Below are 72,089 nucleotides of genomic sequence, written 5' to 3'. Positions count from 1 at the left end.
GAGTGGGTGTCCTGATTCATGGAGGGGGTCCTGTAGCTGGCAATGACTTGAATAGATGTCCTACCAACAGTTAATTGCATCTGGAGTATTTCCAGGGAATAATACTGTTTAACCAATCTGGAGGTGTATAATTCTTTAAACTTGGTTAACTACAGTATTAACGTTTTTTGCCCTACTGAGTTCCTTTCCACGCTTAATTTCTTTGAATTTCTAATCGCTAGTTACAAAATCTGTTATCTATTTGACAAATCCACTAATGCATCTCTTCATGTGCTTGGGGTTCAAGATGTATTATGCAGAAGCACCTTTTATGCTGTAATAGTTTGCATTATTTCTTATGGATGTAATGTAATTATCAAAATGTATGTGTAATTGCTAACATAATTTCTTCTCTTTTTATGTATATTTCATTTGTTTGCATTTGCTTTTGTTTACCTGGGTAGTGCTCTGATCTCAGTGGAGCATTTGAATAGGGTCCCATAAGATATGAATATGTTGTAAAACATGCACATACATACAGCAAGAATATGCTACAACATTTAGACCAAGTAGCAGTTTATGATGTCAAAACATGGATGGAAAACAGAGTTAAGCTAAACAGTGATTTTTGGATAAGATGTAGCCATAATTGCTGAAAGTCTGTTTAAAATGTTTGTAATACATTTGAGATTTTCTCCCTGGGCCATACCTCCCAACCTTTCAGTGCAGGAAATCTGGACAAAGCCCAACTAAATAGGCAAGCAAAGGACCAAAAATAGGGACATCTTTTAATTATTGCCTGTATAAACTTAGAAGTTGCTAGAGTAAATAGGGTTTGTTTTAACATACATTTTCCAAAGGATTTGAAGTCTGAAACTCAGATTTATGTCATTATTTATTGACTTCAATCCTCAGATCATCCCAGTGATTTGCTAGAAAACCACAAATTTTATTAGGAACAGACCAGAAATATGAGCCGAAAATCTGGACAGTTGAGAGGAATGCCCTGGGCCTCTGCTGAAAAGGATTTTTGATTAAATCCAGATGGAGAAATCTGGTAAACAAAAGCAAAATGAATAACTAAAATGAAAAGAGTTATCACATCTTCAGAAGCTTTGAGCACAACTGAAAGAAAAAAAAGATGGTTCAAAAACAGTTTTTCATGCTCTGTCAGCTTTAAGCCCCTTTTTCTTATCCATATAGTTTTTCATGCCTTGGCAATATCTGTGCTCAGCTCTTTTGTGATGTACAGATAGAATGGTAGCATATACAGCCACTACCAAGATGTAGTACAGTTGTGTGTGTAGATAGAAGAAATGTTCTCTTTGTGAAAACATTATCTGATCAGTGCTGTTACTGACTTTGAGCATTGGAGTAGTCATTTTCCCAGCAAAGTTCCTCCTTCGATCTATGAAATACAACCCAACAAAACTTTTTTAGCGTTTCTTTGCAGGACCTTGTGTGTGTCTATCAACAATGAAAACCAAAAATAGTGATGCACGGTAGGGTCCAATTGGCCCTAGCACAATTACATTTCAAAGTGTAAAAGAGAAATGTGGAAGTGTATGTAAAATTTTCTGCTGTAGCCTAGACTGCAGGTTAGCTTTGTGTGCTGGGACATGCTTTATAGATCATCACACCAGGGGGGGAAAAAAAGGTAAATTAAAAAGAATATGTAAAACCCAAGATTCCCGAGTCTTGGTCTTGTGAATAGTTGAGCAAATACATTTAAAAAATATTTCCTGTACACCAGAATTTATATTACAGTATCGTTGACACGATTGAGAAGCAAATCTTTTCTGTGAAAGAAAGGAAAGGGAAAAAGTTGGAGCATAAAAATGGATTACAAACAGGAGGAAGCTTATCCATTGGCAGGAAAGAAAAAAAATTATTTGTACAACAAATAATAACCAAGAATCTAAAGTGCCTCTGAGGAACATGGACAAATGAGGATGGCAGTAACAGTTTCACTGGGCAGGATTTTGTAGAAATCCCAAGAAAGACCGGCTTTGAAAGTGACCAGGTAAGGAGGGTGAAACATTCACAAAGGAATGTTATGCATGTTTGTAAGTCCAGAGGGGGAGAAGGAACCAGAGCGTTTAAAAACAGTGCAGCAAGAAGTGCTTTCTTTCTATGAAAAGAATAATTTCAAAGTGTAATATTTCACTGCTAGGAAGATTACTCCAGGTTTTATGGACCTGATCTACAAGAGGCTAACATTTGTCCCTAATTCAAATTCCGACCTGGTCTACGTGCTTATTGAGCTGAAATGCGTTTTAAGGAGGTGGATACATAGATACATACATACATACAAACAAATAAATATTTCTGGGAAGAGCAGTAATATCCTTCTAGCCTGCCAAATATCCCAGAGCATTTACATAGTAAGTGTCCAAGTTGTTGTTAAAAAGATCTAAACTAGTGCTTGACTTAATATAATTTGGTAGTCTGTTAACTGCATCACCTGCTCTCTGTGAAACAATTAGTACACTCCTCATGCCTATGTAATCTTTTTTTTTAATTTCTCCAAGTCTTTTGGGTTTCTAATACCGTGATGGGAATTGTCCCCATTCCTAAGTTAAAGTAGGATTAAAGTTCATGAAATTAGTATTTCAATCTTTGATGTTAGCCAGAAGGAGCACCTGCAATGTGCCCGATATTGACTTCTGTAATTCATATGGCATTACATGTATTGGTAATGTATCCAAGTACGATTGTAAATTCTTTTTATAAGACCCATTGCTCCTACTACTATTGGAACTGTCTGGGTATCCTCCTTCCACATTTCCCTAGTTTCTGCCTGCAAATCCTGGTATTTTATGACATATCTCTGTGCGTAAGACACTGTAGTCACTGGGTGTAGCAATTTCAATGATCAATGTTACTTTTGTCTTCTTTTCATGGACTACTAAATCTTATTTTCACATCTTCTTTTGAACTGTTGGTAATGGGTGATCCTATGTAATATAAACTTAATCATTTTCTATAATGCTTTGTGGCTCATGCTTTCAATGCTTCCCAGCTACTTCAGTATTATGTTTGCACAGTCCCAAATGCAACAATCTTGTCACATTATTATGCCTTTCAGTGTACAGTCCTTCTGCCATTAGTATATCACAGCCAACAATATGATATGCGACTGTTTCCAATTCTGTTTTACAAAACCCACATTTGTCCGTTTCTCCCACATGTCCAATGGATTTTGAAAACCAGCGTGTATGTAGTCCACTATCATGGGCTGCCAGTATTAACCTTTCATCTTTTGGTTTAAATTCACCTGTCCTTAACCATTCCTGCATTCAGTCCTGATTAACATGAGGTTGTTCCAGGAGTTTTTTTGTACTTTTAACTATATTTATGCATTTTTTCCAAATTTCTTGCCTTTGAATCTTAACCTTCACCATATATTCTTTCTTTTGTTTTTTGTTTTTTTGGCACATTCTGTTGCTGCCTGATTTTTATCTATTTCTGGTTTGATTTACATTCCCACTTGACATCGATATACTTGTGCTAAACTAAGCAGGGAAGTCATCTTAGACTTATTCTCCTCATGTTTTAAAACTTTCACTATGTTAGGTTTTAGTGAGGTCAGCAGATACTGTGTATGTATGCAGTCCTATGAATGCAGATCTAGGAGGCCCATGCCTACTTCAGAACAGGAATATATAGTCTTGGCATACACTGATTTTTATAAATCATTTGATAAACATGCTTCATGCTTCTTCCTTTACTCTCCAATGGATCCAACACCTTTAGGGGCCAGTCAGTCACATCAAAACTATGTTAGGACAGGAAGAGCAAATTGGTTTATAGCCTGGATTTTGTTCCTAGATGTCAGCACTCTTTTCAGTATTATTTTTAGTCTTCTAAAATACTCATTACTAAGTTTTATTCATGTTTTTCATGTTTTCTTATTGATCCTTCATCAATTTCTAAATATTCATACATTCCCTCTTGATTAAATTCTTTTTATATCACATTCCTGCCCCTAAGTTGATATTTTCTTGGTGCTGCAGCTTTCCTGCTTTAAAGGTTGTTTTTGCACACTTACTAAGACCAAATTACATTCTTATAGCATCTGAAAAAGTTTTGACCACTTGCAGTTGTGCTTTCAGTTCCTCAGCTGATGAACTAAACAGTTTTAAATCATCTACAAAAAGGATTTACACTTTGTTGTTTTCTGAGAACCAAATTGTAGCCTTGACCTAATGTGTTAGACAGCTTAATGGGTTAAGGGCAAGGCAAAAGAGCAACGGTGACAGAATCTCACACTGTAATATCCCCTTTGAATTTTTATACCTGGAATAATAATTTGTCCTTTATCATTGCTTAACTGCAAAGTGGTTTGTCACTGTAATGTGATTGACTGGTGTAGGGTGTATCTTGTACATTTTTAAGCATTCTTTTATCAATGAATGTGGGATGCTGTCAAATGCTTTTTTGTACTCTATCCATGCCACATGTATATTCTTCCTTTTTACAGTTTTTCATTATGAGCAAATGATCCTTTGTTTCATATGACTTTCTTTTGTTGCCCTTTTGCTCTATTGCCATGGTTGAGTTTTCTTCTAAATGACTATAAACTCTGTCGGCATCAATTCCAGTGTATAGTTTATACATCGTCAGAAGGCACGTTATTGGTCTATAGTTTTTTGGCTAACTTGCAAGGTTTGCTCTTAAGTAGGAATATTTTTTCCTGTTAACTAGGTTGGTGTCTGTTTGGGGTGTGCATATAAATAGTTCTTACTCATGGCTAAATCTTCATGTAAAGATGTTAATATTTGTAGCCAGAAGTTAGGTACTGCATCTAGGCATGCATTTTCCAATTAGGAGCTTTTCTTAACTTTCAGTTTCTCTGATCATTGCTTCATCCTATTTTATATCCTGTACATTTGAACAACTTATTCTTTCTTTTACTTCTTCTATCCATTCCGCATCTTTATGTTCCACAGGCTCTTCATAGAAAACAGTTTTTATCCAATGATCCTGCATCAGTGTGGAAAGGTCTATGAAACATTACAAACCAAAGGAAACCATCCCCCTCCGCTGTAGCTAACTACCAGCTGGCTAATGACTTTTGAATGCTTTTTACTGCAGGTTTGATAAGCCTGAAGCTACAAATGACTCTGTTACCAGCTCTGTCAGTGTTCAGACTTATATGACTCTCTCTTCCACACATTCTCACATTCAGCCTGCATTAATTATCTCTGAGGAGGATATGTATTGTTTTTTTTTTTTAAAGACAGCAAATTAAGAAAGCTGCTGTTCCAGGTGGGTTCATAGGTAGGTACTAGGCTATCGGCCCTGGGGCCTATACAAGCCCAGCCAAAAATTTTTCCTGTGCCACTGTCGAGCAGAGCCACAGAGGTGATCCCTGGGGTGAATTTCCTATTTCCCATCCAATCATCAAGATTTTTCTTGAAGAGTTTCATCCTCCTGTTTAAAAAACTGTGCTGATCACCTGGTTCCTGTTTTTACTCGTATTTTTAATAAATCGTGGAGTTATGAGAAGTTCTGATACTGCACATTGCTTTTATCTTGTCTGTCTTTCTGAGTATTTTTGTCTGTCTGTTTACTCTTGTGTATTCTAACAAGAACACTCGTCTTAATTGCTGTATACTTTTCTCTGTTCGATACTTCCATTATGGCATTTATTTCTTCCCTTTCTTTCCCTTACTTCCCTGTGTTTTTGTGGTAAGACTAACTGCACAGTAATATATCCTATTTACTTCTGTTATGTTGCATGAATTTTCTATGAACAGTCCATTTTCTATGAACAGTCCTAATCAGACTTCTAACTTTTTGGGATTTATTGTCTTTCCATAGTTTATCTTCTTTCATTGATCTTAATGTCTGTTCATCTCTATTAAATCAAGTAAGTCTTCTCTTGGATCATTTTCTTTTAAACTGAGGGCGCATTCTTTATTCTCCATTTCCTGCAGGTGTTCTGAAGAATGTTCCAGAGCATCTTCCTGTGCCATAGTCTCTTCACTTTCATCCTGTCTCATCTGTTGCTTTTTCATAAGGGAACTCACTGGCCTATCGCTCCACAGCATTGACTACTTCAGAGTTGCCACAGTTTCCTGTTCCTTCACTTGCTGTGCAACTCCAGCTGAACTCTTATACTGGATCCTGTGGAAGGGCTCTGAAATCTTTTCATATGGCAACTGATCAGATGTTTCCTGCTCCACTGGTTTCTACTTAATTTGGGGATCCATTGCTCTGTCCTGCTGTGGTGTTATCACAATCAGATTTTCTACACTAAATCCTTTACTTTGCAGGTACTTCATAACCTCAGTTTCTGTTTCTTTAACTTTTCCTTTACTAATCTTCTTTTCTAATTTTTTGTATTGTAAAATTTTCCATATCCAGATGCCTTTGCATGTATTTCCCTTCAAATATCTTTGGTGCTGCTCTTTTTGTATTTATTAGTTTTGCTTTCTCATTGGCATAAATATTGTACCATATTTAAATCTCTTTTTATTTCCCATGTCCATATTTCTTCTTCTGATGTTTCCTGCTCCCCCTTTTTCTCCTTACCTGGGGGACTCGTCGTTCCATCATACTCTGATATAACCCGTGTTAGACTTTCTACACTAAATCCTTCACTTTACAGGTATTCCATAACTTTAGCTTCTATTTTTTAACTTCTGCTTTGCTAATCTTCTGTTCTACGTTCCCTCTTTGTGATCATATGTTTTCTATTATGAAATGTTCCTTATCTTGGATGCCTTTGCCTGCCTTTTTTTTTATTAATTTGGTTTTCTCATTTGCATAAATATTGCACCATATCAGATCTGTCTTTTTTTCCCATGTCCTTATTTCCTTTTATACCTTTCAAAAATCCCTAGATTTTATTGTTTATATTTTCAGACTTTCTCAATTGCTTCTTTTTCCAAACTGCCCAAGGTTTTTTGGTCTATATAATATTTTTCATAAATCTTTTGTATTAATGAACACACATTTGCATTTGAAGCTTTTTGACAGTTTTTTCTTGTAATTTTTCTCAATCTTTTTACATATCTTCTATCTGGAAATTCTGGGCGTCTTGCATAGTAGTAACAATTCATAATTTCTTTCTTATCCTCAGTAATTCACTCTGTCATCTTTTTGGCTCTTTTTTTTTTTGACCTATCAGTTTGTGATTTTTTTGTGGACTACTGCTCCCATCTACAGCAGGGGGGGCCATCCTACCCTTGAGCCTGACCTAACGTCATTGTGGGAATGTTGCCTTCTCTTGAGGATTCTATACTGTCACTTTTTCCAGTCCTGGCACGAGTGCGCCTACCAGGATTGGTCACTTGTTTATCTAGCTATCTTTTTTTGTTTTTAACCTACTTCTGTGCATTATATTTGCTATATAAAAGTCATTTTATATACATCAGTGTCGTCTTGGTGAAATTTTGTGAAAACATGGTCTATGTCTTGAAGGTACTCACCAATACCTAAGGGTAAATTCAATTCCAGCAATACTGCCCTCCTTTGCTTGCTGATTTATCTCTCCATTTGGAGTTAAAGGCATGTTGTATAGTATATTCTAAATTTTCTAAATTATGTTAGAGGCAGATGAGGGTGGAATTATCTGCATACTGTACAAGGATTGCTTGTTCTGTAGAAGTATAAAGTTATTTATAAAGATTACTAATTGGAAGAAGACCAATAATAAAGCCTTGGGGTACATTTGTAGTGATGGGTAGATAAGGGGAAAGGGTCAAATTATATTTATCTGCCTGCTAGCATTCTTTAAAGTAACTATTAAACCAATAAATATAAATGCAACTTTTTGGAGATGATATTTATGGACAGTTGTAGTAGGAGGTTTTTTTTAATGAAAGAGTTTGGAATGGAACATCAGAACAGCTGGAATCAATGCTATCCATTATGAATGATTTAACTACATTCCTTACTTTTACCATGAACTATTCCACACATAGAATTGATTTTTTTAGACCTGTATATTGAGAGATTAACAGATGATATGATAAATACGGGGGTCTATCGCAAGGCTTGTTACTGCAATTCCTTGTTATTAAGGTCTAGTATGCACACACAATTTGTTTTTAAGAATATAATGAAAGGACAGGCCATTAGAGCCTCGAGATTGAACCCCACTGAACAGAGATTTATCTCAGAATTAGACAATCTGAGAAATAGATTACTGACCTGGGGATACAAGGATAATGAGATTATACCATATATGGAGGAAGCATACATGTCACACACCATTTCAGGTGCACCATACTTTGGACCCAGGGTCCAAGATCAAACCGTTGGAGATCATATGTTAAATAGATCTATTAAATTTTCTACTCTGTATACTTCTGATCAATATCAGTTAAAGGAAATTATTAGCAAACATTGGGATATTCTCCTGGTTGATGATGACTTGAAACGCATTGTGGGGGAGACACCAAGTTTCCTATTTGAATAAGAGCAACCTAAAGCGATTGCTTTGTCACCCCAGACATGATAGGATTATGAAGAACACTGGTCACACTAAACCCTGTGGTCACTGCAACTTCTGTTCATTTATTGATAGCAGTGAGGTGTTTATACACCGATTTGCACACCATTTTCTCCATCAAGGCAGATGCAGATTGTATGACACCTAATGTGGTGTATTTAGCTACTTGTCAGGCATGCCCAAGTTTCTATGTTGGTAAAACTAACTGGCCGTTAAGGGATAGAATGAGAGAGCATATTTACCACATGAGAAAGGGCACTTTACACAATGCCTTAGCAAAACATATAATCACCAATGACAATGATCATACTTTCTTGTTCCGGGTCCTAGAGATAATTGTTGTGAATAAGAGGGGTGGTAATACTATGAATCTTACTGAATCTAAGGAGACTGACTGGATCATTCGTTTGAAAGCTGATAGGGGGCATGGGTTGAATGATAGAGCTTCTATAAAACCTAAGCTGAGACAATGCAGGCACATAAAATGAACTATCATTTATTTGTATATGTTTTTGATTATGTATTTTATCAACATTAACTTATCAGAATGTTTATTTATATGTTTTTAGGTCACTATGCAAGTTTTATATATTTTTGTCTTACTTTACATTAACATGTTTATATATGGGAGAGTTCTTTAAATTCTCCAGTATTGCTTTTAATTGTTTAAATTGTTTTAATTGATTAATTGAGCTGCTTATATAAGGGGAGGTTTACTGTGACTTTTATACAAGGATCTGAAGAAGCTGTAATGGTGAAAGCGCTCATCCGTATGTTATAAGTGCACATTCTTGGAATTAAATTTGCAGTTTTGTTCTTACTTCTGCTGTACTCCGCTTCCTTTGTGACTTAAATTGGTAGTAGTATGTTTAAGAGGGTCTTGAGTGTTTTCCACTAACAGTGGAGACTTCCTTTCCTAAATATAGCACTTTATCAAATATTATTTATCTCATCACCACAGTCACTAATATATGTAATATCAGATGTGAAGTTGTTCGATCTCGCCGTTTGTTCTTACACACGGGTTCGGAGCCGAACCCTCGGCTCCGAGTCGGCCACATTCCAAGCTCTGCATCTAAGAGAAGCTCGAGGCACAGTCCCTCTCCCATGATCCCCTGCTGCTAACCCTCAGATCTAGTTTGCCGCTGCAACAGGTCTCGTCGAGTGAGAGCTCAGGCCAGTATACTCTATTTTTTTTCCACTTATATATACATATATTTAGCTAAAATTCTTTGATTGTTGAAGTTTGTTATTGGATAGCATCGTTAGTATAGTATAGTTGTGTGTGTGTGTTTTAATTAGCGTTCGCTTGATTGGGAGTGGCTGCCCCTAGACCTTAGGCCATTTTCCCTTTTTTCTGTCAGGGCTCTGGCAGAAACTGTTACTGATTATTCCCTAGTTAATCGATAGTTTCCTTACTAGTTGTGTGTTTTCTTAGTGACAGTACATTTTATATTTTTCTCTTACTTATATAAATACATATATATATATATATATATATATATATATATATATATATATATTGCCTAATACACTTAGACTACTGTTATTATTATTAGGATTAGTGAGGTGTGCTTTTTACATATACAGTTGCATTTGCTTTTGTTTGAGAAAAAATGTCAGAAAAAGCCAAATCTGGCTTTAAACGTTGCCAGTGTGGACAGAAAATGTCCATTACTGACAACCATGTTTCCTGCGTATACTGTCTGGGTCCTCTCCATCTTCAAGAGGATTGTTCCATCTGCCACTCGTTTAGTGGCAGAGTGATGATGGAGAGACGCAGGAAACTGTTTGAGAGAGGTCTCCTGAAGCTGAAGTTTCAGGAGACATTGGACAAGGCAGACCAGTTATCGAAGTCTTCGAAGAGGTCGAAGTCTTCAAAGGTATCGGAGCCCAGGTCATCGGCTCAGAGTACCTCGTCTAAGATTCGGTTGCTGGCTCCACAGACCTTGGTGCCGAGCACCGATATACTGCCTCGAGTAGAGGTCCAGGTCTTGGAGCCAGTATCAGAGGTACCCCCTTCATTGATCCTTTGCTCGGTGACATCTTCGGCCCCTTCGACCCGTTCCTCCAGACTGTCTGACACCGATGTGGATCGAGTGGTGCAGAAACTGATGGAGAACACGGTCTTATCCAAACGGATTGCGGTTTCGTCCCAGTTGGTTTCCAAGCTTGAGACCCTTCCTGTCCCATCTCTTGATCTTCCTTCAAGACCCGTCGAGTCATCGGAGCCGGGAGTCGAGGATCTGATGATCATTGATCCACCGAAGCCTTCTTTAGTGCTTTCGGCTCCACTGACCTCGACACCCTCGGTACCCTTCGAGGGGTCTCGGAGCCGACAATCTCTCCTCGGTTCTGGGGGGGGGAGAGTCTAACCGAACTTTCGGTTCTGACTGTTCCCCTCAGTGCCTCGGCACAGATTAGTTCGGCTCCGTCCTCTGGATCGGAGCCCGTGGTTCCGGGCCCAGGGAGGCCACCGTCTTCTTCGGAACAGGTGGAGCCCTCGGCCCGGGGCTTTCGAGGCCATGAGGAAGGTCTTGTCTGGTAAGACTTTCACATCATCAGACTCTTCTTTTCCCTCCCCAAAGGGTCCATGTTCTGTCTCTGCACCACTGATCCTGGCCAAGTGTAGAGACCAAAGTCCTCAGTCAACCCCAGAGGGTGAACCCTGCTCCTCGGAAGCTTCACCAGATGCCCCTTCTGATGATGTCCCGAGGAAGAGGTTGTGCAGGAGGAGGCACATTGATTCCCCACAGGAATCTCTGACATCGGATACCGACTTGGATGAGTCAGAGGGGTCCCCACTGTCCACCTCGGAGGATGTCTCGTTTGCCGACATCCTTGAAATTCTCAAGCAGAGGGGTGACTGGCAGTTCCTTGCTCCCACTGAGGGCGAGTCAGTGTTACTGAAGACTTTTGGGGCTCAACCTTCCACCTCCTGGGTAACTCCGCCCTTTGACGAGTTAATGGAGTTAATAGCTCGAAGGGCGTGGAACCAGTCCCTCGGAGGCCCAATAAGTACATCACTGCCCCTCAGGATAAGGTGTACCTCACCAAAGGAGTCCCAGTTGACGCTATGGTGGTGGCGGCAGCCACCAAGAAGGAAATGTCTGAAGCATCTTCCTCTGTTCATCTTCCTAATAAGGACTCCAGGACGATGGACAGGTACGGGAAGCGCATTTTTAGTTCAGCGACGTTTTCCATGCGATCACTGAACTACCTCACTCATTTTACCCGTCTTCAGAGAGATCTCCTCAAGGAGTTGGGAGATGCTCTTCAGGGTACCACAGATGCAGCGGTCTCAGACAAGGTGACAGCACAGCTCAATACTCTAAACTCTATCAGGGAGCTTTTCAGTCCACACCTAGTGAAACCCTCTCCAGAGGCAGAGGAGGGGGAAGGAATGGAAGACGCCACCCAGGTGGCAGAAAGGATCCGCAGAACCAGGGCGATGGGGATAGCATCCCGGGCAAGCCCTTCCAGCACTCCTGAGTGGAGGCCCGGCTGTCCTGCTCTGGAGGCAGTCGGGGGTCGCTTGGCTTTATACCCAGAGGCTTGGCTAAATCTCACTTCAGATTCCTGGGTAAAAAGCATAATAACCAGAGGATACAACATCCCGTTCTTAAACAGTCCTCCTATCCAAAAAAGATTCCCAGATGTTCCACCCAGTCTGAGGGATCAGGCAGCCACAGAAATACAAAGGCTGTTAGAAAAAAAGAGTCATCCAGCCAGTCCCGGCGGACCAAATAGGATCCAAAACTTACTCAAGGTTCTTTTCAGTTCCAAAGAAAACAGGGGACTGGAGGCCAATACTGGACCTCAGCAAACTCAATACCTTCATGAAGAAGGAAAAATTCCGGATGGTCACGCTACAATCGATCCTTCCGTTTCTTCAAACAAATGATTGGATGTGCTCCATAGATCTCAAGGATGCGTACTACCACATCAAAATGGCCAGGCCATCCAGAGATCACCTGCGCTTCCGGCTGGTAGCCAGTCATTTTCTGTTTCGAGCTCTGCCCTTTGGCCTCACCTCAGCCCCCAGGGTGTTCACCAGGTGCATGGCAGTAGTGGCGTCCCACCTGAGATGACTAGGATTCCGGGTGTTTCCATACTTAGATGACTGGCTCCTAACCGCCACCACCAGGCATCACCTATTGCAAGCCAGGGACTATACAGTCAATCTCTGTTCCCACTTAGGCATAACTCTAAACTTCAAAAAATCTGTCTTATCGCCCTCACAGCATATATCATTCATAGGAGCAGAATTGGACACTACCTTATCCCTGATCAGACTTCCCGATTCAAGGGTTTCAACCCTGAGGGAACAGGTTTCTGTTCTCCTAGAAAACAAAAGGGTCCCAGCCGCACAGGTTTTGAAAGTTTTAGGTATGATGGCAGCAGCCCTTATCGCGGTCCCCCTAGGGCGAATGCACATGAGGATCCTCCAATGGCTACTCTTCGCACAGTGTTCTTACCAACAGCTACCGTTGTCACACAACATCCTACTCACGGAATCGTGCCAATGGGATCTTCGTTGGTGGATGAACAGTCAGGAACTTACGATAGGCCACCCGTTTGTTCTTCCTCCCCCTTTAGCCACAGTGACCACGGATGCTTCCCTGATAGAGTGGGGGGGACTTTTTCAGGGGAGAACGGTTCAAGGCCAGTGGTCGGAAATGGAGTACAAACTGCACATCAATGTCCTAGAGTTAAGATCAGTGTTCCTAGCATTGCAACACTTTCACGACTACTTACCTCAGGGGACAGTTGCAATTCAGACAGACAACATGTCAGTGGTCTGGTACATAAACAAGCAAGGAGGAACCAGGTCTTACCCCCTATGCAGAGAGGCCCTGAGGATCTGGCAATGGGCTGTGTCCACGGGACGCTTTCTCATAGCAACGCACATCCCGGGGACGTCCAACGTAATAGCAGACAGGTTGAGCAGAGCCATCCTGCTGCCTCACGAGTGGTCCCTGAAAAATCAGGTAGCAGAGAGAATTTTCCGCAGATGGGGCCAGCCTTGCTACGACCTTTTTGCTTCCCCCTTGAATGCCAAATGCAGAAGCTATTTCGCCCTACTTCCCCCTCCTGGGGGCGCCCCCAGGGATGCACTTGTACACAATTGGCCCCCGGGTCTCCTATATGCCTTCCCTCCTGTTCCACTAATCTCGAACTTTCTGCAGAAAGCCAAGGGTCTGAAAAGGACGATCATCTTGATAGCCCCATTCTGGCCTCGACAAATCTGGTTCCCCTTCCTCCAAGCTCACCAAATAGAAGAAACTTTGACTCTGGACCCAGTGTCAGACCTGCTGACCCACTCGTCAGGAGTTCTTCACCCCTCTCTCTCGTCCCTCAAACTGACAGCATGGCTGCTCCACTTCCCAGCTTAGCCAGATTGGATATTTTATCTCCAGCAGTACAACATATTCTGATTTCTTCCCACAAATCCTCCACTAGAAAATTGTATAAGAGCAAGTGGAAACGTTTCGAGTGTTGGGCCTCCAAACAAGGTTTAGATCCTTTGGTTGCTCCTATTCACAAGATTCTGGACTTTCTATCTACTCTTTTTCACCAGGGGGCTTCAACATCCACCATAAGGGTACAGCTGTCTGCCATATCTAATTTTCATGTGGGAGAAGGAGGCGTGACTATTATGTTGCACAGGCTTTGTAGGGCTTTCATGAAGGGAACTTATCTCCGACCACCTATTCGGAGCCCAGTCTTTCCTTGGAATTTAAATCTGATGCTATCGCCGTTTGAACCAGCTTCGTCATGCCCACTGAAATACCTTTCTTGGAAAACTCTATTTCTGGTGGCAATCACCTCGGACCGCAGAGTGTCGGAGCTGCAGGCACTGTCAATTAGACCACCATATCTAATATTTCACCCAGACAGGGTCACCTTACGTACTAATCCATCTTTTCTAGCAAAAGTCTGCTCAGAATCGAGTCTTAATCAATCCATAGAGCTTCCCACCTTTTTCAAGAACCATACCAATAAGCTGGAATACATGCTTCACAAATTGGACGTGCACAGAAAACTGAGATTTTACCTAGACTGAACAAAAGAAGTCAGGAAATCGGACCAACTATTTGTGTCTCATGCAGACAGTAAGAAAGGACTTGCAGTCACAAAAATCACGCTATCCAAATGGCTCTCAGACTGCATAAACTTTGTTTATTCATCTTCAAATCAGCCTACTCCCCTCAAAATTAAAGCTCACTCTACTAGAGCCATTTCTACTTCTCTGGCACATTCGGCTCGCTTGTCTATAGATACCATTTGTGCTGCAGCTACCTGGGCCAAACCTCATACGTTTATTACTCATTGCAAAGTGGACAGGGCTTCCTTTGGTTCCACTGTTCTCAGGAATGTTCTCCCGTGAGCCACCTGGAGTTTAGAGTGCTGGGGACGCTACCCTGTTTTTCTAAAATGGTGTTTGTTTCTTTAATTCATGTCTCCTTGCTGAATCTCTTCATTACTTAATTATTTAATTATGTAATTGTTTAGTTACTATGCAGCACTAGTATATATGTGGCTTCTAGTGAAGTGTTTTTTATTCCTTTGAAGGCCAGAATAAAGCTCTGTTTCCTGTAATCCTGCTCTTGTGGTTTGTTTGACGCTACCCGTATGTAAGAACAAATGGTGAGATCGAACAACTTCACATAAAGAAGTTATGTTCTTACCATAACGCTGCATGTGAGTTGTTCATCTCGCCTTTGTTCTTACATTCCCCCCCCTCCATGTTCTGGAGGAACAGACACGACTCGTGGCTGGTCGTCTTCTCATGGTTCCCTGTGCCCATGTATACATGCGTAGACAGACAGGTATAACATAGTTGCCTGATTTTATATTTACCTTCTAGGTGTATATGTGTATAGGTAAATTTGGTGCGTATGCATGTGTAGGCAGGTAGATATGTTGTTACCTGGTTTCTTTGCAAACTAGATCTGAAGGTTAGCAGCAGGGGATCATGGGATAGGGACTGTGCCTCGAGCTTCTCTTAGACGCAGAGCTTGGAATGTGGCCGACTCAGAGCCGAGGGTTCGGCTCCGAACCAGTGTGTAAGAACAAAGGCGAGATGAACAACTCACATGGAGCGTTATGGTAAGAACATAACTTCTTTTTTTCCAAGCTGTACCAATTGCACTAATGCAGTTATCAGTAAATCTTGATTTGCTACTTATTAATAGTAAGCAAATCATCCAACTTTTGAAGTGAGGAGCACAAATTGAACCTAAATCTACAAAACCTGCAAATATTTTTTTAAAAGTGCTTAAATATTAAAGGAGCTGGGACTCCCCGTTGTATTCCACTTTAGTATTTTTGAAAGTGCATACGAAATGGACATTAAAGAACTTTATGATCAGAATTCCAGATTTTCAACATCTCGAAAAATGAGAGAAGTGCAGAATTGTTTTATTCAAGACAAGGCTATATGAATGATGAAACACAGTAGTGTAGTTAGGGCAGGCAAAAAGGGCAACTGCTCTGGGAGCAAAGTGAAGGGTGGCTAATCAGCTGTTGCAGATCTCTCTCTGATGCACTACCACCTTTAAAAGCCAGTATTGCATTTGAGGTAAAACCTGAGCATTGTAAATATTTGTGCGGTCTAAACTGTAACAACTGCTTGTTTAAATAATCTCTCTATAACTAAAACCTGAGCACTGTGTTACATGCAGGCAGGGTAAAAACTATAGCAATTGTTTGCTACATTTAAATGAAAAAATTATTTTTGTCAGTAAAATGTATGAAAGGACAGAGAAACGGGATCTGAATGGCTGGGGAAGGTGTGTGTGTGTGTGTGTGTGTGTGTGTGTGTGTGTGTGTGTGTGTGTGTTGTGCATCTGGCCAACTGGTAGGTGTGTCATTAGAAGGAATAGCTGTTTCTGCTTTTCAGTTGAAGAGTTGGGGGGCATGGCTCTGACTATAATAAACTGTTTGTACAATGTAGCCATCGGCTTATTACAGTAACATTTTATTTATTTTTTGCTCTTCAGTGGAAGAGTGTTAAATGTAACTGCAATAATACAGTGAAGTGTTCTTGCTGCTCATTTGAAGAGCTGAGGGGACAGGGTGCTGGTTCAGTCAGCTATGCTTCTGCATTGCCAAGCAGTCCTGTTCAAAATGAAGTTTGAAACTGTGAAAAGTGAATAAGTTGCTTAAATATTTGCCTCTCCAACAGCTTTAATACTTAAATGCATTTAATGGAGTTCATTTATTAAAGGAAAACTCCTCCCTAGACCTTAAATTTCTTTTTTCACTCTATCTTTGTTAGCTGCCCTATTTTAACACCTCAAAATCACATCAGAAGTGCTTTATTTGTAATTTTAGCCTGTTTTCTACAACATGGCTATCAATGGAGCTTGATGTATCAACATGATCATGTCACACTTTCTCTTTCCTGTAATGCTTTGTATAACTTATACCAGACATAAGGAAGTAACTTTGAATTCACATGCCATTGGCATATAATGGGATTTGTGTGAGTCACTGTTATTTTCTTACCTTCTGTAAAAGGACTACTTCTTTTCTGTCTCTAATCATCCTCATTTATGTGTGGCTCAGACCTTATCTTCTCCTGAAACTCAACATTCCTTGGCAATGTATTGCAACGCAACACACTTGTTTTACACTATACTTAGAAGTTATCCAGCTACAGCCAGAAAAGTAACTAAACTGCAGGCCTTTGTTCAGGGTTTTCTTTTGTAGTCTCAGAGGAATTGATTCTGAAAGGGTCTCTCAGTGCAGTGACAGTTTTAACACCTCTGCAGTAGTGTGGGGTGAGGGGACTCTCAATTCTTCCAGATTGTTTGAGCTGAGGGGTTGAGAGGTATGGGGGAGTTCAGTTTGAAAAATAAGAAGGGAGAGTTGGATTTTTAGATGCAGGTCCTTAAGGAGAATAACCAAGTTTAATGCTCTTGCCTTGCAAAAAGGCAGTTAATAAAAAATTGAAATCAAAATCTAAACAGTTAATAAATTGAAGTATTGAATATTGTAAAGGAGATTAAAGAATTGGAGGTGGGATCTTTAGAAAAGGGAAGGAGCAAGTTGCATAGAAATAAGTGGACTTTGTGGGAATAATACATATAGAATAATAATCAGGAGGAGGTCAGAGGTTCAAAGAAGGGAGGAACTAAGCAGTTTATTTAATGTTAGAGTGAATGGTAATTGTTAAAAAAAAGTACAGTTGCATAATTTCTCGTCATCTGTAACCGCTGTAACAGCTAGATGCTCATAGAACACATTGCCTTACTGGAATTCAGATAGTAATGCCTTGCTACCCTCCTCTGTCAATCTACTAAATCTCTCAGTCCCTCCCACTGCCAGTCTTTGGGTGTATTGGACTAATCGCCTGCCAATCCATGGACTGCCTTTCTGACCCACAGACAAGAGAATTTCAGTTTTCTAGGGTACAGCAGGAAGAGATGATGAAAACAGGAGCTGTTTAAACACCTGCAGTTCCAAACCAAAAACCACATACACAGAAAGCATTAAAGGCCGTTGAGCATAATTCAACAATACCTCCAACACCAAACTATGTACATTCAAAAAAGGGAGATGGTGGAGTGGGTATTTGCTAGTAAGGCAGTGTGTTCTATGAGCATCTACTGTTATAGGTAAGTAGGACTTGTGCAGCTGTACTGTCTTCAGCAAACACACTGCCTTTCTGGTATTCGGGTAGATTTCTAAAGCTTACCCAACCTCGGAGGAGAAAGATAACAGTCCAGGAGCCCCTGGAGAGTGGTCCTAATAAAGTTTGCTTTGGATTTAGAAAAGGCATTCAGCTTGTAGTGCTTCATAATGGTATGGACAGGGGACCAAGTTTATGTCTGTAGTATACTTTGAGTGTACTACTTTCCAATATGCCACTGAATGTGAAAAGGCCCTGGTGGAATGTGCCTTTTCCTTACCTGGATTAACACTGCCATGGTGACTATAATAAAAAAAAAAAAAAAACAACAGATGTCAAGCAATGAGCAATGGTTTGCTTAGAAACAGATTGACACTCTGCCCCTGTGTGGGATGTAAAAAGCCTTTCAGCCTTCATGAAGAGTTTTGCTCTGTTAAAATAGTGCATTAGTTGTCATTGCACTGGCAAGGTATGAATTTTCCTCTCTACCTTATTCTTAGATTCTGGAAAGAGCACAGGGAGATAAATAGACTTCTTGGGAGTGAATTCTGAGACCACTTTTGCCATAAAAGAAGGGTTAGTGCATGTCGCACCCTACCCCTGTGGAAAATCAGGTAAGGGTGCCTCACCATGAGAGCTTGCAGCTTAGAGATTCACCTTACAGATGTTGGAGCAATAGGCAAAACAGTTTTTCATATTAAGAACTTCAGATCAGCCTGAGTGGCTTGTTTGAAAGTTGGTAAGGTCAATTTTTCAAGAGCATATTTTGGAATCCTGCGAAAGAGGAATTTGCTTGCAAGGGTATCTCATATGCAGTACTCCTTTCATGAACTGTTTTACCAAAATAGAAGAAAGGGGGGGGGTCCATTGGCAGACAAGTGGAGATGGCCGGTTATTGGCTGGGCTTAAAAAGGCCTTTCAGGACAATTAGCCTGGTATCCATCTATGAACCTGTGTGATTCCTCTTAATGGACACATACTAATAGTCACCATGAAATAGTTCACGCTAACATTTCAAGATTAGTGGGATGTTAACTTAAAGGAACCCTCTGTTCCCATTTAGGCACTACTTGGAAAACCTCATCCATTTGTAAACATAAGATTTTCTAGTAGCAGGTTTTCTGGCCTCTTTAACACCTGCCGTACTTCCTCATAAAATAAGTATCAAAACTGATTCAAGATTGAATCATCCAAGTTGTCAGTTGTAGTTGCTCCAAACTGGGGTGTACCAGTCACCATTGAGACTGTGTGAGCAAATCTGTGGTAATTGCCCTTGACCCAATACCATTGGAAGGGAAAATCAAGATTGCTTTGGGCATTAGGGCGTTGCTACGTGATGTTTACCATGTCTTCCTGAACCTTTAGAAGTACCATGTGAATCAGTGGAAAAGGTGGAAATGCATATAGGAATATTCCTGTACAAGGGAACTTGAATGCATCCATCTGGCTACAGGGATGTCTGGAACAGAATTTCTCCAGCTGTCTGTTTTGAAAAGGGGTGAACACATCTGTTTGAAGCATTCTCCATATCTGCATTTGATCCTGGAAAACCACTGCCTTAAGCTACCACTCTCGCAGGTCTGCCCAGGATCTGCTTAATCTGTTTGCCACAACATTTTGTTCTCAAGGTACGTGTGATGCCTAAACAGTCAGAGAATACTATAAAGATAGCTCCCAGACCATAACCAGGTAGCACTGAGGATATGACTTTATACCCCCTTGCTTGTTGAGGTACCACATCACTGTGGTGTTGTCTGTAACCACAAGAGGAGGACCTGGAGTCAGTATGTAGTGAAGGACTCTCAAAGGGTGGATCACTGTCAACATTTCTTTAATACTGATGTGCTTGGGTCCCCAGGTGGCCTACATTTGCATTCCAATTGACACAGCTCCCAAAGCAAACTTTGACAGATCTGACTGGACAGATTGCACCAGGACAGATGAGAAGAAGGGATGTCCTGCATAGATACTCAGCTCTGCTGTCCACCACTGTAACACTCATCTGATGAAGAGCAGCACTGGTAACTGGGGTTCTAGAGAATGGTTGGGACCATCAATATTGGACATACCATTGAATTTTTCTCACGTGGAGATGTAACAGTGGTTTCATGAAAGTCACAAATGCCATAAGTACTAGAATTTTCAGGAATTATCTTGCCATGGTGACATTCCTCCTGGAGAATTCTTGAAAAACTGTCTGGTAAGACAGGACTTTTTCTTCTAGAAGAAGGGCCATTTGTTTTGTTTATGTTGCTTAAGAACCCCAATAAGACAAGTCTTTACAAGGTGTCAAAGACAATGTTTAAAGATTCCATTTGAACCCTAGCTGGGAGAGTAAGGCTGAGACTTTCTCTAGTGATTTGTAACACCTAGATACAGACTCTGCACAGATTGGCAATTCATCTAAGTAAGGAGAGTTATAAATGCTAGGAGTCCGACAGTGGGCCATCCAGGAGCAAGGCATTTGGTAAACAGTCAATGTGTATAGTGGATACCCCAAAAAACAATGGAGAGAACTGATAGTGTGATCCTGACACAACAGATCTCTGATATCTCTCAAAGTGATGAAGGATCACCATGAAGCAGTGCTGTGGTAAAAGAAAAAAACACCGTCTTCAGGGTGAGCATTTTAAACCTGGGGACCTTGACAAAAGTGTTCAGAAAAGAATAGGTCCAACACTTTACACAACAGCTCTTTTTTTTGGGAACTAAGAAAATTTTAGAGTAAGAATTTTTCATTCTCTCCAAAGGAAGGACTGGTTCTGTGACCCCTGAGTCCAGCATTTGCCAGTTTATAGGAGGGAATAAAAAAGTCTGGCCAGGTGGGTGAGGGGGAACCCCCTTAAACTTAAGTGGATCTTCCTTCCACTGCTACCTGTAGCATCTACCAGTGATGTTGAGCAACCTTTTGTTCTGAGCCACTGATGACCTGGCTGCTTTGTTGATAGCTACCTTTTGAGACGAGGTGCCCAGAGGGGGACTTGAGAAAGATGCCACACCTCTGTATAGTCATAGGTTGGAAGGAGCTTTATTCTTTTTGTTAGAGGAATTCCTGTTCTTAGGTTTGGTAAAGTTCTCATCCTACCATTTCCTTTTGGTTCCTTAGTTTTTGTTCAGCTGGGAGTTTTGTTATATTGTGCTGAAAATTATCCTACTTACCGGAGGAAACTTGCGAATATGCAATATTTTTGACACCCCTTGTATAGTTCATCAAAAACGTTTTGACTGTGCAAACAAGTATACCTCCTTCTCACCACCACCATGATTGTGTGTCTAGAACCCATATCAGCCCTCTCCAAGGAGGTCTTTAATGTATGTTTAGACACTTGAGAAACATTAGAAACAAATATGTTTGACATATTCATTTTGCTCAGCAGGTACCGATACAACAAACTCGTTTAAACTATACGTACACCTTATCAAAAGCGAACTCATCTAAACTATACATAAACCTTATCACAAACTTCCATGTATAAACACGAAGTTAAACATTTAAAGGCTATTATCCTGGACTATGCCAGCTTCTTTCCCTAAGAGTCTAGCCACTTGCATAGCTTATTTGAAGGGACTGGGTTTGATGACAGTTTTTTTTTGGGAGAAGTCACTGGGGACACAGAAGCAGGGTCCACAGACAAAGGGGCTTAGAGGCCAGACATGGCCAAGCACACCCTGAATTTCCTAAAATACTTTTTTAGGTAGAGACTCATTCAGCAAAGGAGAATTGCAAACTTTCTTAAACATTCTCCTGTGCTTGGATGAATGGAGGAAAAGTCCACACATTCCGGGCCTCATCCTCTAAAACAACATATAGCCTGCTAATTTCAGAGGCAGTAGATGATTGCTCCAATTTGAATGCATCCCTAAATTTAGCCAACATTTGGGAAAAAGAAAACATCTGTTTGGGTTTCTGAAACTGTTTATCTTCAGAGGAAACTGACTAACCAGACTCTGACATTTCTGAAACCTCAGATTCTGGATTTCGTTCAAAATCAGGATTCTTAGGTGGTTGAACTGAGGTGGAAGCATCGGCATTCCACCCCATAATCAACTGCCTGAATAATGGATCTAGCTGTAACTACCAGCTCAGGAAAATAGAGTCAGAGTCTGTTTCCCTGCAACGTGGTGTATTTTTTCTCCTTTTTGCATGCACTAAACTAGTGGGAGAATCCCTGGTAGGAGATAAATCAGCCCTGATAACAGATTCTGCACTCCTGATTTCCCCTGTACCTAAAGGATTTAGTTCTCCTGTACCTTAACCAGACTATGGTGCAACTTAGAAGAAGACATGGCTGACCCTCATGTCATAGCACCACACCAAGAGACCTTGAGGCAGAAGAGGGCAAGTGGTCCAATAGCATGTCCAAGGCTACTTCGGAGTCGCAAGTTGTAGGGTGAGGCATTTCTCTTGATTTATTTTTGTTTTTTAGGTGCAAAGGGGTAGATGTTGGGAGGCTGTATCAGAATCCATCTACTCAGGGGACTAAAAACTAGCCAGATCAATAACAAATACTGGCTGCATGGTCAGCCCAGTAAAAAAAAAAAAAAAAAAAAGGACAAATCCCATTATTCTCCCTCTAAGTAGCACTCTGAAGTCTATTTCTGTAGGGATACTGTTATAAACACTGCACTGAGTAAAATGATAGTAGTTTCTACAACACAGTTTAAATCACAAAACTCCCCCAGTTTTAATAAAGGATAGTGTCAGCCAGAGCTGGATCATGGTCAAATGGGGCTGTAGGCAGGGTAATAGATAAGGCTCCCCCCAGCCGTTCCTGTGTCCTATTAATTAGCTATTTCTCCCCATTTACAATAAATAGTCTTCAAACCTGTCAGCGTGCGTTACTATTTTTTTCTTTATTTCTACAGTGATTAGAGATATTTAACATTTTCTTTTAAATATTTATAGCCCAAACAGTGATAGCCATTTGCTAAACAAATTTAGCACCACTTATTAGTGTATTATTTTAAATTTGTAGTTTTGAACATTTTTCCAGAAAGAATGAAACAAACATATGAAGCAAAAATGACAAAAATATCTGTTACATAACATTTCAACCACAAAAGACAACTCAAACTTCTGTCATTACAGTCCAGCAATATTAGTCAATGTACACAGTCTCTGCAGAAGTAAAAGTCATCTGAATAATTCCAGATTAAACCGAGCTATAACTAATGAAGAGGTTGGTGCTGGCAAACAACTTTACATTTCAATGTTTCATGTACAAATTCAGTGCCTACTGCCCTTGAAGAATAAATTGCCCATGTTAAGTTGAAATAAAATTAGTAAGCTAGTAATATTGCAATAGGGGATGGCTGTCAAACTGGCAGTATGTTCATAGTTTCCATGCATCTCATTCAAAGGAGGACACACTCAGCAGTGCAGCACCCCCATCCCCCCTTATAGGGCACTGCAGTATCAGCGCCCCAGTTATATGGTGTGGGAGTAGAACACACAGCCTTCTACACCAAAAGCATGTATGCTACTACTAACTTTGTTTTTAAATTTTATGCCACAAACACTGGTGATGACCATTTGCTAAACAAAACAGACATTGAAAACAGACTTAGCATGAGCAACAATAAACACTTATCTTCTCCTGAAACTCAACATTCCTTGGCAATGTATTGCAACGCAACATTTTTTGAAGTTGCACCTGCTGATTGGCAGTTTGGTAGTTGGTGTAGAGGATTCAGGCCCTAGTCACCTGTAATCAAGGTACAGGGTTTGAGCCTGAATAAGTTAACAAACCTGCCATCCCTAACTGGGGCATTTTATATACGCCTCCAACCTGTTGTCTATGATTGCTCGTGTTTCATTTGGAATGGCAATTCTCCATAGCCCATAACATTTCTTGTCTATCTGGAAAGGTAAAAATCCTGCTCACTCCATTGTTGAATCATGCGTGATGTATACACAGATGGACACATTCACTTCTCTAGCTCGAATAGTGAAAAGCTTGATCCAATGTTTAAAGTTGGATGACAAACACACACTGCATGCATCCTTAAAGAAGAAATGCAGAGTGCGTTCTTAAAGAAGAAAAGTAAGTTTTGTGGCAGACCCCCCAGATAGTGAGCTCCCCAAGACAACAGGCCCTAGGCAACTTCCTATATCACCTATTGCTGGATCTGGCTGCCCCAAGTGATCAGAAACAGCATACAACAGCCTTAGACAATGATTAAAGTGTAAACTTACAAAAAAATCTTGACAAAAGTGTTTAACATACAAAATAGAGCTAAAATCATGGTTTAAATGAAAAAAAAACATTTAAAATGATGTAAGCCTATTCAGTTACTTCAGATAATTATAATCTGAAAAGAAAAACATTAAGTTTTCCTGTCAGAGCTTTCAGATGAAGCTTTTAATCGACAGAAATAGCAGACATGATTAACTTGCTGCTCTAGAAGCATGAGGCAATGAGACAACATGTATTAAAATGGCCATAATACAGAAACGCAATCATTCACTAATAGCCATAAACACATTACAGGATTAAAAACCTCCAGAAAACAAGTATTAGTATAAAATAGTGTAAATCTTGTACTGTAGGTGAAGTAAAACCTCAAACACATACAATTTCCCAATCAGAAAATAAAAATAAAACAGCAGCAGAATACACCGTGCAAGAACTGATAGGAAAAAGGCAGAGGGAAAAAATAAAACCCCAAAGGAGTTTTTATCCGAGCTCAGCAGCTGAAGAGATCCAGACTAAGGAGCAGTCTTCCAAGAAATCCTTCTGTTGCTATGGCACTAGAAAACTGAATGGGTCCTGTCTGTGTGTCTGAAAGCACTTCCTGTACTGCCTGGTGATTTGGTCCATCACACCCACAGACAGGAGGAGTCTGAACTTTGGTAGTCTGCCAAGAGGATAGGTAGCAGGGCACTACTACCCAAATGCTAGTAAAGCAGTGTGTTTGTTAAACATCTTGTACAACATGAAAATATAAAAATATCACTATAGTTTTTTTTTCTGTTAATGTATGTGAACCTTCGCCATTATATAAATTGTGATTAGTAATGATGTTAAAATATCATCTGAAATACATTGGTAAATCACCTTAACATGGTAAACTCTGTGTCTGTTTCTTCCATATGCCTTAGACGATCAGTGTGTATAGCTATAAAAAAGTACTTTGGTTGTCTCCTCCTTTATTTCCATCCATCCCAGTACAGCTAGTAGTGTTATAATTGCCCTGACTGTATTTTAGCTCTTACCAGTATATCACTGTTTTTATTAAGTAATTGATAAATCCAGAGGAGGGTGAAAACAACTTATTATGTAGCCGAGGTATGTTTTGGCTTTACCACTCTTCAGTCTAGGTTCATAGGTTCATAGATTCGTACTAGACTAACTGCCCTTGTGGGCCATTTTAAGTCTAGCCAATTACCCCAAGTAAGAATCAAACCCTGTACCTTGTGTCTGTAAGGTAAACACCTTAACCATTAAGCCAACCTCCCACCAAAAGGTAAGGTATATGATTTGAGATTAATCATCTTTCTTTCATTTTATTTCTTGGGTGGGGTGTACATCTTTTCTCCTTGTTTTTAGCTTCCAGTCATATGCACACAGCAGGCTATTTCCTTAAAAAAATACTTCTGTTGGTCTGTTTTTACCTTTTTTAGCCAGTTTGTATGCTTTCTATATCATTCAGCCTCCAGGAGAAAGTGCCTCAAATTCTACAAAAGGAAGTCTTTTCATTATTGCAATATTGATTTTATTGCTTTCTGGACTGGTGATGTTGGTGATGCCCAGGAAATGAAATATGCCCATTTATCCTCATTGTATTTATGCATTTTGCAGTGGGCACATACAGGAAAGATTTAATAGATGGTATGTGACATTTTGATGTTTGAATGTCACATCTTTTTTTTTTTCATTCCTGGAAAAAATGGGAAGATTTTTGGTTGCAATAGGCCAGCATTTCACATAGCTTCCATATTTGCAGGCTGATTGGAATGACTGATAATTGCAGCAAAATGTGTGTGCTCGATTTCTTTGTCATTCAGCATCCTGTATGAGTTCTATACAGTGTGCGTAATGAGGCTGTCTGCACCATGGTATCAGGCTTTAGGTTCAAATGACAGATTACTCTTTCATTGAGGCCTACTAATCACAGGACAACTGGTGTAGAAAAATGACCATCCATCCAAGGTTTGTAAGGGACCTCAAATCACATTTTTAGAGCAGATGGACCCTGCAGCTGTCCTTGTTTGATCTCTGCGAGGTAGCTATATGTTTCATCCACATGGTGTTGATCTGGTTGGTAGGCTGATGGTCTTGGATTTTTCTTTTTTTTAGACCATTATTCTACAAAAGAGAGAGGTTACGTTTGCTTTGAGTTGTATTTGAGTGCAACTGTGACCTTTTGCCTGCTTCCACTGATTATTGTTAAAGGACATGAGCTGCTTTCTGTGAACCCATTCCTGAATTTTAATTTCTTATAAGTTATATTTAATGCATTTGCTTGAGGAGGGGTAGCTGTTTACGGCATAAAATTCACCTTTGTCCCCCCTCAGGGGAACCTGCAGAGCTTTGCTTACAGCAGTTGGAATGTACCTCAGGCACTTTGTTTACTGTAATATTTTTGCTCCTGGAGAATGCATAGTAGGTATCTCTCTGAATAGGTTAGTAAGGTAGTCCCTTCCTGGGCCTTAATGCAGGAAGTCATTAATGTGGCAGTTTCCGTTTGTGACTGATGCTTGAGGTCTTTGGAAGCTGTTTTACTGCATGCACTTAGAAGCAGCAACTGATCTTGTCTTGGCTGCGTAGCTTAGCCTGCTGCGTGTCTCATTTATATTCATGGGACTTGCTCCACCCTCCACTGTAACCTTTATAGACATTGCGTGTCAAGGAACCTTCTGGTGGGAATTATCACTTGTAGATGGCCTCTGTTGTTGGCTGTTGTAATTTCATATATAAGGTTTGTTAGGTTAATTATGGTCATAGAAATGTTTTTATACTGACAAATGGCTGTGATCCTTTCCAGACAGTGAGAGAACAGCTAGTTGTTGTTCCTGGGCTACATTGACAGGTACAATAAGCCACTTGGGGGTAGTGCTAGCCTTCCATAGTTTCTAAAGTGATTATGGCTATATAATGTTATGTTTGGGTTCAGCAGCAGTAGTACCCTTAGGACCTAGCTTTGAATCAGTATCTCAAGATTGAACCAGTCTCCCATTCGGTGACCAGGGGCATATCTCTGCTAGGTTGTTTGTTGGCAGTTTATTTTCTTAAATGTTGATGTACATCCTTAGAATTAGGAATTGAGAGAACTGTGCAATATCCTCCAGCTCTGTGGGTCTTTCCTTGACTCTCACACTTTGGAACAGTGTAACACCACCTGTTTGTCTGGTATCATATAATTTGGGCAGCTTTTCCTGGAAGGGAGAAACACTAATATGCATCAGGGTCTCCTAGTCTAGAGCCTTCAGCCTTGTGTTTGCCTGTGTGTGTGTGTGTGTGTGTACACACACACACACACATATATATATATATATATATATATCTATCTCTATATCTATCTATATATATATATATATATATATATATATTAATATATATGCATACGGATTCACTTTAGAAGCTCGAAATACTGAAATATCGAATTTCAGTATTTTGAGCCCATAAAGTGGAAACCTGAAAAGAACGACAACTCAGAAGCGTGAAATTCAAAATCTCGCATACCGGAGATTTTGAATTAGCGCTTCTGGTGTTTCGCTGTAGTTATGGATTCAGGTAAGTGTTTATGTGTTAAGGGTTTTGGGTAGGGGCTGTGGTGTGTGTTGGTGTGTTTTGTTACTGTGATGTGTGTGTGTGTGTGTGCGGAGAATGTAGCTTGTGTGGTGGTGTTTTGTGTGTTTTTGTATGTGGTGTGACCTCTGAGTTAGAATTTTTAAGTAGGAGGGTGTGGGGGGGTGCAGGAGGGCTTGCCCCCCTGCTTTTATGTAGGACAGAGCTTGTGCTTGTGTGTGGGGAGGAAGGTGTGTGTTTATGTACACCAGAAGCGGTAATTCAAAATCACTGGTATGCGAGATTTTGAATTTCGCGCTTCTGAGTTTTCATTCTTTTCAGGTTTCCACTTTATAGCCTCGACGTACTGAATTTCAATATTTCAGTATTTTGAGGATATAAAGTGAATCCATGCATACATATATGTGTGTATATATTATATATATATATATATATATATATATATATATATATATATGGGTCTACTGTATAAGTTCGAAAATACACTTCTGCTAACTCACACAGTAGACCCTGGGTTACGCGAAATTGCACTTTCTCGAAACCTGCTTCAGCGAATGGGCTACTACTGACCTTAGTGCAGTAGTTACGGACCTTAGGGTTAGGGCGCGGGTCATGGTAAGGGGATAGCTAGTAGGGCTGTCCCCTTACCATAACCTGCACCTTAACCCTAAGGTCCGTAACTACCGTACCACAGTAGAAGATCCTCCACTGTGGTGCGGTAGTCACGGACCTTAGGGTCGGGGCGCAGGTAAGGGGATAGCCCTACTAGTTATCCCCTTACCATGACCCACGCCCTAACCCTAAGGTCCGTAACTACCACACCACAGTGGAGGACATAGCATGTTTTCCTGATGTTCTCCACTGTGGTGCGATCCGTTCGTTGAAGCTGAGTTCGCGAAAGTGCACTTTTGAATAAGTACACTTTCGCGTAACTGAGCGCTCTACTGCCCTTTTTCATATACGTGGTATTCGATGAAAAGTAGTAGACCCATATAGATATATACTTATAGAGATAGGATTCTGTTAGATGGAATATTTTTCATATTGCTGTTTTCAGGGCTAGAGTAACTTTGTATTGCTGCTGCTGCTGCTGTTGGTATCATTGCAGTGCTTCTCAACAGGATAAATGGACACGGCTTCAGGATATAGAAAATCCAGCTGATATGACCTCAGTATCTCCCATCAGGACACCCATGATTTGTGTGTGGTGTGCCTGGGGCAAGATCAATTGAGAGAGCTTTGTGAAATTTCCAAGTTATTTGGTAGAAATATGTTGAAAGTAAAAAGGAGCAAACTCATAGTGAAACGTTTTTTCCCACTAGAAGAGATGAGGAAGAGGAAAAGGAAAAAGAAAAGAAAAAGGAGCAAAGATCTGTGCATTCCTTGGATATTCTGTCCTTTTCCCTCAAACTACTAAAGTCACATTACCAGCCAGACAGCCAAAACCTCTACACTGATGGCACTGACTCAGTATTGTCCAGCTCTACTGCAGTAGTCCATACTACAGGGTCCTGTACAGATTTCCCCTCAGGGAAGCCAGTACATCTGATGTGGCAATGATTATTCCATATCTTTTGAAGAAAAGATTAGGGAACTTTTCCATGGGTAAGAAACTCTTAAAGTAAATGGAATGATTGTTTTCAGCTCTCCAGCTAAAGTATGTGAAAGTGTAGGTTTCCCCTTTGTATATTTACTTTTTTAGTGTTTAATCTAAAGTTTATATCCTCCTAAGCTGTTAGCGTGTGTGTGTTGTGCCTGTGGTTGAGATTTTTTTTTTTTTTTTTTTTTACTTCTTAGTTATAACTACTAACTACTGTTGTAGATTGGGATGTCTGAAAGTCTATTTTTTTTTTTTCTAAATATTCCTGAATGTTCCCATATCCCCAGCTGATGGCCTCGTCGAATCGTGCGTGGATGGACTGATCTGGACGGATGATGAAGGTTCATCAGGCCGCCCAGATGCGATGGGTCTCTTGCCTCCCCTGGGGGGGGACTCAACTTTTCAAAACGATTGCTCCTTTCGCCACCGGGTTGGGTTGGTTAGGCCGGAAGCGAGCAGTTTTGGGCGAGGGGTGGAGCCGGCGCGGTAGTACTTCGATCCGGATCCGACCTGGACCTGCAGTGCACCTCTCCAACCCTGGATCAGGATGGATCGGAGCCTGGGATCCGGGGGACATCCGGGCCTTGAGCCTCCTGTCGGGCCCACTGTCGCCGCTTCTGGCCAGCGATCCGCGCCCGGGATCCGGATCGCCGGATCCGATCCAGGCTCCCCACGGCGTTTGATGTAGTGGAGGAGAGGGGTTGAGGTCTCGGACCCCGGGCACTTGTTGGGGCTCGTCCCCGCTCCCTCTGCACTGGGGGTTAGGCTTCCACCATCCGGCCTGGACAGCAGCCAGCTTCTGCCCAAGCTGCCTGCCCTCCCCTGGGTTGGTGCTGCTTGCGAGTCCTCTGACAGCCCCCCAGGATGTTGTAGATGCCATGTTGGCCGGCACCAGAGGAACAAGCGTCATTCAGAAGCCCCCCTTTGATGGTTCTGCCTCTTTGGCAAACCATAAGGGTCAGAAGAAGATGTGGTTCGTCCATAACATCAGACCGCTGGGTTCTCAGATCATATCCAGGATACCGCATCCTTTTTTTTCACTTACCAAGTTGAAAGTTGTCCCCCAGGCGTTTCCACCGGTCACCGTCCCCCCAGATCAGATCAGGGGTTCTACCAGGTTCTTTTAGTGCCGAACTAAGACCAATTTTAGACCTTTCTCTCTTGAACCTGGCAGGGAGCCAGTCACTACCAGTTCCGGGTCCTTCCCTTTGGTCTCACCACAGCCCCCCCAGGTTCAGTAAGTATTAGCAGTGTTTAAAAGCCTTCCTCCTGCGGACAGAGGTTCATCCTCCAGTGGACTCTCTTAGTACAATGGTCTTGCCTTCTCTCTCCTATGCATCATGGTCCCTCCTGTGGTGGCTTCACTCCCCAGATCTCCACAGAGCTGCCCTGTTGTCTGGTACATCAACAAGCAAGGGGGACAAGGTCTTACCCTCTTTGTCAGAAGCCATGAGAGTTTGGGGAATGGGCTCCACCAACCGCCAACATCCTGGCGGACAAGCTCAATCGCCACCATTCTGACCCCTTACAGTGGTCTCTCAATTTCAAGTTCATGCGATCTTTTTGCCTCTCCCTCAAACACCAGTCGAGTTTTTTGAGTTCTTCAGAAAGCCTCTCCGGGTGGGTTGCAGAATGATTCTCATTGCTCCGTTGGCCCTCGACAATCTGGTTCCCCTTTCTAAGGTCTCCTCGGTGAATCCTTCCTCGAACCTGGACAACCTGAAAAGCTGACCGGCTGCTGCTCCAGTTCCACCTCAGACAGGACCTTTATCATTTGCTGTGTCAATCCTCAATCCTGGTGGTGGCAGCTCATAGTCCACTACCTGAATCCTTCACGGTTCCTCTCCCTTTAGTGTGCTTGACTTCTTAACCTCTTTCGATGGTGCACTCATGTCAGCCAAGTTGTGTAAAATTTTCCTAAAAGTACTTTCCTTTCTCAGGCCCCTGTAAAACAAGCGGTTCCCTCTCCTCCTCTCTCTCTCTCCTCCAGGCCCTTGCCCCCCGCGAACCACAGGACCAACCCGTCCTTTCTCCTAAAGTAGTAGCTGAAGCAAACATTAATCAATCCATTAAACCAGTTGTTTATTTCCTTTGCTAAATTTAATTTGGGCAGCCAAATTTCTAAGTCTCTCTATCCTCGGCAGCCTTTTTAAGGCTAGGATTCCTCTAGATGATGCAGCAGCTGCAGCAGTGGCTTCATCTCATACTTTTATTTCCCACTATAAGTTGGATCTTGCATCTAGGGGTAGAGCATCCTTTGGCTCAGGTGCCTCGAATATCCTTAGATTCAGGTAGCTGGGGACTCTGTCCCACAGGTTGCAGACAAATGAATCTCTACTTTCAGATTTAGAAGTTATGTACTCACCATATGTTCCATCTGGTGTTACCCTTTTCAGGGTGTTCTTTGCTGCTGGCAAACTCGATCTGAGGTCATGAGGGGGGTAGAGCAGCATGGGTGAGGGGAGGAGCTGAGAGCTTGGATCCATAGCTGGTAAACCATGCGGTTTGGATCGATATCGGATCCATAACCCACAGGTTTGCAGATTTCAGGAGTTTCTCTATGCAGTATGATTTGGCACTGATAATGAGAACTGTCATAAAAATTCAGAGTGAGATGGGTGTTGTATCATTTCCTTCTGTTAATAGGATGGACAGGTCAAAACCTCAACCTTCTACTGCTTTTGCTGCTTCCCCAGGCCCATATCTGGGACCAGGAATTTGGTGTTGATTGTGAGATCACTGTGGCTTGCACTGATGCTGACAGGGTGTGACTCCAACTCCCTTGTTTTTCCTATACTGGTCCCTTTAGAATCAAGAGGAACTATTCTTTTGAGAGCTAAACAGTAATAGTTTAGTTTTCCAAGATGGCTGCACATTGTTCAACTGCTTAATTTCAGTTCTGCTACTGTGAAATAAAATCTGAAAGACAAGGGTTAGGAACTGTCACTTTTAGTAAATTCAGTTACTGGCTATTATGTACACTGCCTGGATGCTAGTTGTGAAGATACTAAGAGAGCCTGAAAGAAAATCGACTAGAAAAGGTGAAGAGAAAACACTGATTGGAAAATTCCTGCAGCTATTCAAGAAAAAGCAGTTCTAGCTTCAGCTTGGGTGCAATACATAGCTTCCAGTAATTTAATGAGTAATCTCAGAGCTCATTAAAATAAACAAAACACTGAAGGAGTGCAACAAATCAAATAAAAGGTTGGAAAAATGAAAGAAACTTTAAACAGATATTAAGATGAACTGATAAAGCTGCAAAAATCAGAGGTTGAAATGAAGAAAAGGCTTGAGTATGAATCTGCTCAAGAAGATGCATTTCAAAAAATGGTAGAATTAGACAACAGAGCACGTAGTGAAAATGAGATTTTCTGCTGTACCAGAGAATGTAGAAGAAACAGACTGTATTACTTTTATGAAGGCACAAATAAGCATCTGGATTAGTATTCTGCAGCAGGATTTGTTAATTGAAAGGGCACATTGTGTGTATATGCTCTAAATCTGGCCATAAGAAAGCAGTTAAGATCTGTAGTAGTAAAGACGCAATCATATAAGCAGAAAAAGTTGATCCTGACAAAACTGTAGAAAATGGGCAAAGTATTAAAAATTAGAGACCGTGTGTTTGTGGAAAATGATTATTCACTGTACACTAGACAGAAAATAAACAACTTTATTCCAGCAGTCCAGGAATGTCGAGAAGTAGATGCAAAATTCAAGATGCTGTATCCAGCTGTCTTCAGAATATATTTTTTTCTTAGAGGATCAAAGTTATTTTTTGATGCAGAACAGGCTAAGGAGGAAATACAAGTTTGTACAACAAAATGTGAGTCATGACGCAGAAGATGACTCAGCTTCTCATTGTAAAACATAGAGAGTGACTTTTCCACTGAAACTTTTTTTCATTGTTTGAAAGGTAATGAAAAGCAAAGTTGTTGACTAGAATAATTGGGATTACCTTGGAAGTGAACTGAAGTCTGGAGATGATAGATAAAATGAACAGAAAGAATACCAGCAACATAGTAATTAGTGAATAAATGTGAGACTACAAAACATCAGTCATATTTGTGAAATAAGACTGTATAAGAAAAAACAGAAAGAGTGGACTTTTGTTGATATTGTTAAACTTGTGGGGAACAGAAAGGCATGTGCCTCACTTAATGTCTTTGATGTTTGGAAGGGCACTGACAGGAGGGAAAGCAGGAAAACTAACAATTTCTATTAGCAGTATTTCTATGAAACACTTCATGATATAAATTTCATGGTTTGTGGCAAAACATTTTTAGTTCTTGTATATGATAGATACTAAAGTAAACAGATGCCTTTTTGCTTTCTTTCTTAGTATTAAGGAGGGGCTTACTCGCAGTTAAAGGATACAGTTCTCCATGTTAGAGTGAAATGGTTGGCTGTGGTCTGAGAAACCTCTCTCAGTCATTAGTGAGAAAGAGTTTCCTTGGGGGGTGCCATTGTGCTCATTTGCTTAGTAATTAGAAAATAGCAGCTGTGCTCTTGTCTAAGATTACACAGGACTCTTGATAAAGACTGCCCAGATAGGTTTAGAGAACTTCTGTCTGTACTTTTGTCTGGGAGTGCACTTGAGTCCTGATAATGACTGCCCAGACTGGTTTTAAGAAATATCCCTGGTTTGTAAGCTATGATCAGAACCAAAACTTTCAGTCTTTTTAAAGACTCTGATTAACTAAGAGGCCATCCGTGGAGGCTCTAACCCCTCCCAACCATCTTAAGAGCAGGAGGGGAGATCCCAGAGCCCAGAAAAGGTGACCAGGTGACACTGGTTGAGCTGGACAAATCGCCCCAAACCATTCGAACATAGACACCTGTATCCTTTAATTGTGAGTAAGCCACTCCTTAATTCTACTTGTTACCTAGGGGACACCTAGCACCCAGGCTTTCTTTACTCGCAGGCTTGCCCACTGCTGTTACCACTTATTCACATTAAATTTAGTATTAAGAAATGTAGGCATTACAAACAACAAAAAAGGCTAGACAAAAGCATGTTTAAGTTAAAAGTCTGTAATTTTGGGTTTTTGGGTGGGGGTGGGGTGCAGAAGTACACAGATCATAATATATGTAGAGCTGATGTGTTTTCTCTTGCTTTTGCATAGGTGACTGTCTGGATTAAGACCTTTGGCTTAATCTAATAACCAGTTTTAAATGGAAACAAGTAAATAAGAAAACTGAATATAATGAAAAGTTTTCCTTCAGCAATCATACCTTTCAACCTGGAAACTTCAACAATCTGGACAAACGCCCATGAAAAGTAGATACAACTGGACAAGAATCAAATTAACGTAACATTTGCATACATAATCATGTATCCCATTCCCACCCACTCCAGTAGAATTGTGGGAGAACCAGCATGAAGATTGAAGTCACTATATAATAAATAATAGACATTTGAATTTCAAACTTCATATCCCTCAGAAAATACATAATAATGCAAACCGTGTTATTCTAGCAACTATCTGAGTTTACAGGAGCACTATTTTAAATCTGTCCCTGTTTTTGGGCCTTTGTCCCACCATTATTTTTGGCTTTGTCCAGATTTCTTGCTCTGAGAGATTGAGAAGTGTGAGAGTGTACAAAATATTTGTTTTTCTAGGATAAATAACCTATCAAATTGCAGAAGAAATTAGCATATAGCACATACAACTAGGGTATAAGCAGCCCTTACCAAACTGTAGTATTGAACATCTGTCCATATACAAAATTATATTTGTTTTACTTGCACCATCAGTGCACCATAACCATACCCCATGTTGTGTAGTAATAATACTAATCAAATGCTTAAAAAAGTAGCTTGCAAGTCCAGCATTTGCTTATTATTCATATGTTAACATTTTTTTCTACATCATAGGTTCATAGATTAGTACAAGGCTAACTGCCCTTGTGGGCCTTTTTAAGCCTAGCCAATTACCCCATGTGAGAATCAAACCCTGTACCTTGTGTCTGCAAGGTAAACACCTTGACCATTATGCCAGCCCCCCCCCAGCAAGGCCAGCACCAACTTCACAGATGTGCAAACCATCCAAGAAACGATAACCATATCCATATTCTCTTAAAAATCCCCGAATATAGCTCAGAATTCCCCCTAAAATCTATGACTTCACCTTACAAAGTTGTGGCTTACAGTAACAAATAATGGCAGTCAGTGGAGTCAGAGACATCTTTTGCTGTCTAAAATGCATGTTATTACAGTCCTCTTTTTACTAAGTTTTCAAATATGGCCTTAAATCATCTCTTATTATTTTGGATCTGTCTCTGGTTCTGGAGGTAAGAGGTTGAGAAAGCTTACGTCCAAGACCAGATCGCAACATTATACATGTAGTCAAGTAACAAATGTATATACTGTATATTTATAGATGCAAGTAACCACCTCCAGATACAACTGTATCCTGATGTCATCAAAAAGTAATGCCAACACAACAAGGTTTGTAGAATTCATGAAATAAATCAGATCTCCAATAGAGACTCGCATCAAACTCATTAGTAAACATTTTATTATCCAATGTGCGGACGCTTGTACAAATTTATAAACACACTTGTAAAAGCATTTTGCTAACGATATAAACAAACCTACCACATAAACTGTTTTGTATCATATCTTCAAAAGTCACCTAGTACTACAGAACATGAAACGTATGTCCTGACAATCCCAATGACACAGGTAATGACCTACTTAGTAAGAGGATAGTCCTCACCTTCTGCACACAGCACTTTCCCCTTTGACAAATTGCTGATAGTCATCAGAAAAGCAAAAATGGGAGGTCCCATAAACTCTGTGGAGAGCAACTTCCAGACCTTCTGCTATATTATGGAGGTCAGAAAATGGAAGCGCGTGAATGACATCCACCCTTATTAAGTGCGTGTGAGACATGCATTTGCGAGGTATTATATGCTGTCTACAGCTCTCAATGTCTTTGCTTGGCAATTAAGGACAAAGCCAAAAAGTAGGATGTTACGTCAACAGTGGCAGTCGTCTACAGCCAATGTTCACACCACTGGGTGTATCCTGACAATTCTCCATCAAAGTAGTGCTTCTTTAGCTTCAGTTTTCTCTCCGTACAGTTACTCAACAAGGAGCAGAGTTTTCTACCATTCAAACCACCCCCCACATGTTTTAGGGACAGGGAAAGGTTTTAAATATTGCTCTTAAAAACTTAGAAGGTTTCTGTGATAACAGGCTTTGGAATAGCATGCATTTTTTTGGAAATGAAGTCTGAAACTCAATTGTGTGTCTTTATTTAGTTACTTCAATTCTTGGCGATTTGCAAGAAAAGCATACATTTTATGTGGAACAGATCAAAAATATGAAGCAAAAGCCTGAACATTCTGTGAATGAATGAGAGAGATATGCATGTGGTAATTAAAGTGCCACCATCTGTGCATTCCAGTATATTGTGTCTGTAGGTCTTAGAAAGAAACAACAGTTGTGTTACTGAAGGTGCTAAATTGGGAATTGAAGGACTACTCGGAAATTCATGGCACCCCATTATTTTGCCCGCAAAACCAGTAAATACTGAGGAAGTCAGTATGGTTGAGAGGTATGTCAGCAAAAAGTGTTTTACTTGTCTTTAGAAGCCTGCAACTGAGGATTACACTTTTTTTTCTCTTACGTTTCCATGGGCCCAAGCTGATTATAGGGCAATAAAGAAATCCAAAGCACCATTTCTTCAAAGGTAAAAGCCAAGCTGATTATAGGGCAATAAAAAAATCCAAAGCACCATTTCTTCAAAGGTAAAAGTTAATGTTTACTAAAGCATGCAAGTTGTTTTTCACATCTGGGAGAGTAATAAAGATAAAAACAGACAATGTTTAGTGTAAGTAGAATAACAGGTAATAACATGTATCTTAGCCTGGATAACCTAATCTTTAGGTTAATTGAGGCCTGTATTTGCAGTTGTCTATTTGGGACAATTGTTCCTATTAGGAGGGTTAAACTTAATTATTTGAAAATGTGCATAGTTATTTTGTGTGCTTGTATTAAGTTGATAGGTTGTGTATGTGTATTTTTTGAGACTTTTCATTAAAACAAAGTCTTGTAAATATGACATAGGTTCCAGTGTTGAGAATAAGAAAAAATGTATAAAGGATCAGCCTGACAAACATTAGGGGGTGCATGCATCACAAAAGCTGGAAATAGACATTTAAAAAAGCTGTCATATACAACAGGAAGAACGGGTGGTGTTGAAGAGTGGCAGCACCTCAGAACAGCATGTGTGAGGAATATAGGACAGATATGTGGGCAAAAAAGGTATGAAAAGTAAGATGCACAAGGAAAAAGCTGGTGTTGGAATGCCGAAGTCCAGGAAGTCCTCAAAAGAAGGGGGTAGTGCAGGAAAAAGTGAGAGTTAGAAAAGACTGATCGGGCTAAGAAGGGATACTAGTTAGCTAACAAAGAGGCTGAGCAGTTGCAGTAGCAAAGGACAATGCATCAGAGGCACTGTGCCAGCTTTTGGAAAAGTGACTTGGTAGATGGCACAAAGAAACTATCAGGTTGCAAGGCAAAGACAGAAAGATAATGATGATAGTCAGACACCTTCATAAGGGATGCCAGAAGCAACCTCCTCACCAATCCACAGGATGTCAAAGGCAAATGGATGAAGCTTCTGAAGAAAGAAAATCCCACATAAACTGTGCTGCCCCATTCAGAGTCTGCAATGAGAGCAGTGGAAGAACCCACCCTAGAATATGTAAGAAAACCACTAAGGAAAATTAAGTAAAAGAAAGCTGCAGACTCAGCTGAGGTCACAGCAGATGGGATTAAAATATTGGGTGAGGCAGGAAGAAGTGGCTGCTGAGGGTACTCATAGCAGTATGGAGAGAGAGACATATCCTAGATGACTGGAAAATAAGCACACTAGTCCCAGTATACAAAAACAAAGGGGGCAGCCATAACAGGCAGTACAGAGGTATCAAACTCCTGTTACACTGCATGACAGTTCTGGAGAGGGTGATCAGTAAATGAATATGCAGAGTAGTAGAAAATAAGATGGGAGATCAACAGTTCAGATTCAGAGTAGGATGCAACATAACCACCCTGATGCTTGTAGAGAGGCAGATAGTTGAAAAGAAGCTAGAGATGGGGAAAGAATCCAAATGGGCATTCCTAGCATTGGAGAAAGCATATGACAAGGTCCCAGGAAAGCTGATTTGGACAGTCTTGCAGTAGTTCGAAGTCCCAGAAACATTGGTAGAATTAGGGCAGACTGTATACAAGGACCCAGTGACTCAAGTATGAGCAATGTGTAGTCTCAAAGAGGGTTTCCCTTTGAGAATGTGTGTGCATCAAAATTCGGCTCTTAACCCACTGCTGTTCATACTGGTGATGGACTACATTAGCAAACAGGTCAGTTATGGTAGATCAATAAAGTTGCTATATACAGATTATGGGGCATTACAAGCAGACTGAGCAAGGGATACAGGAATGAAATTCAAAACTAAAGGTGCATGCGCTGAAACAGAGTGTACAGATAAGACAGTTGTAATGGTAGGAAATGGATGAAATCAGAAGATGAGAATTGAAATAGAAGGGAAAATAGTAGAACATGTTAAAAACTTCAAGTTTCTGGGAGGGGCTGTTGAGGAGAAGTGAAGTCTGAATAAGGAGGTCAAAGCTAGAATCAGAGGGGCTGCAGCCATTTGGCACCACTGTCAGGGTAGTGTATGACAGAAGAATGCCAAAGAAGCTGAAAAGTGAAGTGTACAAAACAATGGTATGACCAGTACCACGCCATGGTGCAGAAACTTGCACAGTAAATAGGATCTTTCTGGTGGGAAGCATGCAGGTTCATAGGTAGGTACTAGGCTGTCTGCCTGAAGGCATTTATAAGCCTAGCCAGAATGTGTTGGCTTTCACTGCCCCCTTAGATTAGTTCCCTGTGCCTCTGTCCAGCAGAGCAATTGAAGTGATCCCTGGGGTAAACTTTCTGTTTCCCATCCACTCGTCAAGGTTTCTCTTGAAGAAGGTTAGCGAGGAGCTCTGCCTAATGTAAATTGGAATCTTGTTCCAGAGCATGGGAAGTCTCTGGGACAGGAATCTATCCCTCCAGCACGTCCTATTTATTGCTGTTGTGAGGTTTAGATCCCTGGAGCATGTGGCTTGTGAGGATATGGTTTTCTTTAGGTGGAGCATGTCCATCAATTCTGGGTTGGACATGGCCTTGTATGTCAGGCACAGATCACCTCTGAGTAGGCGGTATGCAACCGAGTACAGCTGGAGTTTCTTCAGTCGAGCTGCATAGGGCATCTGCTTGAGGTCAGTGATCCTCTTGGTGAGGTACTTCTGTGGTCTTTCCAGTTGTTGCAGGTGTCTTGTAAGGTACATCCCAAATGGAGCATTGTACTCTATGATGGGTCTGATGAGTGATGCATAGAGGGGCCCAATGACCTCTTTCAATCTGGATGCAAACCCTTTTGTGATTAGGTGGGCCACATAGAAGGATTTTCTAACCACTTTGGCAATGTGATTATCAAAGGAGAGGTTACTATCTACTTGGGTCCACAGATCCCTTATTATGCCTTCCGTATTTAGGGGGCTACCACCTATGTGGTAGTTTGTGGGTACTTTGTTTTTTCCAAAGGGGGTGACTATGCACTTTTTGGCATTTAGCTTGAGGCCATGGTTTTGACACCAGGTATCTGTCTCAGTGAGACCTTTTTGGAGGATGTCTGCATCAGCTGGAGCATCAACTATAACCCCTAGTTTGCAGTCATCTGCGAACTTGGTCAACCATAGTCCACCTGTGCTTGCCTGTACCTCTGAGAAGTATATGTAAAATGAAAGACCTTTTTCTTACTTTTGTAAATACAATCAAAAAAGTTCACAATAAAAGGTTGTGACACTTCACTTAAAATGGTCCTTTTTACACAGGGACAGATAGTATACAAGAGTACTTTTGCAAAATGTTTTGCCCCCCCCCTAACTGCCAACCATCTGGATTATCATTGCAATTTGACACATTTGCTGTCTGCAAGGCAAGATCTAATTGATGCACAGCCTTGATCCAGGCCACCATCAGGGGAATTTTTATTCATGAGCTAATGTTCCCTCTGTATACCATGCAAGCACTTGTGGGCGGGGGTGGGGTCATGTTGTGGATGAGCATGGAGACATCACCCACTTCCCTGGATAACATAGATCAGCAGATGTCTCACCCTCCCATCTTTGAGTGGATAGCTCCCAATTTTGTCTCTGGTCTCTACCAGAGATCGGTTAGCAAGAGAGATGCCCTGTGACATGTTTAACTACTGTACCGCTTGAAACAGATGGCCAGGAAATCCCCTGTTCACTCCTGTCCAGGTCCATCTGGCTTATGTAGCACCTGTGCTTCTATGCTACTTGAACTCAAGTTGGCTGGGACATAGTCCGGTCTCCACCCTTGTGTGCCACAGAATCAACCACAACTCTTATTCCAGATGACTGTTTCCCCCATTTTGGGTGATGCTCGTAGAATACATTTCTGTGTGGCATGGAGGGTAATACTGTCCCTATGTTTACATGTGTCATTAAGTCATTGTCTAAAATATGTAACATAGGCTTTATGAGAGTAGAAAATAGAACAGTTCCCCTACAAAGCCCTGATTACCAACTCCCAAACAACCCCACTTACTAATTACATCTGGTTGACTAGTCATTTTACTGAAAATGTCTTTGCCCTATCCCTGCCCTCTCTTTTGTTGTATATACTAAGCCCATTATTGCACAAACAGAGAAAAGAGAAACACCCAGAATGGGGGGGCAACACTTGTGGTAGCAATAGCTCTCTGTTCCATTAAAACAATGGTAAATAGTGTTGGAGAACTGTAAAAACTTTTGATTTGTAATCTGCCAAGTTGGTGTTTGCTAGGTTACATTTCTTCAAATGTTCGTCTCCAAGATATGTATACTATTTCCACTTTCTTCCTCTTCCTTCTGTACCTGATCTCTACTCTACTGTCTATCACCATCTTCACCCACTCCACCTTCTACATATGCCTCTCTTACCACTCATTTCATTATATATCTCTAAGTTAAATCAACCTTTTGCTATCCATTCTTTCTAAATGACTGTACTCTGTAGTGTAACATATATCCTACTACATACTTATCTAACTGTATCTGTATAGAATGTAATTAAGCTTTACTTCTCTATGTATCGTTACCATCTTATCTGTTTTGACATTGTAAATTTAGTTCAGTTGTATTCTGCCTGAAATTGTTGCACAACTTAAAAGTTTTTGATTATACTATGAGAACTGGAGCTTCTCCCCGAGTCTCTCTTGACAAGGGGCCATTGTGCCCAGTTGGACATCCCCAGGCAACAAATGTAAAATAAAATTAAGTGGGGAAAGCCTAATATGGCAGTATTGTTAAATGAAGTAAAGCATGTCATGGTTGTATCATTTAAAGTATATTTTACTGATCATTTGAAAGTGCCTGCTTCATTACTAGTAAGAAGCAGGAATAATAAACCCTCTTTATAAGCAAGAATTAAAAAGAATTAAAATCAAGCCTTGTAAATAATTTCAGCCCATTGGTTCTGACCCAAGTGTGTTATGCAACATATTGAAATGAGTAATTTTGTGATTGATTTGTGGAATTACTGGTGTAGTCTTCCAGATCAAGAGTTACATAATTTTACTGTGAAAAACTCCTTTTTAATAAATGCATTTGTTTTCCTATATGAGGTTTAGCAGCCTTATGTCCTGGGTTGGTGTTTAGTATATTTTGATTTTGCAAACCCTTTGACATCATACTTGCTGTATTCTGGGATTTTCATTGCCATGTAGTTGGTTGTGCAGCTTCCTCAGTGGGGGAAAAAGCAGCAAGTAAAACACTGGATAAATAAAAAGAATTGTTAAAAGTAAATTGCCTGTGGATGTTAGTTCTAGGACCTCTACTATTTGGCATATTGCTGGTATCAAATCTTGGAATATTTAAATAAGCACACTAAATACTGCATCAGATTAACATTAGTCAGGAATATTTCATATACCTAAGCAAACATTGCTCCACAAATTACTTAAATGTCAGTGTTAATAAAGTGTTTACTGTTTTAAAAATAGGGGATAATCCATTTACTGTCATCAGTGAAATGATAGAAGCAGTCAGTGAGTCAAATGATTTGGGATATTTGTTAACAAAATCTGATAATTTATAGATTATCAAATATGGTATTTAAAAAGAATTTTGCAGAGACTTTACACCATACTGATAGGAAGTCTTTTAGTGGGAGACGTCTACTAATATAGTACAGTGTCCTACTCTTAACTATACTGCTTCTCCAGTTAGATAATTCAAAGAGGCCTATTGCAAGTCCTTCAGACACACTAAAGGCAGAGATGCATAAGAAAACAGTTAAAACAAACAAAAAAAAAAGTTGCTTCCCATAATGAAAGTTTCTGCAACTGTACACTTTATTTACAATATCTTGTTTCAGATTTAAGTCGTTAAGGAGATTTGTCCTAAGCATTTAGCTTTTCACAGCCATTCCATCAAACAGGATGTTTAAAGTCACATCTATAGGCCTTATTCAGGCCCTTCTTCAGTTCCACCAACAAAATCTTCTCCTGAGTTTGCCTGTCTGAATGCACCATGATCCCTGAATCTGCCGTCCACTTCCCTAGACCATGATTTTTCAGTCACAATACTGGTCTATCCTGAGCCCTGATAAACTTCTGACTGAAGAACCATCTTTTCTTTCTTTCACCTTTCCAGGCTCCAGCCTTTTGTACAAGTTAGATTAGCAACTGTTATACTACCTAATGCAGTAACTACCTAGCTAATTTTCATGTGAATGAAAAAAACCTTCTACATGTAAAGCCGTCCCCTTTTTATTCCATACACACAATATGCTACGATGCATGATTGTGTCTGTGTACACACACACACAGATATGCATATGTGCATATATATATATATATATACACACACACATATACATGTACATACATACACAGATCTTATGTAGACTGTCCGTACAAGGCAATAAAGCAATAGAGTACAATATTGTACAGACAATAGAACTGAGACAGCAGCAGTAACCACTGCTCCACCCATGTGTCTCATTTTCTTACTTTGCTAATGAATCAAGATTTAGGCAGCATAACCACTTTCCCCAAATTGGAAAACCTGCCAACTACTAAATTAAGCCACATTCTACCTTTAAGGTCATCTTTCAGGATACTTTGCAGCTTTGATGCTGTGTTTGTAATAGCTAAGACTGCTGACTTTATGATCTCCTTGTGTATAATGGCTTCACTGAAGCTTTCTTTATTTATTTTAGATGTTTAGACCAAACATAACGAATCTTTATTTTGGGGTAAAGATATCCACTTTGTGATCTCACCAAGATATCATAATGGCCTACCGTTCAGAGGGGAAGACCTTTCTGTGATGAAGGACATGTGGTCCTTTCTTGTGCCCTTTAAACCAGTTTCCTGTTTTCATACCAGGAAATTTCTCAGTCATCAAACAGATGGGAAGAACACTAAGCTGTACTGTCTCCCTCAGTCCTTCAGCAGAAATATTATAGATGAGAGATTAGGCTGTTTCATACCCTTCACTACTCCTGACTACTGTATTGGATGCCCGCAAAGGAGCAAGTTCCTCAGGTTTCCTCCTGGCTTGACCTTCTGGATGTATTCAGAAAGACTAAATGGTACAAGCTAGAAGAGTAAATACACTACAGTCTCCTTTTGCCCTCCCGTTTGGAAAAAGGCATTCTTAGAGTAGCTTCTGGCTCATTCTGTCTATCCTGAATATAGCATCTGAGGAAAAGGACCATTGAGAGAAATCTGAGTTTTTCCATGTTTTCCTTTTGCCAAGGAATAGGAGGAATGCCATCCTCACCTATGTCTGGTTTGATTTCATATTCTGAGAATGCGCAATACATAACAGAGCTACCATTCAGGCAGTTATGCCTTTTTGCTGTAAGGATTTTGGATGTCAGTTAAGATAATTACATAGTTATCTACCAATCTTGGACTGTAAACCAGCACTATACCAGTAGAGGGTACTATCATTCATGGTTTAATGTGCCTTGAGAATCTAGCCATGGTTTTGGTTGCCCTTTAATGGACAGACCTTTTGTTTGTTTTGATAGACGACTTATTGTCAATAATTTCTTGGCAGGGCTAGTTTGAGTTCAGTCCCAGATACATAAATGAGAAGATTTCTCTTTTTCCAGTATAGCATGTAGCGTTCAGTGTAGTGGTTCCAGCTGTTGCCTAGTACAGAGTCTTGTATCTGCTAGGGACTGAGCATGCTCCTTAACCCAGGTCTAGGATTTTCACGCCGGCAAAGGATGAATGTCCCCACAAGCATAAGGACCTGAGAGTTTTGAAGACGTGTGCAACACAACACAGGAATAATGTACCCAAGTGCTAAATGACTTTGGAGGGCCCTTTTGAAACTCTGGTAACTGTTCCATTTCTTCAGATGCTCAAGACAAATCTGATGTATTTGTTTGAAGCATTTTAGGTCAAGGTTCTTTTGGATCATTGTGGTTATGCTTGCTATGTATTGTAATGATGTTTGTTGTCTTGAAATGTGCACATGTAGTACACCGTGAGACTGCAGTGCTGTGGAAAAAGAGCAGTGTTTTTGTTGAATGGTCACTGTTTCTCTGAGTTGAAGTGGCCTTTTACTGAGAATGTGGAAGTATGGTGGGCAAAGTCCTACCACACACACATGCACACAATGAAAACACTTGTTATAATGAGTTAGTTCTTTTGCACAAAATCCTATTTTAACTTCAGAACATGCACTTTGAGCTTTTGCATATTTGAGTTACTGAGTTTCATGCCACTGTGCAAGAGCAAGTCTGTTTAGAATCTCCATGCTTCAGTCAGAAATATAATAAAAAAAAGAAGTTATGTACTCACCATAACGTTTCAGTCCAACTCGGCCAACTGCAAAAGCTCAAGGTCTTCATCCAGCTCAAGGCCAACTTCCTATCCCATGATGCACCCTGATCTTCCCTCAGATCTTGTGTGCTGCCTGACTACATAGTAGTACAAATATGCCACTCAGAGAGCTGGATACGAGACAATGCACCTTATAAGGAAGGTGACGGACCTCAAGTAGACTGGATTGGGGTTAGAGGGTAGGACGTAAGAATGAAGGCGAGATGAACTCACATGGAACGTTATGGTGAGAACATAACTTCTTTTTGTGAAGTTCTATCTCGCCGTTCATTCTTACTGATGGGTAGCATTCCAAGCACCATCTTTCTCGGGTGGCTCACGAGAGAATATTTCTCAGAACTGTGGAACCAAATGAGGTCCTGTCCCTGGAGGCCTTGTCTACTTTGTAATGAGTGATAAAAGTATGAGGTCTTGACCAGGTAGCTGCTGCACAAATGGAATCTAATGGTAACCTTATAGAAAAGGCTAATGAGGTTGCAACAGCTCTAGTAGAGTGGGCTTTTATTTTTTGTTGCAAGGGAGCATTCTCTGAATTATAAATGAAGGAAATGCAATCTGATAGCCATCTTGACAAGGTTACTTTTGTTACTGGGGCACCCTTTTTTGACTCTGAAAAGGAAACAAAGAGCTGATCCATTGATCTGAATTGTTTCGTTGTATCTAGATAAAATCGGAGTTGTCTATGAACATCAAGTTTGTGCAGCATGTGTTCCATCCTATTTGTGTATTGAGGAAAGAAAACTGACAACTCAGTGAATTGGTTAATATTTGTCTCTGAACAAACTTTTGGTAAAAAGGATGGATTAATTCTGAACGAAACTCTATCATTATGGAAAATCAGATAAGGTGGTTTGATGGTCAAGGCCTGCAACTCAGAAATCCTCTGAGCAGAAGTAATGGCTATCAGAAAAATAGTCTTCCATGAAAGGAATTTCAAAGGACAGGTCGAGGCAGGTTCAAAAGGAGGTAATATGATTCTAGAGAGAACAAAATTAAGATTCTATGGCATGACTGGAGTTCTGATTGGTGGCTTCAAATGAATGGCACCTTTAAGAAAGGCTTTAGTGAGTTGATGTGCCATGACATTGGAGCCTTGGAATCCAAGATGAAAGTTTGAGGTTGTTGCTAACTGAGCTCTGATGGTAGCTGCAGCAGCTCCTTCTTTGAAAAGTTTAGTTAGAAATTCCAGTATAGATGGGATTGGAGCTAGATAAGGATCAACATCATTCTGAGATGCCCATAAAGAAAATCTCTTCCATTTGCTAAGATATAACTTTTTGGAGGATGTTAAAATGTGTTGGGCCTCAGCTGAGAGGTTGTAAATCCTGGCTATTGTGGGAATTGGAGCAGCCAAGCTGTCAGTTTGAGAGAATGAAGAGAAGGATGAAGAGCCCCCGATGAGTAGGTCAACAGGTCTGGAACTGGGTCCAGGATCCAGAGTTCTTCCAAGAGATAAGGCTGGAGGAAGGGGAACCAAATTTGCCGAGGCCAGTAAGGGGCTATTTAGGATCACGGTCATTCCCAGAATTTTTGCTTTCTTTAATACTTTGGGAATCAGAGGGAAGGGAGGAGATGCATAAAGGAGACCCAGGGGCCAATTGTGCACCAGTGCATCCCTTGAGGCATCCCCCGGCAGGGGAATCAAGGCAAAGTAGGTGCTGCATTTCGTGTTTGTTGGGGTTGCAAAGAGATTGCAGCAAGGCTGACCCACACCTGCGGAATATCCTTTCCGCTACTTGTTGTTTTAGGGACTACTCATGAGGCAGTAAAATTTCCCTGCTTAGCTTGTCTGCTATCACAGTGGATTTTCCCGGGATGTGGGTTGCTGTCAGAAAACGCTGGGAGGAGATTGCCCACTGCCATACTGTCATGGCCTCTTGACACAGAGGGTAATATTTGGTTCCTCCTTGTTTGTTGATGTACCAGACCACTGACATGTCTGTCTGAATTGCAGTAATTCCCAGTGGTAGAGAGTCTTGAAAGGACTGCAACGCTAGAAGTACCGCTCTCCTCTCCAAAACATGTATATGCAAATGAGCCTTGTGTTTCTTCCATGTGCCTTGGGCTGTTCTTCCCTGATAATTCCCCCCTCACCCAATCAAGGAAGCGTCCGTGGTCACTGTGGCTGTGGGATTGGGTAGAACGTATGGACATCCCAAGAGATGCATGTTGAGACGTCAGCCACCACTGAAGGCCCTTCTTGCACGTATTAGTTATGATAATTTGGTGTGACATTGGAAGTTCCTGAAATGACCATTGCGAGAATAGGAGCCATTGTAGAACTCGCATGTGCATTCGAACGAGGGGGATGGCAATGATAGCTGCTGCCATCAATTCCAGCAATCTGAGTGCCATTGAGACTGGGGCTTTTTTGTTTGGAAGCAGGTCTAATATTTGTTTTCCTAAGAGACAAATTCTTTCTGGAGGCAGAGTTAATGTCATTGAAACTGTGTTTAGTTCTGCTCCTATCAAGACGGTCTGTTGCGATGGCGATAAGGCAGATTTTTCTGAGTTGATGGTAATCCCCAATTGATTGCAGAGATTTAAGGTTGTGTCCCTCGCATGAATAAGTTGGTGCTTGGTGTTGGCAGTGAGGAGCCAGTCATCTAGATATGGAAACACCTGGAATCCCAACCGTCTCAGGTGAGCGGTGACTACTGCCATACATTTGGTGAACACTCTGGGGGCTGTAGTGAGACCAAAGGGCAGAGCGCAAAATTGATAATGGCTGGCTCCCAGCCAGAAGTGTAGATGATCTCTGGATGGTTTGTTCATCTTTATGTGGTAGTACGCATCCTGAAGATCTATAGAGCACATCCAATTGTCTTTCCCCAGAAAGGGAAGTGTGACAATCCGGAACTTCGTCTTTTTTACTGACTTGTTTAGTCTGCTTAGGTCCAGAATAGGTCTCCAGTCCCCTGTTTTCTTTGCAACTAAAAAGAACCTTGAGTAAGTTCCGAATCCTCTCTGGTCTGCTGGGACTGGCTGGATGACTCTCTTGTCCAGCAACCTTTGGACCTCTAAGGCTGCTTGGTCCCTGTGACTGGTGGAACGTCTGGGATTTTCTTTACTAGAGGGGGTGGAGTGGCAAAGGGAATCGAGTATCCTCTGGATATTATGCTTTGTACTAAGCTGTCTTTTGTTATTTTTAGCCAGACATCTAGGTACAAAGGCGTCACCTGACTGCCTCCAGAGATGAACAGTCGGGCCTCCTCTCAGCAGCACTGATAGGGCTTGCCAAAGAACTGATCTATGTCACCGTGGTTCTGCGGACCCCCTGTGCCGCATGGGCAACATCTTCCATTATTACCCACTCGTCTGCCTCTAGAGGGGGTTTCACCATGAGTGTTCTGGAAAGATCCTTGAGATTTATGGACCTATATCTTTCCACCTCCCCTCCCTTTGGGGTAGGGTCTATTCGGGGTAGAAAAACGTAACGTACTCCAACAGCAGGCAAGGTCTTTTCGTCTTTCTCACTCCTGGTAAGAGTTTCCTTTACCTTAGGTCCGAAAAGGGACGGACCATCAAAGGGGGTGTTAATGAAGGAAGACTTAAAGGGTTCCACAAAGGAACATAAGCGCATCCAGGAATGTCTCCTGAGAGCGATTCCTGTACCCACTGCTCTGCTCAATACCATAAGCTGCATATGACAGCAGATGCATGGAAGAGTTCACTATTGAATTAAGAGTGGAGAGCTGGGAAGTTACCTTGTCTGAAACTCCCGCAGCTACTGAACCCTGCAGTGCGTCTCCTAGCTCCTTCAGGAAATCCCTTTGTAACCTAGTAAAATGTGTATAGTAGTTCAGTGATTGAAGGACGAAGGCCGCTGAACTAAACATACGCTTCCCGTATCTGTTCATAATCCTAGATCCTCTATTAGGAGGATGAACAAATGAACAAGTCTCCAATAATTCCTTCTTGGTTGCTGCTGCCACCACCATAGCATCAACAGGTACTCCTTTAGTACGGTAAAGTCTGTCTTGGGGACTAGTTATAAATTTGTTAGGCCTCCTGGGGACAGGCTTCATGGTGTCTTGGCACTCCCATGCCCTTTGAGTGAGTAATTCAAGCAACTCATCGAAGGGTGGAGACACCCAAGAGGTGGAGGGTTGAGACACAAAAGCCTTCAGGAGGACTGACTCATCATCAGAAGGGTTAAGGGATTTCCAGCTACCCCTCTGTTTAAGAATCTTTAAGATATCTGCAAAAGAGATATCTTCTGAGGGGGACCGTGGGGACCCTTCTGACTCATCCAAGTCAGTATCTGAAGTGACTGACTCTTGTGGGGAGTTCAGATGCTTCCTCTTGCAGAGTCTCTTCCTAGGGACTTCTTCAGTGGGGGCTTCTGGAGAGGTCTCGGAAGAACATGGCTCACCCAGTGGAGCTTCCTGAGGCTCAGGATCACTATGCTTCAGTAGAGCATGTGATGAAGAGGAGACACTGGTGCTTTCAGGGAAGGAGCTGCTCGAACTGATGGAGTAGTCGTCGGGGTGGACAAAGCCCTCCTCATAGTCTTGAAGGCCCCTCGTTCCCAATGAGAGGAATCCCTCAGATCCAAAGATTCAATGGAAACAGTCTGCGCCGGTACGGTGGGCTCTGAGCCAGAGGTCAGGTCCGAATTCACTCGAGCTGAAGCCCCGAGAGGTAAAGTCGGCACCAACAAGTGGGTCCTACTATCCTCCCCAGACCTGACTGGTGAGTGTTGGCCTCGAGATCCCTCGGTCGGAACCAAAGACATCAGGGCAGTCGGGGCTGAAAAACCTAGAGTAGGTGTTGGACCCAAGGGTTCCACGATCATCATTTCCATGCTCTGTGGCTCGAAAACTTTCATGCAGATCTGAGGAGGAACAGAAGAGGAACAGAAGATGTAGGAGGTACTAAGGTCAGCTCTGAAGTCCCCGGGGTCGATACCAATAAAAGTTTTGCCAGCACCGGTATCTGTAGAAGCTTCTTTACCACGTGGTCCACATCCAAATCAGAAAGTCTACTTGAGGTCTGTGAAGAATGTGACAAAGAAGGTGAGATACCACTCCAAGGTCGGGGACTGGCTCCTAACCATAACGACAGTCGGTTCCAAAGGCTGTGGAACCTATGTCAAAGCTTTACTAGAAGCTGATTTCTATGTAGATGGACTTTTGGTCGATTCCGTCTTTTTGGAGTGCTTGTCTAAATTATCCAGCGACTCTTGAAAAGAGGATTTCAGCAGACCCTTATCCATTAGCTTTCTCTTTCTCTCATGCAACACTCTTGAGCTGAAGGAGTGGCATATAGCACAGCTTTCCTGCAGGTGTACCTCATCCAAGCAGTAGACACATTCAGTATGTCCATCAGTTATGGACATCTTTTACCCACATCTAGGGCATTTTTGAAGCTAGGCTTGGCTTTCTCCTTCTCCTGCTGAGACATTTTCAAAGGCAAAAGATAAGCAATATGAAACACAGCAACAATGTCCTATAAAAAGGAGGGCTTTAAGAGTAAAGATTCACACAAAAGCTAGTAAAGCCTTGAGAAAAAAAAGGCTTTAAGAATTAATCTCACAATGAAAATATTTATCTGTCCTGTATAAAAAGAAGGGCTGTAATTTAACAATAACACACACACACACACATGCAATAAAATACTACAGATATGTCAAGAAAAGCCTTAAAATATGGCCACTAACTTCTATTATAATATTTAAGACAACTAGGTGCCCCTTAAAGGAATGGCTAAAACCAGCACAACACAGTGTCTTGTAATATCTAATATAAAGAGAAAAAACTATGTGCCCTGTGAAAAAGAAGGGCTATAATCTAATAAAACACACTGTCTTATATATGGAAGATAAAAAGAAAAAAAGGCCTAAAAACATGGCCACTAGTTTCTTAATTATTGAGCTTAAGGTAGACATAGGGAGAAAAGAAGGCCTAAAAAAACAGCCTAATAACTAACTATACAATCTAAATATTGTAAAAGATCTTAATACAGACTACACAGTCTAACTATCTAACTAACACAACACACTCTCTCTAAATGGCTAAATAACCACTTAGGCTATTATAACAGCTATTTTTTGTAAGAAAAGAAAAGTTATTCACTGGCGAGAGCTGGTGAATGTCTGATCAAGTTGCAGCGGCAAATGAGATCTGAGGGAAGATCAGGGTGCATCATGGGAATAGGGAGTTGGCCTCGAGCTGGTTGAAGACCTTGAGCTTTTGCAGTTGGCCGAGTAGGAGCCGAGGATCGGCTCCGAACCCATCAGTAAGAATAAATGGCGAGATAGAACAACTTCACATCTAGTATTTCCATTTCTATCAATCCTTTTCATCTTGGGTTGTTTCAGGTGGGTATAAAATGTCTAGTGATATTTATTTGTTGAAGACTTGGACACTTTATTTTGGTCTTTACAACTTATTTAATTGTAATTACTGTACTGGGTCATGAGATAGAGAGAAATGAAAAAACCTAGTCATGTTGGTCTGTTAATAAAATTACAGTGCAGTAAATAAACTGCAGCTTTTTCTTGTTGGAATAATTATGCGCAGTCTTCTAAGGGAAATCAGATGATCAGAGAAACTTTATAAGGAATATTGATGCTGTTTTGGATAACAGTAAGATCTGATGTTGTTAATCTTCTTTCATTCCTTAATGATGAGTTATTGGTTCTGTCCTTGGATCCGAGCCTGCCAATATCAAGCTCGCGTCAGCAAAAAAACTCTTGAGCCAAGGTCCTACCCAGAATGCTCTGCTCCCTGTTACCTCAGATCTCGTTTGCCGTGTTACTGAACAGCCATGTCAAGCCACTCTCTCAGCTAAGTGTCTAATTTTTTAACAGTTTATATATTATTACTCTAAAATTGTTTTCTCAAAAGTTTATTCTAATATTTTCCTACCCTATTGCACACTTTAGACTCTCTCCCTTTAGTCTTTTCCCTTTATTACCCTCTTTTCTTACCTTGTGGTAATTCTCCATTACCATTGTTGGTAATCCTTCCTTTTCTCTTTTTCCCCTTTTCTTGGGTAGCCGTTATTCTTCCTTTTGCTACTGTGCTTCTTCTCCACACCAGTTATGTCAGATAAGAAAAGTTCAGTTGGTTTCAAGCAGTGCAAGGATTGCGGCCGTAAGTTACCGCTTTCCGATGGCCATGACTTATGTGTCTACTGTCTTAATGTCTCCCACTTGACTGTAGATCCTCCATGTGGGATTTGTAAAAACTTCTCTGCCAGGACTCTCAACAAGAGGAAGAATAAGTTAGTTTTGAAAGGTCTGCTGAAGTCTCCTTTCTCTGAGGCTATTTCTTGGTCGGAGGGCTCACCCCCTCCTGTTAAACCCCGCTTGAGGCGTTCTTCCTCATCGAAGTCACTCCCTTCTTCTCCCTCTGGAGATTGTAGGGAGTTGACTCACAAGAAGGTGAAATTGATTACTACTCCAACGCCGTCACCTGTGACCCTGTGGGCTCCAGACTCGGCACCGCCCCAAATGATTCTGACTACAGCCATGTCTCTTTTATCGATACCGGCACAGGAGTTCCCGGTGCAGACAACTACAGTTCCGACAGTTTTGTCGCAACCCCTAAATGCACCATCAATACAGGTTCAGTCCTCTTTGGCACCATTGGTACAGTCACCTTCGGCTCCAAGTATGACTCTTCTCTACATCACGGTGCAGACTTTTTCAGCACAAACATGTACTTTGGTGCAGTCCTTCACGGCACCGTCCTTATTGCTGGTGCAGACACTTTCCACCACGGCACGAGGCAGACCTTTGTCTTTATGGTGCAGACACCAACTACTACGGCACTGGCATCTTCAGCATAGACCTTTTCCACACCATTTTCTTTGCAGACTTCCACAGCTCTGAGCTCTGTACCTATTGAATTAGCAAGGATCAAATACTCCCCTTACTGGATCCTTTTGCTAGCAGTCAGTATAGTCCTTTCCTAGAAAGGCCAGAATCGCCATCAGCCATCTCCATGAGGTCAGCCAAGAGTCTTTCTGAACAGGATGTGTTGCGGCTTGTTGATCAGTTGCTTGTGGCCAGAGGTCTCTCTCAACCGTCGAATTCCACGTTCCCTCATTCAGGTAAGCGTATATTGCCTCAAACCCCAATGTATACTCCTCCTTCGACTTCCACTCAAGTCTCGAAGTCTATTACTCTGACAGCAGCTTCCCTCCCTCCGACTCCAGTAGTGGATCTCACTTTGGAACCAGAGTCATCCTTGTGGCCTTCGGTGCACTGGGCATCAGTCTCTTCTCAGGCCAGTGGCTGTGCTGTTGGGGAGGGCATTCCTGGCTCCACCCCAATTTTTTCTATGGCCCCTTCCAGGGATGCTCTCGCTCTTATGGTTCACGGTCCTCTTGAAACTCCTGTTCTGGGGGCGGGCTCATCGGGGCAGAGTGTGACCCCGGTTCCGAGGTTATCGTGCTCAGTTCCGGGCTCCCATCCCTCCTTGGGCGGGCCAGCCTTCCAGGCCATGGAGAGGGCACTTGCCTCCGCTGGCAAAGCTCATTTGTCGGAGTCCTCTTCCCCCCTCTGTGCCGCAACTGCCATAAGCTTCAACTCCCAGACACCGGGCACAAGAGCCTCGGGTCTCTCCTACTCAGGAGACCCCCTCTTTTGCAGTCTTCCCCAGTACCTCCCACTGAGGACACACCCCACAAAGCATAGTGTAAGAGGAAGCACATGGATTCCACTGAGAAGTCACTGACTGAAGATATGGAATTTGATGACGGGGAAGGGTCCCCACAGTCACCCTCTGATGAGTTGTCCTTTGGTGACATCCTTAGACAGAGGGGTGACTGGAAGCCCTCTAATCCTTCCTCTGAGGAATCCGTATTCCTGCAGGCTTTTTGTGCCTGGCTCCCTGGGTCACCCCACCTGCGATGAGCTCATTGTGCAGTGCGCATGGAAGGCTCCTGATACCATGGAAGCGATACCTAAGAGGCCAGATAAAATATCATCACCCCCAGCTTAGCACCCCCTCTGATCATGAGGTCTTCCAGTAGATGCTGTGGTGGTGGCAGCTGCTACTAAGAAGGATTTGGCAGAGGAGAGCCAAACTGTCCATCCATCCAACAAGGAGTCCTGGGCGATTCACAGATTAGGGAAGCGTGTGTTTACTTCATTGACCTTCGCCATAAGGTCTTTGAATTATTTGGCACATTTTACCAGGCTTCAGCGAGATCTTATCATCCAGCTCTCTGAAACCTTTGCAGGAGCTGTTTCTGATGAAGTCCGTGATAATGTGGCTTTTCAGATAGCCACACTAGAGTCCATTTCCAACTCTTCCATGTGTCTTATTTCTCACACAATAGAAGGGGTGGCTAGAGGGACAGCAGCAGGTATAGTTGCCAGACAATATGCTTGGATGCACCTTTGTGACTTTGTGGACTCCTTTAAGGCTTCCTTTATGAATGCCGCTATAGAGGCCGCTTCTTTGTTTGGCCCTAAAGTCAAGGATATGCTGGCACCTTGCAAACAAGATGGCAAAACCTTGTCTGCCATTGGTGTCAGACACTCCACTCCTCAGCGATTCTACTGCAGAAATCAGAGGAGCAGAAAGATCTGGCTCAAGAAGTCACAGGGTTCTTTCCGGGATGCTCGTAATGCATCTGAGATTATCCAAGTGCAACTAACTCTGGGCAAGACCGCAATACAAATTGTAGCTTGCGACAGATCCCCCACCATGCCCCAGGATTCCCACTCCTCATTTCTTGATACACTGGAAAATATTAGGGTACAACCTGACACCCTAATAATGAGCGATTTCAACTACCCCACCATTAACTGGGAAAACTACTCATGTACCAACTCTTGTGCTCAACATTTTCTGGAATTCATAAATTCCAATGCCTTGGATCAACTTATCCACACCCCCACCAGGAGCAGCAATATCCTAGACCTGGTCATTACCAACATGGGCAACCGGTGTTCCACACCAGAGGTCAATTCCTTGTTGGTGAGATCCGACCACAAGCAAATCACCTAGACATCCACATCCCAGCCCCACCCACCCCCCATTAGGGAAACCACCGTAAAAAATTTCTCCAAAGCCAACTTCACGCTTTTTAAGACAGAAGTGGCAAACTTCACGACACCCATGCTGACGGACAATAGAGATACGACTGCTGAATCCTATGCAATTGCACTTTATAAGCACGTACACGAGTGCATGGATCGTGCAATCCCTAACAGAACCAAGATGCAATCCTCCAAAAAAAGGAAGCCAATCTGGTGATCCCCTGCTATAAACAAACTCCACAACAGAAGAAAAACACTGTTGCAAAAAAGAGTAAAATCCCATGATTGGAGGAACTCCGTGGTCAGCCTCAGTAAGAAGCTGAGATCCCTCATAAAATCCTCCAAAGCTAGTTACAAAAACAAAATCGCCACTTATTTTAAAGACAACCACAAAGCATTCTATAGCTATGTCAAGAATCTCAATGGCAACACTCAGATCTGCTCTGAGTTACAGCACAATGGCACTAAATATACAGAACCAACTGATATTGCCAACATCCTGGCAGATAGGTTCAGTGCTAACTTTACCCCTCTCTCATCCCCTAAAGGGCCCATCTCTATACTGGAAGAATGCAAAGTACCTGTAATCACGGCTGCACAGGTAAAAAACACACTCTCCAAAGCCAAGAACACAGCATCCATGGGACCTGACAACATCCCAGGCTGCGTTCTACATGAACTACAGAATGAACTGGCACCCCACCTAAGTACCATGTTCAATCATAGCCTCACCTCAGGCTTTGTGCCCACTGAATGGCACACAGCAATAGTTATCCCACTCCACAAAGGGTGAGCCACCACGGACCCCGGGAACTACGACCCTATTAGCCTGACGAGCCTGGTCTGCAAGGCTGTGGAGCGTATCATCATGGAACTTATAAACAATGACATTGGTAATCTCCAAACTCTGGACCCCCTACCCAGTTCGGGTTTGTAAATGTCAGATCATGTCTCCTAAACCTGATAGACTTCTTTGAAGTGGTCACCAAAGCTGTAGATGAGGGTAAGGTGGTACACACAGCCTGTCTAAATCTCACCAAGGCTTTCAACACCATCACCCACTCTGGAATTATAGACAAACTCACTAAACTAGGTATAAATTCCTATGTCACAAGATGGGTTGCTAACTGGCTCACTGACCGAACCCACACTGTGAAAGTAGCAGACTCTAAATCCAACTTCAGACCAGTGACAAGTGGAGTACCACAGGGTTCAGTCCTAGGTCCTCTCCTGTTTGGTATCTACTTCTGTAACGTACAGGCTAACACAGAAGGTCTTTGGCTAACAAAGTTCGCAGATGACTGCAAACTAGGAGCCATAATCAAATCTCCGAATGATGTCGATATCTTACAAAAGGACCTCACTGAGACAGATGCCTGGTGTCAAAGCCATGGCCTCAGGCTCAATGCCAAAAAGTGCATTGTCATCCCTTTTGGTAAAAACTCTGTACCCATGAACTACCACATAGGCGGTAGTCTACTTAACACCGAAAGTGTGATAAGAGACCTTGGGACACAGGTGGATAGTAGTCTCTCCTTTGATAATCACATCGCCACAGTAGTCAGGAAATCCTTCTACGTGGCACACCACATCACAAAAGGTTTCTCATCCAGGAAAAAAGAGGTCATTGTTCCCCTCTACTCATCACTCATTAGACCCATTATAGAGTACAACGCCCCTTTTGGTATGTACCTCACAAGACATCTACAATAACTGGAAAGGCCACAGAAATACCCCACAAAGAGGATTACCGGCCTCAAACAGATGCCCTACGCAGACCATCTCAAAAAACTCCAGCTTTACTCTGTCGCATGTCGCCTACTCAGAGGCGATCTCTGCCTAACATACAAAGCTATGTCAAACCCAGAGCTGTTGGACGGGCTCCACGTAAAGAAATCCCAATCCCTCCGAGCTACACGCTCTAGGGACCTAAACCTGTCTTTAGAATCTGCAGCAAGTTTGTTTTCATAGCTAGCTTTAGAGGATTTGATGATGGATCTCAGTTTTTTGCAGAGGCTAACAAAGGAGTTTTTCCAGTCTTGGGACTTAACCCTTTTCTGCAACCATTTTTTTCCTGCTGTTGTAGAGTTTGTTTATGGTGGGGGACCACCAGATTGGCTTTTTTTTTTTTTTTTTTTTTTTTTGAAGGAGGGCGTCTTGGTTCTGTTTGGTATGGCCCGTTCCATGCACTTGTGTACGCACTCATACAGTGCATTGGTGTATGATTCAGCAGTCATGCACCTATTTTCCATCTGCATGGGTGTTATGAAGTTATCCACCTCTGTTTCTAGAAGCCCAAAATTGACTTTGGAGAAGTTTTTACAGTGGTTTGCTTTGGGGGGGTGGGGGGTGGCAAGGGTAGGATGTGGATATCCATGGTGATTAGCTTGTGGTCAGATCTGACCAGGGAGGAGTTGCTTACTGGTGTAGAGCAACGGTCAGCCATGTTAGTAATGACCAGGTCAAGGATGATGTTCTTCATGTTTCACTGTTGCAGTCATCACATTTGAGTTGTCTGCTTGCAGTAGCCCTCAATCGGCCTGATTATCAAAGTCTTGGGTCCTGCGTCGGTTGCTGTCTCATCTTCCATGACGTCAGGTAGTCAGGGGTATAAAACATGCAGCCAACGCCATTACATCAGTCTTTCTTGCAGTGCGATGCCCGAAGCAGAAGCAGTTCGCAAGTGCTGGTAGGCCGACTCCTGAAATTTTCTTTTCGAGTTTCAGAACCAAAGTCTTCAACTAAAGCGAAGTACCTCTTGGGGACACTTTTTCTTGCTCTAAACCGATATCAGTAAAAGTCAATAATTTTATTTCTTGTGGAAAGCAAATAGCTCACAAAGATTTTAATTCGTACTGTATTCCTTGCCTAGGCCCTGACCACAACATACCTCACTGTCGGTTTTGTGCCTTATTTAAGCAACTAACTATTTGTCGTCAGTATATTTACGCTTCTAAATATTTTGGTACTTGGTTCAGCTATCCAGATATGTCTTCAGTAAGTCATCCGACTACCGACATTCCGAAAAAATGCAAAGATAAAGACAGAGACAGGCCGCCTAGGTCCAAAGCTGCTGACGACGCTTCTCCTAAGCCAGTCACCAGTTTGCCGGTACTCAGTGAGGCGCTTTCGCAGCCCCTGATACCCACTATTTCAGATTTGCAGGCCTCTACTGAGACCCATTCGGCGTCTGGTATGCCGCGAGATGGTTCAACTGTGGAACCTGCGGATGTGTCTACCTTGGATGGGTCTGGAGCCGCTGTGCAGGCACCGGCTTCTGTGCGTGTATTCAGGCCTACTGACGTGCATATTATACCAATGCCATCTTATTCTTCAAGGCCTAAAACTCGAACTATGCCTAAAAAAACGACGCCCAGACTGCATGGTCAGGCCTCTATGCCTAAAAAACAGATGATAAAAATGGCTGAAGAGCTTATTACTTTAATCAGGGGAAGCCACCCTTCCCCCTCTGAGAGACCTAGGACTGAATTTGCTTATGATACTTCTGACCAGGATTCTGATCTGCTTCCCCCTCAGAGGATTTCTCTTTTGGTGAAACCCTGCATACTCTAAGGGAGCACTTTCGCTGGGAAAGCCAGGATTACTCTGATTCTAAAAAGAGGCTTAGGGATTTCTTACTCCTGCCCCCAGCACAGGCCTTTAGCTATCCCTCCTGTACTAGACATTGTTGATGATGCCTTTTCTGAATCTAGCTTGGCCTCTGACTCTTTACCTCCTGCTCCCAGAAAACCTGATAGATATTACAGGGTTCCTGACTCTCACAAGTTCCTTTTTAAAAATCCTACTGTGGATCCTGAGACCATTTCACAGGGACCCAAGGGCATCAAGGCTACTACTGCCAAAAATCCTACCCCCTCTGATAGGGAATCCAGGGTGCTGGATAGATGGGGTAAGAAAGTATACACTTCTGCAACTTTGGCCATTACGGCCTTAAACTGTCAGTTTCATATGTTAAAGTATCAGCAGCATATCAATGGATTGCTTAAACAGAAAATGATGTTGATTCCTGACTGTGCTGAAAATAAGGATTTACTGGATTTAATGCATTCTGTTGAACAGGTTGAAAAGCATACTTTGCAATGTGGTTTTGATTCACTAGAGGCATCTTGCAGGGCTGCTGTCACTGTGTCTGTACTTAGAATGCATGCTTGGCTTAAGGAGCAATCTTTGCCAGATCATGTTAAAGCTAAATTGCTGGATGCTCCCTTTTATCAGGACTACCTGTTTGGCAACAAATCAGAAGTTCTTAAAAGATGGAGGAAAAAGCTAAATCTATGCAAACTGTTAAAGATTTCCTACAAGTACAACCTCCAAGATTTAGTAGGCATTGGCCCTCTAAGAATTGGTCTTTTCCTGCCTCTTCCAGGCCTTTCTCAGTCCAAACCCAGAACCAGCAGAACACCCAGGCTTCAGTCCCAGAGTACGCACAGGACTGAACAGTGGGGGGGCTCCCACTTCCAAATAAGGGAGTGGCAAGACTCCACCCTATGGTAAACTGTCTCAATGACTTAACCTTAAAACTTCCAAGCACTTCTCAACTGACTGCTCTTTTAGGGGAAAAGATTGCTGTGCAGGCAAAAAACTGGGAACTCATTACCCAGGACAAATGGGTTTTAAATATAGTTTCCCAAGGATACAGATTTCACTTCCACACATTACCAACCCCAAATGGTTGGCCAGATCTACCCCCAAATCAGTGGGCAGAGGCTCAAAAGCAAGTACTCTCTCTCTTAAGCATAAAGGCTAGTCAAACTGTACCAGAAGAGGAAAAGGGACAAGGTTTCTACTCAAGACTTTTCCTGGTACCCAGAAAAGACAACTCTTGGCGTCCCGTCCTGGACCTTTCTATATTAAACACCTTTTTGGTGATTCCAAAATTCAAGATGCTAACTCTTCACCAGTTACTTCCTATGCTAGGCAAAGATGCCTGGTTGGCAACACTGGATTTAAAAGAAGCGTACCTGCACATCCCAATCAGGGAATCTTGTAGAAGATACCTACGCTTCAAAGCAGGCTACATGCACTATCAGTTCTCTGCACTGCCCTTTGACTTATCTACTATGCCCAGTGTATTCACAAAGTGCCTAGCTCCAGTCATTGCATTTTGCAGGCAAAGAAACATTCAAATATACCCATACCTGGACGATTGTCTAATTCAGGCAGAAAGCCAGGACATACTTTTGAATCATGTATCATTTGTACAAAAGGTGTTAACTTGTCTGGGGTACACCATAAATGAAAAGAAATCTCATCTGGTACCCTGTCAACAAGTTATATTCCTGGGAGCAAGCTTGAACACAACTTCCCAGATGGCTTTCCTCACGCCATAGAAACAAATTCATTTGACAACTTCAAACTAATGGCCACAAAAACCCTGCTATCTGCAAGGCAAATACTGCAAGCCTTGGGGTTCATGGCCTCCTGCATTCTACTAATTCCATATGCAAGACTGCATATTAGGAAACTACAATGGTATATAAAAAGCCTATGGTGTCAACATTCTCAGGATCTAGAAGCAATGATCCGTATCATACCTTGCCTATAGTTAGAGTTCCTTTGGTGGGTAGAGGCCTGCCACCAAAACAAGGGACTACCATTCACTCTACCCCCTGCCACCCAAACCCTAACAACAGATGCATCAGACTATGCATGTGGGGCTCACCTGACAGGGAAGTGCATTCAGGGCAAATGGAACCCAAGTCAAATGCACCTGCATATCAATCAAAAAGAAATGTGAGCTGTACAGAATGCTCTGACAGCCTTCAAGGACCACATTCTTCCAGGACAATTAATGGTAAGGACGGACAACACCACTGTTATGTGGTACATAAAAAAGCAGGGGGTACCCATTCTTACCCCCTTTGCAGACTAACCATGGCTCTGTGGAACACAGCCTTGAGCTACCAAGTGCATCTACAATTCCTGCCAGGAAAACTAAATACATTGACAGACGAACTCAGCAGAAATCTCATGGACCCACACGAGTGGAAACTGTAACCAAAGATATTCAACATGTTGATAAACAAATGGGGGAGCCCAGATATAGACCCGTTTGCCTCCCCCTAGATCTACCAATTGGACAAATTCTGCACAAGGACTCCCCATAAACAAGCTTGGAAAGTGGATGCTCTGTCCTTCAACTGGAAAAATCTATCAGTTTATGCCTTTCCTCCTCTTCCTTTCCTCTCCAAAGTACTACTAAAGATCAAACAAGGATGATACTGATTGCACCACACTGGCCACACCAACACTGGTACCCCCTCTTGCGCAGTTTGTCACTGCTGGCTCTATGACACCTGTCTCAGACCCCTACCCTGCTGTCACAGCAGGACAGCCAGATTCTGCACACTCAGCTTCAAACCCTGTCCCTGGCAGTCTGGTTAATTACCCAATCTCTCCATTACCATCCCTCAGCAAACAAGTGTTGGATGTCATTTTTGGAGGCAAGGAGGCCTAGTACTAGAAAATCTTATGCTGAAAAATGGAAAAGATTCTGTGCCTGGAACCAAACTCAAGGGATGGGCACAGCAGTGCCCAATTTACCTCAGATTCTTCAGTACTTAACTGAGATGCTTCACAAGGGCCTTTCTTTTTCCTCAATCAAAATTCACGCCTCAGCCATTTCAGCTCATTACAAAACAGAACCACCCCTCTTCTCTCATCCACTGCTCAAGAAGTTCCTCAGAGGGACCAAAAACACAAGACCACCAAGGAGAGCCCCAACTCCAGCCTGGGACTTTAACTTAGTATTGGAAAAACTCACTCTTCCTCCTTTTGAGCCAGCTGCAAGTACAGAGTTAAAATTTATTTTTTGGAAAAACCGCCTTCCTTTTAGCAATTACTTCAGCAAGAAGGGTATCTGAACTACAGGCCCTTATGGCAGTGGAGCCTTTCATCATATTTCATGCAGACAGGGTGTCCCTCAGGACCAATCCTTCCTTCATGCCCAAGGTGGTGTCCAGTGTGGCTCTTTATCAGTCCATTCTTTTGCCAACCTTCTTTTCTAATCCACAGAACAAAGGGCAAAGGATACTGCACTCCTTAGATGTGCACAGTCAACTTAGATTTTACTTGAACAGGACTAAACCTCAATGGAAATCTGAACAACTGCTGGTGGCATTTGCTGCAGGGCAGAGGGGAAGGCTATATTTCAAAGCAAACCATTTCTAAATGGATAGGTCATTGCATTAATTTCTGCTATAAGCACCATGGAAAACCTATCCCACAGGGGATTTAGACCCCATTCAACCAGGGCTGCATCTACCTCTACAGCCTTTTTCAGAGGTGTACCTACCAGGGACATCCTAGAAGCTGCTACCTGGAATTCTGTACATACTTTCACCAAGCATTACCATTTATCAGTTTTCTCTAAATCCAGAGCTGGCTTTGCCACTGCAGTCTTTCAGGGCCTTATAGCTGGTCCTAATGCTATCTAAATGCCTCCTCCCATCCTTAGCTTTGGGAATCTACACAAAGGTGATGACTGCAACAGTGAAATGCAACAGTGAAACATGAAGAACATATTACAGTTGTGTACACTTACCATAAATGCAGATGTTCGAGTGTACTCACTGTTGCAGTCCTGGTTACCTTCCCTCCAGCCCCCTGACTTCTTTTGGCTATACCTTTACTGTCCTTTACTATGCTTAAAAGCTTTTTGGTGTATTTGCTTTTTTTGTTGGAGGTGTAACCTTCTATATATATATTTAATTGCTTCCCATTAGGGGGGCACCTGACATCTGGGGCAAGAAAAACTGATGTAATGGCGTCGGCTGCATGCTTTATACTCCTGACTACCTGACGTCATGGAAGATGAGACAGCAACCAACGCAGGACCCAAGACTTTGATAATCAGGCCGACTGAGGGCTACTGCAAGCAGATAGCCCAAATGTGATGAGTGCAACAGTGAATACACTCTAACATCTACATTTATGGTAAGTGTATGCAACTGTACTTTTCTACCCCCGGTGGGGGTAAGAATGAGTTGGTCCAGGGCATTGGAATTAATGAATTCCAGAAAAACGTTGAGCAAGTGTGTTGGTATAAGGGTATTGGGTTGTACCCTAATATTTTCCAGTGTGTTTAGGAATGTGGAGTGGGAGTCTTGGGACATGGTGGGTGATCTATAGCAGGCTGCAACCTGGATTGCAGTTTTACCTAGTGTTATTTGTACCTGAAGTATCTCTGATGCGTTATGTTGGGGTACTAGTCTGGAGGTGTGCATATCCTTTATGAATATGGAGACACCACTGCCTTTAGTGCTTTGGTCCAGGTTTAGGGGCCTAAAGGTGTGGTATGAATTATAGCCTGGTAGTGCTGGGGTACTCTCTGGTGCCTTGAACCAGGTCTCGGTCACTACACAGATGTCGATGTTCTTCATTTTGAGGAGTGCTTCGAGCGAGTGCATTTTGAGATGGTTTGGAAGTTTGGAAGCTAGGAGGGGAAAAAACTGATAGGTTTTGTTTAACAGTATTTTAAGAGGAGGAAAAGTACCAACATCCTGGAAGAAATCAATGGTAGCTGTAATACCTAAAGAGGATAAAGACCCATCAGATCCAGCTATATACAGGCCCATTTCAGTACTAAATCATGATTATAATGTGTTCATGTCTGTAGTGGCTAAAAGAATGGCAGATGTGATGCCAAAATTGATTGATATGGATCAGTGTGGTTTTGTGGAGGGGAGACTAACATTTGACAGCATAAACAGAACAGTGGTGATCCAGAGGGAAGCAGAATATAAGAAAATACCACTGTTGCTGGTGGGTGTTGATGCAGGCAAAGCATTTGACAGGATTTTATGAGCAGAGCAATGGAAGCATTTGCATTCTCTGCTAAAATTATATAGTTGATTAGGAGGATATATGAAGGATTGGAGGTGAAAATTAAAGTGGGTGGGGTCCTCTCTAATAATCTTTGCTTGGGCAGTGGAACTAGGCAGGGGTGTCCTCTATCCCCTTTGTTATTTGCATTATATTTAGAACCACTGGCAAAAAAAAAGAAAAAAAATAAGGGACTCAGAAATACAAATATATAATTGGTATGGTAGGCAAGAAAAGCTGGCTGTTTTTGCTGATGACATTATTTTATACCTGACAAAACCAGAAAGGGAAATTACAGTATTGTGGAACATATTGAGATAGTTTCAGACCTTTTCAGGATACAAAATTAATGAAGTTAAAACAAAGGCAGTAGCGGTAATTTATGTACCCACATGCAAATTTGTTCAGCAATATCCATATTTATGGGGACGTGTAGCAGTTAAGGATATATGGGAAGAGACTAAAAGATAATACAGAAACTGAGAAAATGGAATCTGTGTTATGTGAATATTGATATTAAGATACAAGCAGTCAAAATGTTTTTAGTCCCTTTAGTCTTATACAGAGGTCAGGCATATTTTTATCAACCAGAGGAGAAGTTGTGGATAGCAATTAATAAAGAGCTGAAGGATTTTATCTGAGCGGGGAAGATGGCAAGAGTCAAGTAGGATAATCGTATTCTTCCAACAGAACAGGGCAGATTGGGATTACCTGAGTTGAATGGGGTATTTTAGAGCAGTTAAGGATTCTGTACATAGCACAAGCAGAAAACTATAATTCAAAGTGGAAGGAGATAATGGTGAAACGGGAGAAGCTCAGGTAACAGGGAGAGTCTGGGATTTTGTATTCAGATCTTTGAGAACAACAATAATCGTACAGAATATTACATTCATAAGGTAACAGAAGGTCTTCTAAGAACTAAACCAACACAGGAATGGAGAAAGAAGATTCTGCCAATAGGGATGACTGCAATTAGGGATACAGACAATAGGCAAGACGGGGGTTGGAATATATTAAAGAAAACTGGCAAAGGAAGCAAGATATTAGGAGCAAATAACTAGAGAGGGTAAGGTAATAGAATGGGAGGACAAAAATAACTTATTTGGTCTGCAGGCTAGAGATTGCCTTCCATATGAAGGATTAATGTCAGAGTATAGGCAAATAGAAATAAATAGGTGGGTCCTAAACAAAAGACCAGCACTGGTAAAGTTTTTAGTCGAATCTATAACAGAAGTTGCCATTAAGAAAGTAATAATTAGAGCATATATAATACTGCATGATAACTATAAGAATCAGTCAGAGGAGTTTAGGAAGACAGATTAGATGAGCAATTCACAAAAAAAAAAAAAAAAAAAAAAAAAAACAATGGGGATATATGTATGTCTCCCAAATATGCAACAAATGTAGAAGATTTAGGATCTTTGCCTGGAAGTGCTTACACAGGTATTTTTATACCCCTAGCAGACTTCAGAAAACGTTTTCCTCAGGTAGACAGCAAATGTTGGTGGTGTGATGGGGCAGAAAGAGGTAACTGGGAATATTTATTTATTTTATTTTATTTTACATTTGTTGACCGGGATAGTCCGACTGGATACATGTCCATTTTCAGCAGATGCCCAGGGAGAAGAGCTCCAAAGGTATACATATACAATTATTACAATGTCATGTCGAGTAATCATAACATAATACAAATATAACACATTTTACAGTCTAGTTAAATTTATGGAAATATACCACTTATTCTAGTACATTTAAATGTGTACAGTCTAACAATCTTTTAAACTGGCTTAACAAAGATATTTGAGTAGCACTTACAGACATAGGATAGATACACCAGTATGCATAAAGATTTAGTCAGGCTCGGAGCAGGGACATATCCATTGAGACTTGAAATACTCCTTGAGAACTTTTTTGAATTGAGATAGGGTGGTAATATATTTAAGTGTGTAATGAGATGGTAGACTTTGAAGATTCCATGCAGACTGCTCTGTCGGAGATGCTGGGTAAGCAAATTGATCTATGATGCAAAATCGGAATTGCCTAGACATAGTAAGGCCACGCTGAGTCTAATTGTGATGGCTGCCAAAAAGCAATTACTAGAAAGTGGAAATCAAAGTGTAAACCAACTTCACTAAAAGTAGTGAAGATAGTAACGGGTAAAACAACTGGAACTGGGATCTTTAGAAAAGGGTAGGAACAAGTTACATGGGAAAAATGGGAACTGTGGGATCAGTATATGCAGAGGAGGGATGAGGTTTAAAAGAAGGCCAGGATTTGAATGAGGCATGTAATGATTGACTAACAGTGACTGTATATAAATGATGTATGTTTGCAGCTACAGTTGTGTCAGCACTGTTTGGAATTACGTTTGCAACTGAGATTGAGTCGATATGGTTTATTGTCACTTATATAAATGTATTATGGCCTATGTCATACATGATAATTTAATAAAGATGTTTCTTGTTTAAAAAATGTATACCAGGTTGATATGATATGATACTACTGTGAATTTTTACTACTTTATATCCTGTGCTCCACTGCCTTCTAGGTAGTCCAATATTATTTTCCTTAAAAAAGAATCTGGAGTGGTGGATTAGAATATGTGTCATGTCTTGTGGCATGAGACAGTAATCAGTTCTGTTGCTTTTTCCAGCTTCAAGGTTCAGAGTTCAGTCCTGCACTTCAGATGTATGGGTGGCATTTTTCTGTTCTTGTGTGAGTGTTTTTCTTGTGTCTTGCCAGAGGCAGAGATAGCAAAATTATGATTAAATCAGTGTGTGTACAGTTGTGGCACATCTTCACTTACATTAGCTGGAAAACTAACTTTTTGCTTAACTTCCTGTAATGTGCATGAGGGAGAGATTAGTGAAAGGAATGAGCAACTCGTAGAGCATATTTTTAATATCTGCCTTTCAGAGGTTTATTTTATCTGGCAGATTGATGAGCAGGTTTAAGACTCTACACTGACAGAGCTACACTCTACAGCAGTACCGGGTTTTATACCCACCACAGCCTTCATTTTCATGCTGTGTGATTCTGAGCAAGGTGCTTCATTCAGGCATTTCTCTTGCTGTGCTTCTGAAGAGAAACTTGTCTCTCCATTGTGCTTTTTCCTACTTTTATTTGTTTATGTGGTCAACCATGTCCTAATATTTGCCTTCTCTGTTTGTGGGTTACTGGTGGAATGAATGCAAAACTGGCATGAGCATCTAGGGTCCGAGGTTATAAATAATTTAAGGCTTCACCTGCTGCAGATGTTGAGTGTGTATTAGTTCCATGGGGCCAGACGAATTAGTGTTTCACTTTCACTGGCAGACTTGTCTTTGTTAGTAGAAATACATCTTTTCCTAAGCAAGAAAATGCCAAAAGATTTCATGAAGCTTGTAGCTGGCAGGCAAGCTTTCAAGTCCCTTAGACAATAAGGGAAGTTAGACACTGCAAGGTGTAAAAAAAAAACAAAACACAGAACATGTTTCATTATTCCCTGCTATGAGGTGTGCTATTAGTACTGCTTCCTAGATAAACTATACACTGTTCATGAGTGTCACACAAAGCGAAATGAACTTTGCAGACTCTCTGAAGCAGCTGTACTACTTTGAGCCATGTCCACTAATCAAGTAGTCAATATGAGAACATGATAATGGGGCTGTGCTTGGAACACTGTCTATTTTTGTCACTGCCTGTGGTGCTTTTTGCAGATCTTGGCTGTGCAGTCAAGCTGTGCAGGCTTTAACAACAAACTGAATTGGAGTTCTCTGTTTCCAGGGTGTTTGTTCTCAAAGCACAAATGAAGCATTCTTTTGTCTGCCAATAAATATAAATCCATTTATGTTCTTCTAGTTAGTAATGCCTGGTTTCCCAATAGCATTCAGTTAATATTGTTTGATGATCAGTATTTATTATTGTAGAATGGCCTTATATTTTTACATGATTAAGTTTTAGCCTTACCCAGACTGAAAAGCTCCAGCCAGTCTTTTAACACTGATCCCAGCCAAAATTAAAACAAAATAATTACCCATTATAAAATGAAATGGCAAATGCAGTGGAAAAGATTCCTGATTTACAGAAAAGTGGTATGAAACTGTCAGCTTTGCTTTGAACATCATAGTATTAAAAGTACACAACATATGTACGTTAAGCTCCGTAACTCTTGCAAGCAAGGGTTATTGATGGAGCATGTCACAATGAGCTGAATGTTCATAACCTCTCTCCCATGTCAATGGCAAAAATATGTTAACTACTATGTGGGAAGAAGTTATTTTTAAATGTAGGTTCATGAAAGAGCTTCTAATCTGTAATATTAATAATGGTATATACATTTAACAATAGCAGGGAAAACATTTAATATTTGATTATAGACCAGCAATAAATGGGGGATCAAAACAATATATTACAATATATAAGCGGCTGCAGAAATAATCAGAGACAGATACAAAACAATTAGTACATTGTTCTGCGTGAAATAGCATGATGAGTGGTGACATGTAAGATGGGCAGGTTCAGACACAGGTAGTGCAGTGGGGTTACCTGTGAAAAAGGCACAGTCATCATCATATGTAAACAGCTGTATAATAACATGTAGATGATTGACATTATGGAAATGAGATCAATGGCAAATGAAAATCAGGGTAAACAAGATAGCAGTGCAATTCAGAAAGGCATAAAAATTGCACAATGATACACTATGGTTAGCGAGTTTATACAGTCATACCTTGGTGAACAGAGAGAAGAAATGTGTTAAGATGCTAGGAGCAGCATTAGTATTAGTTGGACAACATATGTTAGTGGATGTTCTTGCAGTGAGTCTCTAAGACAGTGTGCATAGTTACCTTCTGTGTTACATATGGATCCAACCATGCCTAACCTACTACACCTCCAAGACAGAGACATAACCAAATAATGTAGTATGAACAGAAGCATCATACAGGAGTTTTTAGTAGAATCTATAACAGAAGTTGCCATTAAGAAAGTAATAATTAGAGCATATATAATACTGCATGATAACTATAAGAATCAGTCAGAGGAGTTTAGGAAGACAGATTAGATAAGCAATTAAAAAAAACAATGGGGGATATATGTATGTATCCCAAATATACAACAAATGTAGAAGATTTAGGATCTTCTTTTTTTTTTGTAAATACAACATGTTAAGTTGTCAATCTCGCCTTCATTCTTGCTTGATGGGTTCGGGGCTCCGACTCGGCACTTGCTAAGCTCGAGAGTCACTTTTACCAGCTCGAGGCAGCCCCATATCCCATGATGCAAGGCGGTAAGTACCCAGATCTCGTTTGCCGCTTCGCTGATGAGGTCCTCCTTTTACCAGCTCCTGGTAAGTGTTTATTGTTACTAAAGCTTTTAGCCCCAATCAGAAAAATTTCCATTTTTCTTTAGAATTCTATCTTTTTAGTTAATGGTGAGGCTTTTCTGACTAACCTTTTACTTCCTTCTCTAACTCTTTAGTCAGGCCTTTATTCCCTCCCATCCCCCCCCTGTCAGGGTGTGTGTATGTGAGAGTTTTTACCTTTCATTACTTAAATTTTAGTTTGTCTGGTTCGGGACTGTGTGTGTGTAGTGTTTGTGAAACACCATGTCTAAAGAACAGAGGGTCTCAGGCTTCAAGAAGTGTGATTCGTGCTGTCAGAAGATGTCTCTGACAGACGGTCACACTTCTTGTTTATACTGCCTGGGACCTCTCCACCTGCAGGACTCCTGTGCAATTTGTCACTCTTTTAGCCAGAGAGTCCTGCAGGAGAGGAGAAACAAACTTATTTTAAGGGGACTCCTTAAACCGGAGGGCTCTCCGGCCAAATCGGCTCCGAGCAAGCCTCCTAAGTCTACCAAGGCCCAGGCTTCTGCAACTAAGCCTACCACCTTGGCTCCGACTCCTTTGGAGTCGAGATCGGCTCCGGCTGGAGCCGATCCTAACTTATCTAAGTCCTCGGCACCGATGGCTATCGGTGCCGATACTACTATTGTCACTTTGGTGTCGGCTCCGACTGGTTCCGACCACCATGTGGCTCAGGCTTCGGTGTCGGCGCCGATCGGCTCCGACACCATTATTTCCATGCCTGTATCGGCTCCGGCTGGAGCCGATGCGTCAAGATCTACACTCGGAGCCGAAAAGTTATCGGCTCCGTCTGGATCCGTGGGATCTTCGGCTCCGATGGTTCCTTCGAGGAAGAGGTCCAGGTCCCCCTCTTTGGAACCGATACTGTCGGCTCCGGCCTCACCTCTTCTTTCGGAACGGAGCCATCGGAGCCGATCTTTTAGGTTGTCCAGGTTATCAGACCATGATTTAGAGAGGGTGGTAAGTAGATTATTAAAATCACAGGCACTGGCCCAGATGCTGCATAGTCCGTCTCAACAGACGACTATTAGTCCACACCCTCTTCAAGTTCCTCCTTCGACTCTACCCCAGAGTTTGGAGTTGGAGTCTGTGGGAGTAGTTACTGCTATGGCTGAAGGACAGATACCCCCCCCCTTCTGCACCTTCAGCATCTACTCTTATCTCCTCCTCGAGACCTTCCTTGGAGGGATTCGGTGGCCGGGCTTCCCTGGTCTCCTCCGAGGGGGTGAGTGGCATCGGACCCTTGTCCGACCCCGCTCTTCCCCTTGGAGCCTCGGCCTTGGTGAGCTCGGCTCCGACATCTGCCTCGGAGCCTTCCCTTTTGGTGGGCCCGGGAGTCTCTGTTTCTTTGGAACGGGTTCTCTCGGATCTTCCCGGGAGGGGAGCCTTTGAGGTGATGAAGAGTGTGCTGTCCACTGGGCTCAGTCAGCAGTCTATTCCCTTAGCTCCTCCCTCCACGGTGCCTGTCGATATCTCTTCCCACACTCTTGCTCCCGGACCGAGAGATCCACCGCCTCAGGTTTCCCCACTGGGAAGAACCCCCTCTTCCGAGGATTCTCCTGATCCGTCAGGAGATCCTCCGCGCAAGAGGACTTGTAAGAGGAAGCACCTGGACTCCCCTGAGTCTACCACCTCAGATACCGACTTAGATGAGTTTTGAGGGATCCCCAAGATCCCCCTCTGAGGATGTCTCCTTTTCAGACATCCTAGAACTCCTAAAACAGAGGGGAAACTGGCCCTCCATAAATCCCTCCGAGGATGAGTCGGTATACCTAGAGGCGTTTGGTTCTCGACCCTCCACCTCCTGGGTGTCTCCTCCTTTCGACCCCCTGATGGAGGTTGTCGCTCGAAAGGCTTGGGCTGCTCCTGATTCCGTAGAGCCAGTTCCTAGGAGGCCGTCTAAATTTATTACAGCCCCTTCTGAAAAGCAATTCCTTACAAAAGGTGTCCCTGTTGATGCCATGGTGGTGGCAGCCGCCACTAAGAAGGAACTTGCAGATCCTTCGGTACCAGTCCATCCTCCTAACAAGGATTCTAGGACCATGGACGACAGGTATGGTAAGCGGATGTTCTCCTCAGCGACCTGTGCCATGCGTTCGCTGAATTATTTATGTCACTTCACCAGACTCCAAAGGGACATCCTAAAAGAACTAGGTGAAGTAGTACAGGATCCTACAGCTCCAGGGGCTCAGGACAAAATTGCTTCTCAGCTAGGAATCCTTAATTCTATAGCTAACTCCTCCATGCGGCTGATTTCGTATGCAGCAGATGGAGCGAGTAGAGCCGCAGGTACAGGAGTGGCTCTTAGACGTCAATCCTGGCTGCGGCTCTGTAATTTTGCAGATCCCTTTAAGGCGTCCTTCACAAACTCTCCCTTTGATGGGTCAGCATTGTTTGGCCCTCAAGTGAAGGATACATTGACCAGGTGTGAGCAGGACGGCAAGACTCTTTCTGCCGTAGGGGTCCGTTTTTCTACCCCTTCTAGGCCTTACCCCTAAGGCCAGAAGAGTGGAAAAATGTGGTTCCGTAAATCCCA

Source organism: Protopterus annectens, chromosome 7.part0 (assembly GCF_019279795.1).
Source record: "Protopterus annectens isolate FY-2018-M chromosome 7.part0, PAN1.0, whole genome shotgun sequence".
Taxonomy (NCBI): domain Eukaryota; kingdom Metazoa; phylum Chordata; order Ceratodontiformes; family Protopteridae; genus Protopterus; species Protopterus annectens.
Note: the sequence above shows the minus strand (reverse complement) of the source record.